General features: G+C 40.1%; 1 protein-coding gene and 1 long non-coding RNA gene across 2 annotated transcripts; one reads left to right on the forward strand and one right to left on the reverse strand.

Annotated features, from left to right (window-relative positions):
* Nucleotides 1–12,470: 12,470 nt before the first annotated feature.
* Nucleotides 12,471–34,225, reverse strand: LOC122421540. The gene is made up of 3 exons (XR_006263515.1): nucleotides 33,856–34,225; nucleotides 16,738–16,841; nucleotides 12,471–12,605 (listed from the first exon to the last, which is right to left on the reverse strand). It is a non-coding gene; the product is annotated as an uncharacterized LOC122421540 (long non-coding RNA).
* Nucleotides 34,217–44,937, forward strand: MPHOSPH6 (M-phase phosphoprotein 6). Its single transcript, XM_043437635.1, has 5 exons — nucleotides 34,217–34,331; nucleotides 36,435–36,547; nucleotides 41,321–41,411; nucleotides 43,736–43,830; nucleotides 44,260–44,937. The coding sequence occupies exons 1-5, from the start codon at nucleotides 34,233–34,235 to the stop codon at nucleotides 44,390–44,392; spliced, it is 531 nt and encodes a 176-aa protein (XP_043293570.1). The 5' UTR covers nucleotides 34,217–34,232; the 3' UTR covers nucleotides 44,393–44,937.
* The last annotated feature ends 16,011 nt before the right edge of the window (nucleotides 44,938–60,948 follow it).

Raw genomic sequence — 60,948 nt, forward strand, 5'->3', positions numbered from 1 at the left:
TTATCCATTGACTGAGCCTATAAATTGGAAGACTGAGGCAGACAAGTGAAAAATGTCACTGATAAGAAAAACACTTCCTTAAGTCAGAAAGAGAAACACCAATAGTATATTAATGCATATGTATGGAATTTGGAAAGATGGTAACAAGACAGCAAAAGAGACACAGATGTAAAGAACAGACTTTTGTACTATGTGGGAGAAGGTGAGGGTGGGATGATCTGAGAGAATAGCATATAAACATGTATATTACCATATGTGAAACAGATGACCAGTGCAAGTTCGATGCATGAAGCAGGGCTCTGAAAGCTGGTGCTCTGGGACAACCCAGAGGGATGTGGTGGGGAGGGAGGTGGGAAGGGGGTTCAGGATGGGGGACACATGTACACCCATGGCTGATTCATGCTGATATATGGCAAAAACCACCACAATATTACAAAGTAATTAGTCTCCAATTAAAATAGATTAATTTTTTAAAATAAATAGATAAATATTAAAAAAAAAACACACACTTCCTAATGTCTTATTTAAATCACTTTTGTTGAAACGTGACCACAGTTCTTCCTGTCCTCACTTTGGAAGTAACGGTAAGCAATAAGTCAATATTAACCTGATAAAACCTTTTAATTTAGAGTCTTTTAATGGAAAACACACACATGCATATATAAATACACACAGAGAGACATCATATGTCGACCAACCAGCCAATCCAGAGTAAAAGTCAGTCAAGCTGCTTTTCAAACAGTGGAGTGATCACTCAAGAGATGGAGTGATACCGTTAGGCCGTCAGATAAATAACCATCCAAACATAACCCATTGATGCCTCCAGCTTTTCTCCCTTCACCAACATAACCCTACTCAGTCCTTGCCTATTTCCTAAAGTGCTTATGGTTTAGGTTACCCTCTCTTAGTTCTGATTCTGTTCAAATTGGACCTGGGGCTTTTTCCTTGTCCAACTGGCAGCATATTTCTCATCTTTCAAGGCTTCTCACGTGATCCCTTTCTCCCCCAAGAACAATTCGCCAATCTCTTTGTGCTCCCATTCGATGTGCTGGGGGGTTCATACCACCAACACAACACATAACTTGTGGTGAAAGTCTCTACATTACCTTCCGTTTCAAACTCATGTCTCATTCCCGGACTATGAACTCCAAAAAAAGCTGCTACTGTTGTTACCTGTTGCTGCTGCCTGTTACTATTTATTAAACAAGTCCAGGATTTCTTACTACCTCTCTGGCTACTTCTTTTTCTGTTTTCAGGTTAATTTTCCTTTACCTAGAGGAACTCCACCTCAGTGTCGGCATCCTTCAACACCTGGTCCTTGACCCTCCTCTCTTCTCAGTGTATACCCCTCCCTCTAGTTGACTGCACCCACTCCCTTGGTTTCAATGAGTACTTTTGTGCAGATTACTCCCAAGGTATGCCCAGCCCAGATCTCTCCTCTGAGATTAAACCCACACATCCGTCATCTATTGAATGCCTCAAACACATGTTCAAGACAAAAGTCAGCAACTTTTCCATGGTAATGAGCACTTTGGTGGGCATAATAGTCACAGTGACAGCTTAGCTGGGGCTCCTAGAGATAAAATTCCTCTTTCTAGATGCTCAACATCACTCATTATCAGAGAAATGCAAATCAAAACCACAATGAGGTACCATTACACGCCAGTCAGGATGGCTGCTATCAAAAAGTCTACAAGCAATAAATGCTGGAGAGGGTGTGGAGAAAAGGGAACCCTCTTACACTGTTGGTGGGAATGCAAACTAGTACAGCCACTATGGAAAACAGTGTGGAGATTTCTTAAAAAACTGGAAATAGAACTGCCATATGACCCAGCAATCCCACTTCTGGGCATACACACTGAGGAAACCAGATCTGAAAGAGACACGTGCACCCCAATGTTCATCGCAGCACTGTTTATAATAGCCAGGACATGGAAGCAACCTAGATGCCCATCAGCAGATGAATGGATAAGGAAGCTGTGGTACATATACACCATGGAATATTACTCAGCCATTAAAAAGAATTCATTTGAATCAGTTCTAATGAGATGGATGAAACTGGAGCCCATTATACAGAGTGAAGTAAGCCAGAAAGATAAAGAACATTACAGCATACTAACACATATATGTGGAATTTAGAAAAGATGGTAATGATAACCCTATATGCAAAACAGAAAAAGAGACACAGAAGTACAGAACAGACTTTTGAACTCTGTGGGAGAAGGTGAGGGTGGGATGTTTCGAAAGAACAGCATGTATATTATCTATGGTGAAACAGATCACCAGCCCAGGTGGGATGCATGAGACAAGTGCTCGGGCCTGGTGCACTGGGAAGACCCAGAGGAATCGGGTGGAGAGGGAGGTGGGAGAGGGGAACAGGATGGGGAATACGTGTAAATCTATGGCTGATTCATATCAATGTATGACAAAACCCACTGAAAAAAAATAAATAAATAAATAAAGGAAATTTAAAAAAAAATTCCTCTTTCTATTTGATGGTTTGAGTATGTGATCATCTTGTTTCACTAAGTTGTCACAGGTACCCAAGAGACTGATTCTTATCCCACTGGTCCCAAGACAAGCCATTCCTAAGGCCAGTTTACCCTATTTTTTTATTTATATAAGTCAACTAATTCTCTTTCTGGTTAAGCAAGTTTGTGTTGGGCTTTCTGTCAGGAGGACCACAAAGAAACAGATACCTCCTCTGGTACACCTGACCTTCCAGACTGCCCCAACTCAGTGAGCAGCAGCAGCATCCATGGGTTTCCCTGGTGGTTCAGATGGTAAAGAATCTGCCTGCAATGCAGAAGACCCGGGTTCAATCCCTGGGTCAGGAAGATCCCCTAGGGGAGGGCATGGCAACCCACTCCAGTATTTTTGCCTGGAGAATCCCATGAACAGAGGAGTCTGTCAGATTACAATCTGTGGGGTTGCACAGAGTCAGACACAACTGAAGCAACTTAGTACGCATGCATGCGTCATTATCCACATAGCTTTAAAAGTCAGACACTAAGGAGTCATTTCCAGTATCTCCTCCCTTACCTGCCATATCCAATCTGTCACCACATTCTGTCAATTATAGGTCCTAAATATTTCTCAAATCTGTCTATATCTTTCTATCTTTACTGTTGCCACTCTATTCTAACTATTTTTGCCAGCACTGCTACAAAGAACTAACTGCTCTACCCTCCAATCCATTTTCCACACTGCAGCAAAAATGATCTCTTTTAAGTGCTAAAGTGCTAATTTCACCATTCTGTTCAAAACACTCAATCATTTTCCATGGCTTTTAAGACAAGACAAAACATCATTTGGGGAGTGACCCCAAGAAGCCTGAATTATGGGTATTGGAAAGTAAGTAAAACTGAGAAGAAGGAAATTAATGAGCGAGTTGACCACTGCCATGAGCAACCGTGATCAATACCTTGAGGAACTTCTGAGGACTGTGGGGAATGTATTTCAGAACTGTCCACCAGAGACAAAGAGGGGAGCATTTACCCATAGACTTTCATCTGCCAATGGTTGAGAGTTGCCCTATGGTGCTAACTCATTGACACTTCCAAGTTGCTCACATGTGACTGTCAATGGTCTCCTGCAAGAGCCTCAGACCTGGGGACCAGAAAAGGCCCAAACATACTTAGAATGAGGTCAGCACAGGATCAGTGGGAACTGGTATAGCACTGTCCCTCACAGCCCTGGCTGGAATCAGACTGAGGCATGAAGTGGTGCAGTAAATGTTGTCTGATACTACGCCTGGTCCAGCTTCTACCTTCCTCTTCCAGCCCCTTCTCACTCTCTGACTTCATTCAAACCATACAAGTATTACAGCCGCTGGACTCCACATGTTCCCACCCACCAAAAGGCCTTTGAACATGTTGTTCCCTGCACCTGGAATACTCTCTCCTTCCCTCTTTGTTCAGTGCCCTCGACTTATTATCAGGACTCAAGTCTAACATCAGTTTCTCTGGGAAGCCTTCCCTGACTGTCAAAACCATGGTAATGGGCACTCACAGCTCCCTGAGCTTCTCCTTTAAGGAACATGTGAAAGTTGCAATTATCTACTTGTGTGATCATTCAAAATTGTCTGCCTCCCCCAGGATTATAAGCAACCTGAAGAAAACTATAGAATTCCCAGCATTAGAACAGTATTTGGCATGTGCCAGGTGGACTCAATAAATCACAACTGAAACCATAAACAAATGTATCTTTCTATTTTCACTAGTTGGAGAAAGAAATGGCAACCCACTCCAGTATTCTCGCCTGGAGAATTCCATGGACAGGGGAGCCTGGTAGGCTTCAGTCCATGGGGTCACAAAGAGTCGGACACGACTGAGCACACAGTACATTTCCACTAGTATCTAGAACAAATAGGTGCTCAAATATTTTTAACATATGTAATCGATTAATTAATGCAGCTAGTATTTTAAGAAGCAGAAGTGTTACATTCTGGCAGAATGTATCTAACTTTCACTTAATTGCATTCTGTTTCTTAAAACTGCTATAGTGAGACTTCTCTGGGGAGCCCTAGAGCAGACATTGTTTTCTTTTTGCTTTTTTTTTTTTTTTAATATGTAATACCTGTAGACAGCAACTGAATTCCCCCAAAAAGAATAGTTGAGAAAGAGAAAACAGAAATCATCAATGCAGATAAGAAAGCTACATTGTGGACTAAGACAGGGATGCGATCTAAAACAAATGGGTAGAGGTTATTGACCACAGGAAGAATAAAATTAACTGGGATGTGAAAACAAACTCCTGGAATCACTCTGAGCTCTCCCTTTTAGCCAGCACCATCAATTATGATTATTAAGTGCCTGCTCAGCTGCTGTGCAGTGGAAGAGGCAGGGAGGTTTGGTAGCTAGGCAACAGCCTGGAAACTCTAAGGGTAGGAGCTGTGATTCTGGCTCCTCCATAAAAGTGATAAGTGGCCTTGGGTAAACTCCCTGTGCCTTGTTTTCTTCATCTGAAAAATAGCATCACCAGTCTGCCTTTCTCTACTGAGGGAAGAAAAACAGAGCAAACGATACCCCACAATTGTAGAAAAGCGAGCTAATGGGGCCTAGGCAGTGAGGAACTCATCACGGGACCAACTTCTCAACCAAAGTCACCACTTTATTACAAATCATTTGAGCCTAAGGCATCACCGACGCAATGGACATGAGTTTGAGCAAGCTCCAGGAGTTGGGGATGGACAGGGAAACCTGGCATGCTGAAGTCCATGGGGTTGCAAAGAGTCAGACACAACTGAGCGGCTGAACTGAACTGAATCTGTGCCTCAGTTTATCCACCTTGAATGATTCAAGATAATGGTCAGGTTCAGACTTATGATACTAATTAAAATACGTGGTCTTTATTTCTGTAGCATCTAGGGGGAAACTTGGGTGGAGGAATCTCTCCCCAGTAAGTGTCCTCAGAATTCCTCAAGTATCTCTAACCTGTAAGCATCTCAAAAGAAAGGTCACAGCTGCCTTTCTCCAGAATCTGGCCCAGAGTCTAGTACACAGTTAGCACGCAACTGTGTTTACTGAATGAGTACATTAGTTATTTAAATAATATCAACTCTTTAAATAGGGAAAAGACAATATATAACTAACTTCAAGTGAAACATAACTAATCTTAAATTTTAAAAAAAATCCATTGAACAATCTTGGAGGATGTGGCCCTGATCTATACTCTAGGGTAAAGATAATTCCATGCCAGGTCATGAATAGCCATGAAACAAGATTATACTTTGACTAATTCTCTTCTGTTATTTTTACTATTATTTAGAGCAGAACCAAAATTACAGTTACAGCTCAACTGCATTCCTAACTCCAAATATAACTGTCATTCCTGTAGAGTAAGTTTCAGAAATGTTTATATATTATCAAAATTAAGTTTCAAAATGAGCTACAGTATCTGGAAAAAGGGGATAATAATATTTCACAGAAACTAATTGGAAACTTGTTTTGAAATAAAGTAGTTATTATTTCCATCATGGAGAGATGAAAGTACAGAGATTTCCTTTTATCTCACAGCCTAGTATCTTACATTATTTATTCAAACTAAAATTAAAACCTGGCCAAATCCTACTGAGGCATTGCATATCAGTTAGAGATTATTCTTCTGGAAATGAACTTTTGTTCGCAAATTTCATTATGCAGTTACAAATGACTTATTAAAATGTAACATATAAAACTAAATCGTCTTTTTTTCCTGGCCATGCACAAAGTTCAATTTCCTATGCAGTATTATTCTTTTCTTCTGGACCTAGTGGCATGCTGTCCCTCTGCCCATTGCCTCAGCATCCAGAGAATCTCAAAACACCTTCTCCACCCTCCTGGAGACCCCAGCAATGCCACTTTTCATTGCTCTATCCTTTGTATCCCAACAGACAGACACCAAAGAACATTCTCCACCTGGTGACCTTGCCAAGGCCCATTTTTATTTTTTCTGCAGACTCAAACCTCAGGCAAAGTGACTACCTACAAAGAAGTACCTGGAGCACGATGCTAAACCACTTTCAGCTTTCTGAGTGCCTAACTCTGAAGCTCTTTCTCACCCATCCCCTAGGCCTTGGCCTTGCCACCTCCTACTCACTTTGTCTTCCTTGATCACCTAACTCTGACTTACCTAACTCTGACTTGCCTTTCAGGTCTCAGCTCACATGGAACTTTCTCCAGAAAGATTTTCCTGACCTACCTCCCAGCTATGAGATCAGGTACAGCCTCTGTGTTGCCATGGTACCCTGTACTGTGTAGCTAGCACTTGCAACATCTTAATTGGCTCTACGACTCACCTCCTAGATTCTAAGCCCCATGACAACAAGAAATAGGTCGTGTTGGTTCATCTTTTTTTTCACCAGTTCTCAGCACAGTGATGGGCACATAGCAATTGAACAATAAATAGCTCATGAATTCTGGATTTAAATTCAACTCTGATATCTGGCCTCTAGGAAGATCAATCTTCCATTCAAATTCCACTCACTCTCTCTGGGCTCTCCTAGAATTGAAGTGGAAATAATTTGTGGTTCTCCTTGGTTCTTCACCTTCAGAACTCTCCTCTCCTCATTTCCTTCCACTCCTGGAAGGTCCTGTATAGCACTTCCAGGGTTTTCTCCTCTGGTCAATCTGTTTGAATTGTGCTCATTAACTAGCTTTTAAACCTGGCCCTATTTCTTAGTTCTTCAGTCATATCTATCCAATTTCCTGTATACCCAGGCCAGCTTTTGCTTTATTTCCACTCTCTGGTCTACTCTTTAACTCTCTCTAACTCAGCAAGGATGAAGCTTAGTATGTACACTAGGGGGACATTAAGGGGAAACCTAAAAATGCATCTAGGCACTGCATGGATTTTTATATGGACAACAATTTTAAGAAACTTCCAATGTTAGTTTTTGTGCATCTAAACATGACCTGTGCCCTTCATGCTACTCAAACTGTCCCATGTCCCCAGGACAGTGACACTCCACTACCTCCTCTTCTAAAAAAAAAAAAAAAACAGCCTCCCACCACAGCTGCTCTGAAAGTCGTTTTCCAGCCAGCTCAGTCTAGCTTTCCTCTCTGGCTAGGTGCTACCAATAGCTCCTTTTTCATCACAGGCTTCTAGGCTTATTTGTCTGTCTGTTTGACCCTAATGAAACGTAGAAATAAGGGCAGGTTTTCCCAGGGAATTGGGGCTTCCCTGATAGCTCAGTTGATAAAGAATCTGCCTGCAATGCAGGAGACACCCAGTTCAATTCCCAGGTCGGGAAGATCCGCTGGACAATGGACAGGCTACCCACTCCAGTATTCTTCGGCTTCCCTTGTGGGTCAGCTGGTAAAGAATCTGCCTGTAATGTGGGAGACCTGGGTTCCATCCCTGGGTTGGGAAGATCCCCTGGAGAAGGGTAAGGCTACCCACTCCAGTATTCTGGCCTGGAGAATTCCATGGACTGTATAGTCCGTGTGGTCGCAAAGAATTGGATAAGACTGAGCAACTTTCACTTCCCAGGGAATAGTCAATCCCAGTTATTTTTGCACAAGCTACTTAAAGACAATCTTGGTTCATATCTTGGCTACATTTGAAGAAAGGAAGGAAAGAGTATTGCTTGTCTTCACTCTTATTGTGTGCATCATTGGAGGTATGAGCGGATCAAGAAATAATATCAAGTTCTCAAGACTGTATTAGGAAATAAGACAAGGAAGACAGACAAATAGAGATCAAAACACCAGCATTATCATTATTACTGATAAAAACTGATTTGAGAATTTGGCTTGATGTTTGGGTACAAATGGACTTGCTAATATTATTTCTCAATTAGGCAGATTTACCTACCAATCACAGGCATTAATACACCACTGTACAACCCTCTAGAACCCTACCCACCCAGGCAGGGGCTGCTTCTGTATGTTTGCAACATGTGTCCGTATCCTGTAGAATGGAGACCGCCAAGAAAGAAAGATGTGAGTTAAGGAGGTTTAGTTCTTTCTCCTATCAGAAAATGCCAAGAATGTGATGGTTGTTATGACAAAGGAAATCTGTCATAAAAACACAAAGGCAGGGTAATGGAGAGTCTCTCCTTAGAGCAACCATTCAAATCTGTCAAAGCATCCACCAAAGTCCCTATTTATGGTCCAAAGATCTGATAGCACAGGATGAGTGAGTGCCTGCAAGTTTACCTTTTCATATTGTTATGAAACCATATTTGAGGATTCCCATGAGGTATTGTGGGTTTGTTTAGCTTCATCTGGAACCAAGACATGCTTTCCTTTAGCATTTAAATTAAGTCAGAAGATTTGGAAGTGAGTGTACTGGTTACTTGGATTCCCTGATTAGGAAGAAATTCTTTTTTAAAAAATTTCAAGCCAGATTCAAATGACAGACTTTATAAAGAATTCATCCATTTATTTTGCTGCTGCCATGAGCACACTAAACGTAATTTAATCTTTCTTTGATGATTCATGGTCTTTGACTCATTGTTTACATCAATTCTAACTGTTTGGTCCTGGATACACAGAAACACAAGATACAAAAATTGGATTGAAGGGCCCCTAACCACAAGACAAACTGTGGCTGACCAGAAACCTTCCTGATGAGGTTAGTCTCTTTAAAATACATTTGAAAGATGACAGGAATGCATTAGAAATGATGATAGTGGTGCTGGCTGTGATAAGCACTTACTATGTGACAAACAGAATCCTAAGCACTCTATGTGTATTAAATCATTCACTCTCAAGTCCTAGGAGGCAAGCATCATTATCTCCATTGTACAGGTGAGGCAAATCAGGTTCAAAGAAGTTAAGTAACCTGCCCATGGTCTCACTGCTATAGAAAATGGAACAGCCAGGATTTGCCCTTGGACAATGTAGTTCTGCCTGCAATGTGGGAGACTTGGGTTTGATCCCTGATTTGGGAAGATCCCCTGGAGAAGGAAATGGCAACCCACTGCAGTATTCTTGCCTGGAGAATTCCAAGGACAGTACAGTCCACGGGGGTTGCAAAGAGCTGGACACAAACGGGTGACTAATACACTGAGTAGTTCCAGAGCCTTCACTCATAACTGATGCTAAAACAAGAGAAAATGCGTACAGGAGCACTGAACTGAAAGAACATGACAGGAGTTAGGCCCTCGCTACACCGTAGTGAAATATGCTTAAACCTTCCATCCACAAACTCAGACACACACACACACCCTTATCAGCTACAATCAAAGCAAAAAGGATGAACCTAAAAAACACACTTACTGCTTGGGGCACATGATACAACATTAACCAACAACAAAGAGCAAGTCATATATCTCAACTTCTGTTGTATTTCCATCTTCTTTATCAAGGAGAATGATCTTTAAACTCAGGAGGGTTGAATAAATGTAGTTTAGAAGGAATTGAAGTATGAGATAAGTAAGGTGATAGCAAGAGACCATCTTGCTGTTTTAAATGAGTTCAAGTCTGTAGGCCTAAACAAATTACATTCCAGAGTATGGAGAGACTTTGCAGATGTAATCTAAGAGTCACTGTCAGTAATCTTTAAGGGATCACAGAGACGAGAAAAGGCACCAGGGCAATGGAGCTAGAAAAATAGTATTCCAATCTTGCAACATGAGAAAAAAGGTGTATTCCATGATGTATACAGATTTTCTCCAATCATGTAAGATAATGTTTGCCTCTATTGTACTCTGAGTACCTTGTTTTATTTTTCTACATAGTTCTTGCAACTAGTTGATGTCACCTTATACATCGGGCTTTCTTTGTGGCTCAGCTGGTAAAGAATCTGCCTGTAATGTGGGAGACCTGGGTTCGATCCCTGGGTTGGGAAGATCTCCTGGAGAAGGGAAAGGCTACTCACACCAGTATTCTGGCCAGAAGAATTTCATGGACTGTCTAGTCCATGGGGTTGCAAAGTCAGACACTTTATACATTATACATTATAGCTCTTACTATTATCTGACATTGTATTATATACACTGACACTGTATCTTACATATATATGAGGTGTCTGTATGTGTGTATGTATGTGTTTATGTACATATGTCTATCTTCTCTTGCAGAGTCAACAAATTCTATGTGAATGATGTCCCCACGTTTTATGGTAGCCCTGCCCTTTTGAATGACAGCTCCATGAAGGCAAGGATTTCACTGCCTTTTTTTTTTTTACCACTATAATCCCAATCACTAGAATAGTACTAAAACACAGCCATGCTCAATAAACATTCATTTCTCAATAATATTTGATTAATTAATGGATGTCAGGCTACAGAATGGTCTCTAGAAGCTATATGGCTCTGTTCTTAGCCCTATCCAAAATATTAAATTTGACCCAGATGAGGAGAGAGAAAATAAGAGAATTGGTTCCAAGTCCATGTCACAAATAATTTATTATTATTATTATTATTATTATTATTACCAAAACCATCACCTACTCAGCAATAGGTACTTATATTATTGTAAATGCTCACAACAAACCTAAGAGGTAGAATTTATTATCATCTTCATTTTAATATGAGAAAACTGGACTTGGGAAATTCAACATGCCAACATAAGACAGCAGGTACAGGAAGCTGGGATTAAAAACCCAGATTGTCTCACTGCAAAGCACATGCTTTTTTACAATAATATGATAACACTTACAAAAAATGGGAAAAACACTACTTAAATTTGTAGCTGACAGGAAAGCCTGTATTAGATGAACAAAATCAAGATTTTACAAGAGTTTGACATATTTGAATGGCAGGTCAGAATTCAAAAAACATACAAAGGTAAAGTCCCATATGCAATTTTAAGAATCCAGGGCACAGGCACATGGTGCAGGGAGGAAGGGGTGGGGGAAGTACTCATTTATGTGAAACAGACCAAGAGGCATCAATTGATCACAAGCTCGATACAAATCAACATTAAGATGTGGCCATCAAAGGAACTAAAATGGTATCACAGTGTATTATTTGAGACTTTTTAAAGTGAGACCCAGTTCTATTCTGCAGAAGTTAGACTAGGAAAACCACAGTCAAAGTAGGGTATTAAGGCCACTAGAATGGTGAAAATCTTGTTATGAACAGAAAGATGAAAGGGCTTGATGAAGCTTGGCCTGGGAGAGAAGAGACTTATGGGGATAAAATAACAGTTTACCTATCTGAAAAGGACCATCACAATAAACAGGAGGACATTCTCTGTTGATCTGATGAAACAGGTTTGACTAAAGACACAAAGAGGTTTACTAATAACTAGATGCCGTCTGAGCTATTCACTCTGTCAGGGGAGATATTCAAGCAGAGGCCATCTGACAACCTGGCGCAGATACATTAGTATCTTCCCAGTGAGGTATGAAATTTAGTTGATTTTCTGTATTGCCATTCATTCACCTCCTTCTGCATACAGTGTATTATTTTCTTAACCCCAAACCAAGACCTATGGTCCTAAGAAGATTGTGTTGCTTCTGTCTTTCAAAGACAGTCCTGCAGAAATAGTGCTATTGGCTACCAAAATACTGAGTTTCTAGGAGATATCAATGATAGAAACAATGGGGAAAATATTTGAAATGAGGACTTTCCTGAGAAAAGGAATTTGTAGAACCACTCTAGGGCAGGCATTTTCCTCTCCTGGAGTTCAGTTCAGTTGCTCAGTCGTGTCCGACTCTTTGCAACCCCATGGACTGCAGCACACCAGGCTTCCCTGTCCATCACCAACTCCCGGAGCTAACTCAAACTCATGTCCATTAAGTCAGTGATGTCATCCAACCATCTCAACCTCTGTCATCCCCTTCTCCTCCCGCCTTCAATCTTTCCCAGCATCAGGGTCTTTTCAAATGAGTCAGTTCTTCACATCAGGTAGCCAAAGCATTGGAGTTTCAGCTTCAGCATCAGTCCTCCCAATTGAATATTCATGACTGATTTCCTTTAGGACGGACTGGTTGGATCTCCTTGCAGTCCAAGGGACTCTGAAGAGTCTTCTCCAACACCACAGTTCAAAAGCATCAACTCTTCAGCACTCAGCTTTCTTTATAGTCCAACTTTCACATCCATACATGACTACTGGAAAAACTCCTAGAGTACTCATTTTTTAATCAGATAGGCAGAAGCTCTTGGTTAGCGTTCACTTGTTTTTTTCCTAGTATAGCAAGTTTTCTTGAACTATGGCATCTTCTTCCAAAAACTGAGAACAAAAATATAAGTAACTACTTCAGTTCATTTGTATTTAGAAAATCAAGAAGCTCTCAGAAAAGCTTCTTGGAATATAGTAAAAGTTCAGGCCCTCCTATAAAAGCTATGCCAGTGTTAGGGGAAACACTGACTGAAACCACTCACCCAGGCCAGGCAACATAGTATTCACCAGTGTAAGTTATTTTATAGCAGGAGGTCCTGGTAAGGAACCCAGAGCTAACAAGCCATCCCCAACCAGGAAAGATCAAAAGGAGATGCCATATGTCCTACCATACTTCCAGAATCCTCCTCAATGGAATCCATCTTGGCTTAGCAAGGCGTGCACCACCAGGAAGGACCCTGAGTCAGAATGATTGACCAGAGACAACCCAGAAACTAATCCCATCACCATAAAACTCGAGACTGTGAGCCACGTGGCAGAGCAGTTCTCCTGGGTTTCCTTACCCTCCTGTTGTCTGCCCAGGTTCCCTTTCCCAATAAAGTCTCTTGCTTTGTCAGCACATGTGTCTCCTCAGACAATTCATTTCCGAGTGTTAGACAAGAGCATGCTCTCGGACCCTGGAAGGGGTGCCCCTTCCTGCAATACCAACCCTTTCCTCATGGTATCACTTCTGCCTTTGTGGGGATACTCTATTCTGTGCAGCTAATCAAAGTTGCAAACTATCCTGGTTCCTCCATCCTGGACCAAGGAGCCTCCCAACCAACTCTTCACCTTGGGATTCTTGCTCCAGACGTAGGTGGGGCAAAAGAACTCCCACCCCAACCCTTGGTCAAATCTGGACTCTCTATCTTGGAATTACAATACTATCTTTTAATACCAGATAGCATTCACTGGGCTGGTATCAGCTGTTTCCTATTAGACACAATGTTCTTTTCAATAGACTACTTTGTTTCACACTGACAGTCATTTTTCACCCTGCATGGAAGAATTTCAAAGGCAAGAATACTGTAAACAAACAAAATTAGACTCAAAATTGCCTTTTTTGATTTTGATATATTAATCAACTCTTCAGGAAAGCTTCTAAACATTTTCAATTACATAAAAAACAGGCTGGCAACATTTTCCAACTTCTCAAAAAAAAAACAAGCTTAGTTAAAGGTTTGTTTTCTATCCCACAGATACTGTATAATACATATTTGCAACTATTTCTGTTTTAGGACAGATTGATTAATAGCATCAACTCTAAAATCCCAGCATGTCCACAGGGGGTAAAAAGTATTTCTGTCTGTGATCTTTATTAACCAAGGCAGATATATCTATTTTGCTGTGTTTGCTTCTTCCTGCAGCAGCAGCCTTGGATACCTGCACCTCTCGGATACTACAGGCTTCACTGTTGCCATTAAATGCTAATCGTTGGTCAGGTGCACACTCTAGTGATAGACAGCAAATAGTGGGTTAAATGAGCCCAGGGCAAAGAAGTCTTGATATGCCAAAGACCTGGCCTCCCTCCTGTACTTGACATCTGTCTTGACTGGGCAGGAAAGCTGGCATTTGAACTAACAATGAAAACATCCTAAGAAACAAAACAGGAAATATGGTATAGTTGACAGGGATAAATAAAAGAAAATGTATACTGGACAATTATGTGTTTAATAGATTAGATGACAACAATAGCTAAAGTGCTTAAATTATGTCTGTTACTTAAAGAAGTGGAAATCATTGGAAGAATGCTACCAAGACAACTGAAATGTTTACACATCCTTCCCTAAATGTATTCTTTAAGAAAAGAGCTTAAGACTGCTCCTGCTGCTAATTGCCAAAGTTTTTTTGTAACCTTTAGAGGACTATCTTATCTACTAGTTAAAACTTGCAAGTTATCAGGATTTACTGAATCCCTGCAGTTTGCAGAGTGTGTCACATGCAAGAATACAAAAGAATTAGAATACAGAAGATCTGCTGATAAAGGGGGCTTACATTACAGGGTAGAAACCAGACAAAAAATTTGCAAAATAATAAGAATACTCTGAAATGTGAAAATGAATATAATCTGTTATTTAGGGCTTTATGTGACCCAAAAAGCCTTGGGATTTCACCTCCCTTACTGGCTCAGGCAGTAAAGAATCCACCTGCAATGCAGGAGTCCACCTGCAGGAGATGTGGGTTTGATTCCTGAGTGAGGAAGATCCCCTGGAGAAGGAAATGGCAACCCACTCCAGTATTCTTGCCTGGGAAATCCCATGGACACAGGAGCCTGGTGGGCTACAGTCCATGGGGTCACAAGAATCAGACAGAACTTAGTGACTAAACCACACCACTGAAATGAAACACAGAACTTGAAAGCTTTCAGCACTTGAAGGAGTTTCCCCTAGAGGATGTAGGGGCTAATCAAGTAATCACTGCTCTGTCCTGTGATTTCTCTCTCTCTCACACACACACACACATTTTCTTGGCACTCCTTAATACAAATGAGACATACTAAGATTTTCAAAAAGACTGTTATTTCACTTTGTGTAAGATTCTGAAAAAGCAGTCAAGTTTATGGAGTCCAGCACAACAGCTACCCAAACCCCTTGGCCCCAACAAATATTCACATTTTTACTCCCCAAAGGAGCTCAACATGAGGCTGGGGGTTCATGGATACCATTAAAGAAAATTTTTAGGGCCTGTCCTAATATTCTCCCAAATTTGAGATGCCTCTCATCTCCAGCAAAAACTGCACTTTAATTCTTTATAGCAAGATGGGGAGAAAATTTCAGGAGGCCAGAAGATTGAGACTCACATGATTTTCACTTCCTATCAAATGATACACCAAATAATATCTCAGTATTACTCATACTACTTCCTGAATTCTGCTTAAAAGTGAAAGAATTTTAATTTTCCAAGGCTGGTTTCCTTAGGGACTGAATTGGAGGAAGGTTTCCCAGAAAGCAGACAGAGTCCTAAAAAAGGTTTTGAATTGTCTATGGACAGAAATTAAAAACCCACAGTGACATCCTTTACACCTTCGTTTTGCCTTGCATGGGACAGGAAAGAACGATTTCTTCCCAGTCTTTCTCTACAGATGTACCTACTAAAAATTGCTGGCAAGCAGGTGTTCTCAATTAACAGGCTTTAAGCAGGTATTTCTTAAGCTTTATGCAAATGTTTCTCTTTTCCTCATTCTAAATATACAGCAGCCTATCTACCAGAAAAGGGGATGGGGGTTTTGTTCTTTGATTAAGAAGAACAGTGATCATCATCTATTAGTCTATTTAACACCAAGAAAAGAAGCCATGCCAAGGGCCCAGGCCCCAGCTGGGCACTTTCCTACCGGTCTCTCTGAACAGGCCCACCTGTGCAGCTCACTCACAGTTGGCTTTGCCTAGATGACTGATGAAATACCTAAAGAGACACTGTCACCCTTTACTGAGACCCTCCATCATCTACATTCATGGTCTGGTAACTAATAACAAATCTCTTGATGAATCCATATGAAAAGTGACTCCTCCTTTACTATTATAGAAGGGGAATGCTACTCTGTCAGTAACTCTACACAGTAAGAGTGTGTGAAGAGACAGTAGCCAAAATGCAGTGTGAAATTAACTGAGGAGAATTTCTTAAAGGTGTTAAGATCTCCCTGTAGACTTGATCATTCTCCAATTAACCAAATGTATTTATTTTATAAGTCTCCTATAAATTGTAACCCTGGTAATTTACATGAATCAATTAATGCCTATGTCTAGTAATCATCCAAAAGAAAAATTAAATATATTGAAATATATGTAAGTTAATTTTTTGTTTCACTTATCACAACATGAATCCTTTCTCACATATGTTCGTTCAGTCTTATTAATCTACAGCTGCTATTGCATTATTCTGTGCTCATGACTTTTAAAAAAGGAGGAAAGTTAATTTTAAGACACCCAAATTAAGCATTTTTGGTAGGAAAACACTATGTCAATTCAAAAGAGATTGCTGTGCTAATGTAACAAAAGATCTACAGCATTCCTTACACTGACAGAAGTAACCCCCCATTCAGGTTGGCCCCAAAATGATGGGGTACCCAAAAGGAAATGAAATCACAGCAAAATGGGACCCTATGAGGGTTAATAATTTTATAATCTAATATTTACATGATTATAACTAAAACATTAACTCCAAGTATAAAGAAATGTAACTGGTTAGTACAAGTTTAAATACTTACAGTTATCAAGACAGTGGTCATTGGCAAGTGAAACCATGAAAGGAGAGGTCCCTGCTATGCCTGGTCCTGCTGAGCAATTTTCAGACCTCAGCTCATTCTGGCAGCTACAAGCAAAGAATATACAGAAACCAGAATTATAATTACATGATTTTGCATTGAATCAATTAACATGCTTCCACTGAAAATAGTAAAAGGCTGAGTAAAATTGGTTTCAACAATGACTTTTATTATATCACAAAACAAGAGGTCCACAGGTAGAGTAGCTCCAGGGTGAGTTCACTGGGTAACTTAACAACGTCAAATAGGAAGCAAGCCTTTCTGTCTGTCTACTCTGCCAGTGAAATCATGCTGGCTTGTCCCCCTCCTCAAAGTCCTAAGACAGTTTCTGCAGTTCCAGGCACTATATAAAGATGGCAACATTAAGAGGCAGAAATGTTTCCTTCTATGTATAAATTTTATCCAGAAGCACCCTCCTTCCCAAAGACTCCTCTCAACTCTCATTGGTCAAAACTATGTCACAAACTCATGTCTAAATCAACTACTGGAAGGGTAATAATGAGAATTAGAATGCCTGGTTTTGACTACTCAAGATTTACCTCCCTGTAAGGTTGAGGGTTACTCCAACTTCCCCTAAAGCCTAATATCTGAGGAAAAAATAGGATTCTAATAGCAAGAAACTGTGTTCCTCCAAGGAGGTGTATTTTATGTTAGTGGAGTAGGCAGCCTAAAATATCTGCTACATACATCTAATAAGAATAGAAATAGACCTTAACTCACTACACATGGCTCAATGCATAAAGCTGACACTAATGGTTTAACTGATGGACAGTATCATAGATCTAAGATTAGCCATTGTTGCTGCAGAGGTATATCTTCATAGAAACCTGCAAAGACATGAATCTCTCTTTAAAAGGCAGTAAGTGATTATAATTGAAGAACAAATCATGGCTAAATCCATATTATCTATATGAACCCAGAAAAGATATTTCCTCTTTTATTGAAAAATCAAGGATTCCCTTTACAGGAAATTTCTCTTCCAATGAGTTTCCTGTAATAGTTTCACATTCCAGATGTGCATTTGTAATAAGCTTGTGTTGGTTAGTTGGGCTCAATTTATCTAATGAGCCACTGAAGTGGACAATTCTTGATGTAAATTAGGAATTGTGGCTGCATTAAAAAGTAATTTATTATATAAAGTACAATCTGAATATACTCAGACATACATCATTTAATTTTTTCCTTTCCATTCATTTATTACATGGCCATCTCACACATGGAAAAGAATAGCTAAGATACTTGTTAAATATGCTCTTTTCTAAAATATTTTATCAATTCTAATGAGAAATAACAGTGATGAAATATTTTTAATGCCATATCAAATATATTTAAGTGATGTCAGGAGCGACAATGTGGCACAACCATAAAGCAATCCACTGTGAGGGAAGAAACATGAATTCTAACAGCATTTCTTCAGTACTCACTATGTACCAGGCACTGTGCTAAGCATTTAACTCACATTCATTTATTTAATCTTCATAATATCCCAACAAACTATGTACCATGACTATCCCTTTTTAAGATGTGGAAAGTGAGGCACAGACAGATGACCTAGCTGGCACAAGGTCACAGAACTAATAAGTGGCAGGGGCAGGTTGTAGAACTTCAGAGGCAAAACACGTATCCATAGTTCAATATGACCTGTCTAGTCCTAGAACTGCCACTAGTTGCTTAACTTTGTTGGAACCACCGTTTCCTAATGAGTTAAATAAAGAGTTGAGTGGAGATCTTTAAGAAAATTTCTAGCTCTAACACTTAAAATATCATGAAAACTGTAATCTTACAGAATCATCCTCTGTTAAACTCTTTATATTAAAGTTGCATTTATCACAAAACCAAACACCCATGTCTGGATACTTACTTTCTAGCAACAACTGGAAGATAATACAGAGGAAGAAATAACTAAAAAGCCAATCATGGTATATAAGTCACAGGAAAAATACATCTCCTTGGAGGAATACAGTTGCAGCTTATGAGACCTAAACTCATGAATTTCCTCAGACTCTGGGTGTGAGACCTACCTAGAGGAAAGGTTACATAACTGGGTTTTCTATAATATGGTTTCTAAATTACCTAAAAGCTTCCAAAGCATGTACAACATTTTCTGACATTAGTCAGTGGAAAACTCTTCACCTTTCAGAGCAATAAGTCCCCTTCAATCTGGACCTCCTAACTTTCACTTTCAAAGGAATTAGAATTGAATTATTTTAAAACATCTAAACAAACATAATTACAAGTACTTATAAGATGATTCCTCAAAATAACCTCTTTGGAGTACCCAGACAGAGACACAGAGTAGAGCTATACATTTGCAGAAGAATTAATATTAAATTATTTCTCCAAACACTGAACTACCCATTAGAGTGACCATTCAGCTTATCTGAAGCGCAAAATTTTAAATCTAAATTACTAAAGCTCAAATTTTATTTTAATAATGCAACCAGGGTTGGGCAGTGTCTTCTTTCACTGTGTGAAGTACATGCTGTGCTTTTTCACTGTGTGTGAAGAGGGCATCAAGTGGTCTAAGTTCTGGAAGACTAACGGGGCATTTTCTTAAAATCTACAGAACTCCTGTTGCTCCCTGACAGGATGAACAGAGACAAGGAGTGCAAAGGATAGAAAATTTCAAAACACACATCTTTTTAAAAAGTTAATTGAATAATTTCAGCAAATTTTTGTAAGGATCAGTTTTCCTTGTTTAGAGACAGTTTTCTTTTGGATACTCCGTAATATCTCAATTATCCCCAGTAAGTAAAGGATATAACAATATATAGAATACATAAATAATTTTTGCATCCTACTATGTGTGTTTGTAGGTATTTTGTTATATAGGCTATTTTGCTTTCCTATTGCATTTTTTATGTTAAATAATAAGTTAATTTGTTATTCCTGAACAACAACAAAAATATACTCTGAGAAAGCCCAAAGCATTGCGAATGCCAATGTCAAGTTGCGAAAAATAAATCTGCTACAGTATGCAAGGACTAATCCATAACAACTTTCTTAAAAAGATAGTTTTAGCATGTTTACATCTATAACGTAAAATGTATCCCAAATAAAAGTGCTGGGCACTTCTATTCCCATATACTCGTAATTCCGCTGTCCTACTCATTGCAAAAGACCCTGATGCTGGGAGGGATTGGGGGCAGGAGGAGAAGGGGACGACAGAGGATGAGATGGCTGGATGGCATCACTGACTCGAAGGACATGAGTTTGAGTAAACTCCTGGAGCTGGTGATGGAGGGAGGCCTGGCATGCTGAGATTCATGGCATCGCAAAGAGTCAGACACGACTGAGCAACTGAACTGAACTGAACTGAACATAGGGAACAGAAAATTAAGAAGAGCTTTATAAGAATTTTCAGCAAGAAAGAAAAGTTAGGTAGCTGGATAACTGCACATAAAGCCGCTATTGACAAGAACCTTCTGCCTGTCATTTAAATGTTTTTTATATTAGAAAAGCATGATGCTCTTTTGAGGTTGTTTCTCCCCTTAGTCCTTCGGGCCAGATTCTGCAGACAATGGGGGGAAATAAGAGGAATTACTACTTGGTCTTGCCTGAGCTATTAAGTTTATAGTAAAATAAAATAAGGTAAAATATTGCAAAACAAAGTAATTAAAGCTAACATAGATACTCAGCAACAAGAGTCAAACAAGTATGAATTGAAATAACGAAACTCATTCTGTAACTGTGAGACCTTTAGATCCAAGGGAAGTGGAATCATCAGTCAAGTTCATGGGCAGGGAAGTCCCAGCACCTAATTTCCAAGCCTGGTCAGCCTCTTCCAAACTCTGGCAAGTTATTTAACTGCTCTAGATCACGTTTCTTCATAAGTGAAATGGGAATACCCACTTCAAAGGGTCATGGCAAGAAACAAATAATCAGATTGAAAGCAATTGTCAAAGTGTCCGCACCTAGCCAACACTCTATACATGCTAACTGCTACTCTTATTAACCCAGGAGTAAGGATTATTCAACTGAGGGACACTATCTGAACAGAATAGCCTGATCTAAAAATGTCTCTTTTGGATTAAACTCTCTGGCTAATTCTGTTATCTTAAAATGTAAATTATGGGAGTAGGTCTGGTCTTTACAAGGATGTATCCTGCCTGAGGACAATCTTTGGATTAAACCTTCTGGCCAACTCTGTTATCTTAAAATGTAAATTATGGGAGTGGGTCTGGTGAGGTCTTTACAACCTCCAGATATTCTTTGGATTCATTGGAGAGTATATAACTCCATTACTAACACTAGCAAAGGGGGTACTCTTTTGCCCCCTTCTGATGCCTATGTCAGAAGCTTTCTCTATCTCCTTTGTACTTTAATAAAACTTTATTACACACAAAAAAAGTAAAATAAAATAAAAATGTCTCTCATTTCTCATACTGATATAATTTAAGTTGTTCCTTTCATGAATTCTTTTTTGAAAACTTAATTTCAAAAGTAATACACATATACTTTATAAATAAAAAATACTAAAGAATATGTTAAGAGTCCTATACCCATCTCTAATACCAACTGTGACTATCTTACTTTAAAGGTAACAACTATTCTTGGTTTGATGTATTATATGTGTGTCTATGCTTTTACATGTTTAAACAAAAATAGATGTGGTTATTTATAATCCTTTAAAGTAGAAATTGAATCATGTTATAAAAATTACTCTATTATTTGGTCTTTCACTTATCAACATGTCCAGAATATCCTTCAGTATATGTTACTATATGAAGATTTATGCTATTGACATAAGTTTAATATTAAATTTTAAATAAAGAGGCAGCATTCTTTCATCATGTTTGACTTTTAAGAGCAATGACGGCTTTGTGATTACATTGATTTTTAAGTCCTTTACCATTTAGAGATATCCACTGAAACATTTGGGCTTCCCTGATAGCCCAGTTGGTAAAGAATTCGCCTGCAATGCAGGAGATCCTGGTTTGATCCCTGGGTTGGTAAGATCTGGAGAAGGGAAAGGCTACCCACTCCAGTATTCTAGCCTGGAGAATTCCATGGACTCGTGGGGTCACATAGAGTCAGACACGACTGAGCAACTTTCACTTTCACTGAAATGTTTACCAATAAATTATATCATACATAAAGCAGACACATTACTTTGCCAACAAAGGTCTGTCTGGTCAAGGCTATGGCTTCTCCAGTGGTCATGTATGGATGTGAGTTGGACTATAAAGAAGGCTGAGCGCCGAAAATTGATGCTTTTGAACTGTGGTGTTGGAGAAGACTCTTGAGAGTCCCTTGGACTTCAAGGAGATCCAACCAGTCCATCCTAAAGGAGATCAGTCCTGGGTGTTCATTGGAAGGACTGATGCTGAAGCTGAAACTCCAAAACTCCAATACTTTGGCCACCTCATGTGAAGAGCTGCTTCATTGGAAAAGACCCTGATGCTGGGAGGGATTGGGGGCAGGAGGAGAAGGGGACAACAGAGGATGAGATGGTTGGATGGCATCACCAACTCGATGGACATGGGTTTGAGTAGACTCCGGGAGTTGGTGATGGACAGGGAGGCCTGGCATGCTGCAATTCATGGGGTCGCAAAGAGTCAGACACGACTGAGCAACTGAACTGAACTGAAGATTGGCTTCAAAATAATTGGAAGAGGGATAGAGAGAAGGAAAATGATGGGACAAAAAGAATACAAGATTGGCCATGAATTAATAATTAAGCTGGTTGGTGAGTATATGAGTGTTTTTATTTTTCAGGGCATGTGGGATCTTAGTTTACCAACCAAGGATCAAATCTGCATCTCCTGAATTGCAAGGTTGACTTTAACCCACTGGATCACCAGGCAAGTCCCCATATGAGTCTTAATTAGACAACTCTCTTCTCTGTATTTTTAAATATTTTTGAAAGTTTCTATATTGAAAAATTTAACATTTTTCGATCCGTGAATTTTAGCTGCTAAATTCCAAACAGCTATGAATTTAACTTACAGTAATTAATTTCTGATTAGGTAATTTAATCAACAAAACCAATGGTTCCCAACACCCATCCCCTAAGCAGCACAAACAAACTTAGCTTCCTCATAGTCTGAATGTTGCTATAAAAATCCAAATACAATAACCAGCCCAGAGAAGCAATATTCACTAATGTTATGGGAGTATTTATTGACAACTGTAAATTATAAACTATTATAAACTATTATATTTAATATATATATATAAATATATTTAAATATATATAAATATATATATATATAAATATATATTTAATATATAAACTATTATAATTATTGCTTTTTAGAGTTAATGACAGACAAAGTGTTTTTCTCTTATATTGAAATTAGAGCAGCTGGATGAAAATAGAAAAACAATTCTTTAGTCTATGTATGGCAAGAAAAAGAAAAAATCAAGAAGATAATGCTGAGTGCTCTACTCATCCAGATAAAAAGACACAATCTTTTTATCTTACTGGTGTACTCACCAAAGCTCTGCCCCCCTGAAGCCAAGAGGACACCTCTGTATGTCACTGGAGTAGAATACTTTCTGAATCTTTGGTTTGTATTTTTCTCTATATACACCTCAATAGTTTCAAGAGGGCAGACAACCCCTTAAGATCTTAAAGTCCACAGAACACAAGTTTGCATGGATTCTACAGTTCTTCCTGACTCTTGGCAGTGTCTACACTCACTGAAGAAGTACATCCATGAGGCCTGAAGCCAGATGGGATAGCCAGAGTACCTTCTGAGGCAGCAAAAGGTAAAAGGAAAAGTTTTCTCAGTATTAGAAAGAGGTCAGAAGGATTCAGAAGGTCTAGTGAGACACAGAGCATGCAAGACAAGAGGGTGTCTGTGTGGTACACCCAGAGAAGTTGAACACTTGGCCCCCTAGTCCTCTCAAAGATTCCTAACACCAAGCATGGACTACAAACAGTGGTAAAACAGAGTCTAGTGGACCTAGTTAGCTGGACAATGGCATCTCCAATGAGGTCCAATGATCAATTACAAGAGCTATGATCTTCACTATGATTTGGCACCATTTAAGATCCTGAACCAGAGTCTCCTGCATTGCAACTGAGCTATCAGGGAAGCCCATCCCTGATTGGGGAAGATCCCCTGGAGAAGGGATAAGCTACACTCTCCAGTATTCTTGGGCTTCCCTTGTGGCTCAGCTGGTAAAGAATCCAACTGCAATGCAAGAGACCTGGGTTCAATCCCTGGGTTGGGAAGATCCCCTTCTGGCCTGTAGAATTCCATAGACTGTATGGGGTCGCAAAGAGTCAGATGTGACTGAGTGACTTTCACTCACTCAAGAACCTGAATTTTTGCACAATGTTTGGCACAGGAGAGTATTACATAAATATTTAGATTTAATTCCTGCCATCCCAGAAGTATGATGAGGTTTTACTTAGATCTTGATTTAAGTGACTTCAAATAAAATAAATATGTGCAATAGTTTTTGCAGATCTGTGAATTGTTTAATTCACACAGATGACTCCATTTAAAAAGCAATCATGCCAATAAAACTGGCTATGAAAGCAACCCGCATCCATGCTATAATGATAATCATCTTTCACATCTGCACAGCTTTGTACATTTGATAAGGTGTTTTCACGTGTTATCTCATTTGATCCTCCCAGGGTTAAGAGGGTTCAGTAGCTCTTAAACTGCTGAGAGTAGATGGGGCAGGAGCAAATGACTTACTGGAAGAGAGGATTTTCTCCCAGGTATCTGGTCATTAGTTATTTCCTTTGCTCAGCTGCATTCTCTCTCTCTCTCTCTCTCTCTCTCTCAGAATAAGAGGAAAATTTTATTCAACTCTCCCTTTAAAAACATCTGTGCAAAGTCATCATTTCTCAGATGAATTTCACAGAACCCAATGAGGATGACTTCTTAAGAGCTTGCAATTTAGGCTGCCACCCAATGGTGGTAGTAAGTCATGGCCAAACCTTCTCATGAAACAGAAAAACAGAACAAAACAAACACTCCCAGGCACAACGGCCAAAGAAAAGAAATTATAACACTTTGCAATGCCTTCTTACTATCAGAAACAGATATCTTTCTTAAAGTTAAAACTATTCAACAGACATAAAGTTTATTTAGAGAATATTTTTCTATTTCAAACTTTCAAAGCCAAAGGATTTCACAGAAGTTGTCTGTAAGAAATGGGAGTTAGGGGAACGAACAAAGCAGGTAAGGTTTTCATTTCTCTACTTAGTGCATTTGTGTATTTTTGTATTGGTTACGATAAAATGTATTAATCTTATAGGACGCTGTAATTCAAAAAATAGATAGTTTTTAATCAAAGGAATCTAATATCTAATTCAATTATTTTCCTCTTTATCACAAAACATCTTTGCTGGTTCTCTTTTCAGGAACTGAAAGAAGAATACCTTCATCTCTTTAATAGTTCACTTTTGTCATGAAAAACCCTTCCCTGGCTTGTCCATGTCCTCTAGGCCAGAAATTTCCAACTGTGGCAAGAACACCAGAGAAGGACTCAGAACAGCACCAGAATGAAAATTTCACTCTCCATCAACCTACACCATCTGGTGAGCATACAAGGCTGAATGCATCTGCCACCATTTTTTCAGGCATACTCAGAGAAAACAGGTAGTAATCGAGGAAAGCGGGATGGGAGGCGGGGCTGGGGGTTGTTTCTTTTGTAAAGTTGTAACAGGAAATATTTCTCCAAACGGCAAAAATGCATTTTAATGTCTGTAAAACTTACTACAAATAGTAAATAAAAGAACGATAGCTACGAACATAACTTTCTTTGTAAGAAAAAGAATGGGCTTTTTATTTTTGCAGTGTGGGACTCATATTCCTAAGAGTGACAGGGGGATATAAAACAGTGAAAGCCACTGATTTGGCTTGGTTCAAAGTCCCAGCAGCCTCCTTTTCAACTACTGGCTTTGACATCTACAATTTTTTTCAGGAGTAAAAACCTGTCATAAGTAAAGAGAAAACAATTTAGTCTCTCCAGCCCTCTGTTTAACTTTTCTTTTGTTCTTCCTTATTTTTAGTAAACACACAATTTTCCCTCTAAGAAAATAAACACCCACCTTAACTGTATCTTGACTTCCACCACCATAACATGTTCCCCCAACAATTCATTTCCACATTCTTTTCCCCTCTGTGAACCCCCTCCATCAAATAAATGTCTTCCAGGTTTAGACATGGTAGCTTCATATGCATAAATGTGATCATATTCTTAAATTTTTTGTCTTCTCAATCCCCATAGCAACTGGCTTCTTTAGAAACTTCCACAGAAAGTCCAAAGATATCATTATCTTTTAACTGAATGGAATATTTTGAATAGAATTAGTTCAGGAAAATAAGGTGGTTTCATTACCACATCCCTGGCCTTTCATTTCTCTGATTTTTTTTCTTTTGTAAAATAAAAATTTTAATGTCAATTTTGCTAGATAGAATTGGTTAGGTGTTCTGGGGCTTATCAGTTAGTTATTAAAGAATGTGTGTAATTTTAAAAGATGCTATCTCACCCATTTTAAAGAACAGTTTTTCACTTACTGATTTGAGTAAGTATTTATTGAGTATACTAAGAACCGTTTGAAACTGTGAAAGATTCAGGTAACTATAAAGCTCAGAACTGCCCTCCGGTACCTGCAATCATGTTAGATGACAGTAAAAAGCAGTGTGTAATTAAACACTGAAACTGTAAAACAGCCCTATCAGCAATGAAGGAAAAAAAAGAAAGTCATCATTTTTGGTTGATGTAAGAGGAGGATGAAATTTGAATTGGATTTTGAGAGATAGGCAGGATTTGAAAAGTTGAAAAAAGAGAAAACATTATTCCGGGCATCATTCCAGAAATAGAAGGCAGTATGAATATTTACATGGAAGGTGAATATGAAATGTTTGGAGGCACAGCGAATAGATCAGTCTGGCTAGAGGAAATGAAGTTGAGGCATACAGTTGAGTTCAGTTTAGTCGCTCAGTCATGTCCAATACAAGACAGGGCCAAAAAGGTAAGAGATAAGGCTAGAGGGCAGGTGTAGAAAGCCTTGTAATCAGTCTGGATTTTATCTAACAGATGATAGGATAAAGTAGTTAAAACAGGAAATTAAAAGAAATTAAGAAGATTATCTTTTTTTTCTTTTTCTGGCTGCACTGAGTCTTCACTGCATGCAGGCTTTCTCTAGTTGAGTCATGCAGGGGCTTTATGCCTGGGACAGGTGAGATCTTAGTTCCCAGATGATGGATCGAACACACGTCCCTCACACTGGAAGGCAGATTCTTAACCCCTGTACCACCAGGGAGTTCCTAGGAAGAGTAATCTGAAAGAACATTTGAGATTACTTAAGGGTTAGACTTTCTCCCTCTCTTGTTTTTTTTCTTCCTCCCTTTCCACTTTCAGTTTAAATTCAGTCTCTAAACACTTTTTATTGAATTATAATTAAAATAAACTATTAGTTTCAAGTGTAAAACATAATGATTTGGTATTTTTATTCATTATGAAATAACCAAAATAAAACCAGTTACCATCTATTACCATACAAAGTTGTTACAATATTATTGACAATATTCCCTATATGCACATTACATTTGCATGGCTTATGAACACAGGGATACAAATGAACATAGGGCTACAAAAGCACATAGGGATACAAATATCTTTTCAAATCTGTATTTTCTCCAGATAAATAGCTACAAATGGAATTGCTGGATCATACAGCAGTTTCATTTTTAGTTTTTTTTCGAGGACTCTCAGCAGTTTTCCACAGTGGCTGAACCAAGTTACACTCCCACCAACAGTGCACGAGGGTTCCCTTTTCTCCACATCCTCACCACCACTTGTTTCTTGTCTTTTTGATAACAGCCAGTCTGACAAATATGAGGTATCCCATTGTGGTTTTGATTTGCATCCCCTCATGGTGATGTTGAGCACCTTTTCATGTGCTTTTTGACCGTATATTTGTCTTCTTTGGAAAAATGTCTACTCAGGTCCTGATTTTTTAATGGAGTTGTTTGGGATTTTGATTCTGTGGTGTATGAGTTCTTTGTTTATTTTGGACATTGACCGCTTGTCAGATATATCATTTGCAAATATTTTCTCCCATTCCATGATTATCTTTTTGATCTGTTGGTGATTTCCTTCACTGTGCAGAAGTTTTTTACTTTGATATAGTCCCATTTGTTTATTGTTGCTTCTGTTTCCCTTGCCTGAGAGGACTGCTAAGACTGGTGTCAAAAAGTTACTGCCTAGTTTTCTTCTAGGAGCTTAACAGTTTCAGGCCTTATGTTTAAGACTTTATTCCATTTTGAGTTTATTTTATATACGATATAAGAAGTGATCCAGTTTCATTCTTTCTCATGTAGCTGCCCTATTTTCCCAACACCATTTATTGAAGAGAATATCTTTCCCCCATTATATACTTTAGCCTCCTTTGCAATAGATCAACTGACCATAAGAGCATGGGTTTATTTCTGTACTATTCTATCCTATCGTTCTATGCGTACACTTTTGTGCCAGTACCATAATTTTGATTACTAGAACTTTGTAGCATGCTATAGCTTCAAGTCTGAGAGTGTGATACTTTCAACTTTGTTTTTTCTTTTTCAAAATTGCTTTGGCTATTTCGGGCCATCTGTGGTTCAATACAAATGTTACCACTGTGTTCTAGTTCTGTGAAAAAAGCTATGCAAATTTTGAAAGGAACTGCATTGAATCTTTGGATTGCTTTGCATAGTATAGACATTTTAAGGATATTGATTCTTCCAGTCCATGAGCATCACATCTCATTTCATTTATTCGTGTTGTTTTCAAATTCTTTTGTCTTTGTCTTATAGTTTTCAAAAGTACAGATCTTTCAATTCTTTGGTTTAATTTATTCCTAGGTAATTTTCTTCTTGATGCAATTGTAAATGGGACTATTTCCTGCATTTCTTTCTCATAGTTTATTAGCATATAAAAAATTGCTAACAAGTTTCTGCATATTAATTTTGTATCCTACAACTCTACTGAATTCATCTATTACTATTACTATTACTTCTAATAGTTTTTGGTGGTCAAAGTAGTATCTCAGAAAGTAAAGAATCTGCCTGAAATACAGGAGACCAGGGTTCGATCCCTGGAGAAGGGAATGGCTACCCATTCCTCTCTTCTTGCCTGGAGAATTCCACAGACAGAGGAGCCTGGAGGGCTACAGTCCATGGGTTGAAAAGAGTCAGACACAACTGAGCGACTAACACTGTCACTTTCTTTACTTTCAGAGTGCTCTTAAGATGAACACAATTCTACTGTGCAATTCTGAAATGATGCCATTGTCCTGGTAAAACAGTTTAATAGCTTCACAGGAACTTTCAAAATCCTACTGACTTAACACATGGCCTTTTTGATCTGGCCCTAGCTTGCCTCTCCACACTTGTAACTTACACAATTGCCATCATTGAAAAAAATTTCCATCTGAATTAAATAACTCCTTCATTCCTCCTGCCCCTTTCCCTTTTTTTCTCTGGCATATGCTTAATTTATCTTGAGGTCTCAACTTAGGTGTCACTTTCCCAAGGAAGACTCTCCAAGCTCCTGAAATCCAGATTAGGTTTCCTGCAATAAGTCTTATCTCAATGACAGCATTTAAGACCTATATCCTTGTCTACAACATACCATTAGGAAGAGATAGTTTCCCTACCACCTACCAAAGGGCCAAGAACATAAGAGGTATTTAATAAAATTTGTTGAAGAATGAAAAAGGTATAAGGCAGAAAAAATAGGAGTCTATGATTGTTACTCATATAAAAGTAGTAAGATTTGGCAGCAAGAGGGAAAACATCTTGTGAGAAATAATAGATCTGATGTTGTGTGTCAATTTCCCAACTGATGCTCTTTATTTGTCCTCCATGGCTGTGTCAAGGAAACTCTCTTCCTTCCTGCCTCAAATAGATACTTAACCTTGGCTTTGCTGTTTGGGCTATTACAATGATTATCTTTTCTTTGGGTTATACACCCAATTTCTCTTCAAAAAATTACCCTCCCCCATTGTGTATAGTCCTGAAGGGACTATATATTGGGTCTTGCCCTCTCTTGGCTAAGACTCAATGAGATTCTTTCCTTGACTATGAAAATTTGAAAATCCTAACAACAATCATCTGAACTCTTTATTTCTGCAGTGACACTAATTCCTGCTTCCTAGATACCTGTGCTGCCCTGGTTTCTGTCCTTTTAACTTGCCCTTTTCTCCAGCCTTGTTATAAACTATTAGAAATGTCCTTCTAATAAATCCCCATTTTACTTAAAAGCCATGATCAATTTCTGGTACTTGCAAAAAACAAAAGAACAAAAGCTAACAGAAAGAAATAAAAGGAAAGAAGGGGAGTGAGAGGGAGAGAGAGAGCATAAAATAGAAAATACAATAGTAAAAGAAATTATATGTATAATTTTAAATTTTCTAGCAGACTCATTAAAAAAAGAAACTGATGAAATTAATTTTAATGTTAGGTTTTATTTAGACCAATACATCCAAACTCTTATTTAATTTAAACTTAATTTAAACTCTTATCCAAACATTTAATCAATATGAAAAATATAAATATTTTACTCTTGTGCCTTCCAAGTCTTTGAAATGTATATATTTTACACTTACAGCACATCTCAACATAGACAGGCTACAGTGAAATACAGTCTTGCCAAAATAATAAAATGTGTAAAACAGGAAAATATTTACACTGCTATAGTTTTTAAATTTAAACAAATATTCCATTATGCAGTCACATTAGCCACGTTTCAAGTGCTCAGTAGCAAAATATTAATCATAGGCTTACTGTACTGGGCTGCATAGCCTTAGAAATGATCAGCTCCAAGAATGAAGAGACTCAGGGAACCTTTTCTTAATGGGTCTAGTAACTGGAAGGATTTGGAGGTTTTCACTCATCCAACAAATTCCATTATGAAAGGATTCAGAATTGTGTGAAAACCTATGAAAATATCTCCTCCCCCCAAATGATGTTTCTTTGGCTGTGTAACTAAAACAGGTTAACACATTATTGAGTGTGAAACCTATCCTCTGTATTCTACAATTCAATAGCAAAGAGAGATGAAGGAGTTATCTTCCCTGTCTGAGAATTTAATTCAAAGTTAAAACTACATTATTACTTTTTTTTTCATTTATTTTTATTAGTTGGAGGCTAATTACTTTACAATATTGTAGTGGTTTTTGCCATACATTAACATGAATCAGCCATGGATTTACATGTGTTCCACATCCCCATCCCCCCTCCCACCTCCCTCTCCATCCTATCCCTCTGGGTCTTCCCAGTGCACCAGCCCTGAGCACTTGTCTCATACATCCAACCTGGGCTTGGCGATCTGTTTCACACTTGATAGTATATTTGTTTCAATGCTATTCTCTTAGAACATCCCACCCTCACCTTCTCCCGCAGAGTCCAAAAGTCTGTTACAGATGTATAGAAAATTACATTATTACTCTTAAACCACTTATAATTCATTACATTTTGATGGGTAGAAGCTTTGGGAATTTGTTTTAATTATAAGTATTTTCTATGTCAAATAAAAATGCATAATTTTGAAGGTTGAGGAATTTGACCTTTATCCCTCAGACAACAATATTCACTGTAAACTGTGGAGCAGGAGAGTGACCATAATGAAGCCAATGTTTTGGCAAAAGGAATCAGAATCCAGTGTACAAGTAGATTGGTAACAACAGAGGTCCAGAGGGGAAGTGTAGAGCTTCTAGCTTCCTTAGCTGGTGTGCATATGCTCTTCTTTCTTCAGGAATTGTTTTCCTCTTAAATCTGAAAAGACATGTGCCTATCTTTCAAGATAGTGTTCATAGTCAGCTATTTCTTGGATGCCTGGATGCAGATGGCAGAATGGATCACTTCTTCATCTTGGCTCTCACAGAACCTCTTTCAAAATCTTGACCAGAAGTCAAATTCACAGAAGCAGAAAGTAATATAGTTTGCTGGGGGGAGAGGGAATGAGGAGTTTTTGTCCAATGAGTAGCATTTCAGTTTTGCAAGTAAGTTTTCTGTGGATGTATGGGAATTATGGTAGCACAAAACTAAATGACTAGAAGGCTTTTCCTCAGGCTAACTCCTCCCCCTTTCAGATCTCAAATGTCACACATTTAAGAGAACTTCCTTTTCCAGGCCAGAATGGTTTAGATGCCTTTTCTATATCCTCTCATGAGTCCCATATTTTTCACATAGGGCTCTTATTATAATTGTAATCGAGAGCTAATTTGGTGTCATAACAAAATAGTATGACCAGGTGGCTTAAGCCACAAAACTTTATTTTCTCACAGTTCTGAAGGCTAGAAGTTCGAGATGCAGGTGTAGGCAGGTTTGGTTTCTCCTGAGACCTCTTCTACTCAGCTTTTAAATGGCCACCTTCTTGCTGTGTCTTTCCTCTGTACATGTGCAATCCTGGTATCTTCCTGTGTATTCAAATTTCTTCTTCTTGTTAGGACACCAGTCATATTAGATTGCCACCAACCCTAAGGGCCTCATTTTAATTTAATCACCTCCTTAAAGGTCCTGTTTCCAAACGCAGCCACATTCTTTTAACCTTTTATTTTATATTGGAGTAGAGCCAATTAACAACATTGGGATAGTTTCAGGTGAACAGTGAAGGGACTTAACTATACATATACATATACATATACCCATTCTTCCCCAAACTCCCCTCCCAACCAGGCTGCCACATAACACTGAGCAGAGTTGCATGTGCTGTACAGTAGCTCTTTGCTGGTTACCTATTCTAAATGCAGCAGTGTGTACATATCATCCCAAACTCCCTACCCCTTCCTCTTATCCTTCCCCCTGGCAATCATAAGTTCATTCTCTAAGTCATACAGCCACATTCTGAAACAAAATTCTGATGAATCTTGGAGGGACACAATTCCACCCATAACATGTGATTACCTCTACTGTTCCCACTTGGTAAACTCTATGACAACTCATCCTGTTCTCATTACAGGACTTTCACAGTTGCTATTCCCTCCCTTTCGTACACTCTACCTCCAATCCTTGATACAACAAATTTTTTTTCAACTCCCATGCGTAGGCACTATCATCTGACAAGAGCAATCCCAGATCAGCTTATCTAATGTCACCCTAAAAGTCTCTCTAACACATCATCCTTTTCTTTCTGCCATGGCTCTCACCAGATGGTCAGCTCCAAGAAAGGCAGGTCATGTGATTTTATGCATCAGTGTAGCTCAGAGATGAACCCAGTATCTCACACACAGACACGAATGAGTAAGTTTCTATACCCACTTACCATATTAAAATGACTTTTTTTCCTCCTCTGAGAAAACCTGCCAGGGCATGACTATGTTTTATTCAAGTGTCAGCTCTGTGATCAATCTTAGCTCTAACACTTACTAGCTGTATAAACTCTGGTAAGTCCCTTAATCTCTGGGCCTCAGGTTCCCAAACGATATGAGGACCACAATACCTTCTTCAGAGTTCTTATGAGGTTCAACTAAAGTAATACACACTCCCAGGGGTAAAAAACAAAATATAAAATTAAAAATTAAATTTTTTAAAATAATAAAAAAATAAAAGACATAAGGTACCTAGCACAAGAATTCAGCATATAGTGCACGCTATCAGCGGAAGAGCTATCAGGATTGGTGTTTTTCAAAGTGTGGCAGCTATGAAGGGCGTGAAAACTGTCTTTAGGTAGTAATGCGCAGCATTAAAACTATCATCTTGGCAAAGTTATTTTAACTCTTCGTATGAAAATAGGGTCATGTTCTCATGCCCGTGTCTTTGACATCTACCTCTCCCTATTCTTCCTATTTAACTGGCCACTAGGGTTTAAAGACGCACACTCCAATCAACAGGTGGATTTGACACTGTAAAGGCCATTCGGCAGCCAAACTGCCTGGGTTTACCCCCACCGCCCTCACCCTGGCTTTGGGGTGGTTCTGGAACCTCCCTGTAGCTCAGATTATTCAACTGCAACAAGAGGATAATGACGGCCCCATGGGGTTATCAGGAAAATGAACTTATTACACACATGGAGTGCTACAGAAAACCCGCCTGCCACGTTAGAAACAATTCAAAGAAACGGTCCGGGGGGGGGTGGTTGGTGTGGCCACTGTCTCAAAGGTCTCACCAAGGCAACTGGGTCGGCGACGCGCTGCAAGACCGGGTCCGTGAGGCGGGTAGCAAGAGGCCAGTGCGCAGCCCTGAGGGGGCCAATCGAAGCCCTCAGGGAAGGCTGACGGCGCCCAGGACTACGGCCTCCTGAGGCAGCGGCCGCTTTGGGAGACGTCTCCCTCTCTCTTGGCGTCAAGTCGCTCTCACTTCTGCTTTGACAGCCGTGTTTACCCTGGGCTTCTTCGCGAGGAAAGCACCTCCTGAGGCAAATGCTCTCTGAGGCGACGAGCAAAAAGCGCGGGCCAACTCAAAACGCGAGAAACAGGGGTGGAGCCGACGGGGCGGGACGACGCACGCTACGTATGACGGGGCCCACGCACACGAGAATCGCGCATGCGCGGTGGGTCCAGTTGCAGACCGCGGAGCCCGGTGGGAGTCAGTATGGCGGCCGAGCGCAAAACTAAGTTGTCCAAGAACTTGCTGCGCATGAAGGTGCGGGGACGCGAGGGAGGCGGGTCGGGCAGTGGGGATACTCAGTCTTTCCGACCTGGCTAGAGCCGAGGCGGTGGGCGTACGAAGCCATTAGAGAAGCCCCGGAGGACTTCCAGCTCTCGCGTTCATTCATTCACTGAGCAGCGCCTGCTCTGCTTTAGGCACCGGGAACTGGTTATAAATTCCGGCGGATTCTCTCTTAAAACCGGCGGTCGGATAGGAGAGACAGACGCATAAGCAGGCACTTAAAATATGGTGTACTCAGTGCAGTGGTGCTAGAAGCGCCGGAAGCCTCTGGAACTTACTTGGGCTTCTGCGGGAAGTGGCATCTAGTAGACACTGAAGGGTTGGTGGGAGGGTGGGGGACAGAGCGACCCAGACTGGGGGAGAAGCGAGTTCAGAAGTTAAAGAGGCAAACCACCCCCACCCCCCAAGTCCGTGATTTCCGAGAACTAAAGGTCATTCAGTCTGTCTGGAAGGCAAGTAGCAAGAAATGGGCCTGGAAAAGGAGCCAATAATCACAGCATGCAAGGAGGGAATTTTAGGCCAAATTAGGAATTTTTTTTATCTTGTGAGCAACACTGGGAAGCGATTGAGCACCGGGGCGAATGTTACTAGCTGTGCTTCTTAAGTTTTCACCGTTACTTTCACTGTCCTGGGGAGAATACATTGCTGGCAGAAAGACCCGACAAAACTGCAGTCATAACGACCAGCTAGGACTGGTGATCTGGGTGAGGGATTTCAGTGGTGGTGGGAACAGAGAGAATTTTAACAGTTGAGGTGGAAGTGGAATTATGTCACCAACTTTAAACAAAATTGATTTTCAGATGAGGTGTGCGGACAAGGGTAGATAAAATGAATACAGGAATTAATACAGGAGAAACATGTAAGCCTTAAAACTTAAGTAATGTTAGTAGTGAACATTTCTAGCTCTATGTGCTAGACACTGAGTGATTTGCATATTATAAGGCAGGAAAGCCACATAATAACCGATTGAGGTGGGTACGATTATTATCCTTCTTTTACAGCTAAGGCATCTGAAACAAGAAGTAGGTAACTTGCCCAAAGTTACACAGTTTATAAATAAGTGTAGACAGGGCTTAAGCTCAGGCAGTCTGGCTCTGAAGCCCCTGCTCTTAATTATCAGTACAACTCTGTACTGCTTGTCACTGAACACCACCATCTAGATGCAAACTGCTAGATGTCTTGTTTACAGATTAATGGAGTTTGCAGTGAAGGGAAGCAGGGCATAAATGTTTTAAAACATTGGAGAGTAAATGTTGCGTGTGCAAGACATGAGTGGAGTTGAGCTGGAGTATAACCTGGGATGAATAGGGTGAGTGAGGGTGGAGAGTAAGTAGTAGTGTAATTAATCATTTCTGAAGTACTTCTTTGATATGTATTAGCAAAATTTGGATCTTCAGTGAACAGAGGGTTTTCTTTGCTTATGGTTTGTAATCATGTAAATTTCAGGGAAGTATATTGGCAAAGCAGGCATTGGGAAGATTTTAGCAGTTGTTTTAGTCTTGGAATAAGTCAAATGAAGATATGCTGGTTGTTTTGGGCTCAGACCAACAATCTGACTCTGTAATTGTGAAGGAAGAAGTTAACTTTAAAAAGTTATCTACCCCTGCTTGGGTGGTTGGGGAGCACTCAGCTGGACACTTGAAGCAAAGGAGAGAGAAACAATTACCCAGCTTCTCTAGCAAGTTTGGCCATTGCCGACAAAAAGCCTTCTGGCAGAACAGCAGGAGACAGAGTATACAGATAGAGTGGAGTATCCTATGAGAAGCAAGGGAGCAGCTGCTTTAGGTTTCCTTACCTAGTGTAGCTGTTCGGCCAGAGATAAGTATAGAGCAAGAATGAGAGGGTTGAGGATTTGGTACTGACTTGTTTATTTTCTAGTGTACTGGAAGTCCTCTTGTCTTGGTCAGCTAAGCTGTTTAGGTACTGACTTGTTTATTTTTTAGTGTACTGGAAGTCCTCTTGTCTTGGTCAGCTAAGCTGTTTGGTCACCCCACCCCCACCCTGAGATGGGATTCCCAGAGAAACGAGGTTGTTGGGGAAAATGTTGCTGACTCTGATTTTGTCATGTTTTGACAGTTCATGCAAAGGGGACTGGACTCGGAAACCAAGAAACAACTAGAAGAGGAAGAAAAGAAAATCATTAGTGAAGAGCACTGGTACTTGGATTTGCCTGAGCTGAAAGAGAAAGAGTAGGTTTTTTATGACATGTTGGAGGTTCACATCCCTGTAAATGTGATTCATCATTCCAGTGACATAAAACCCATGAACTGATATCTATTCAGTTTCTTGAGTTAGCCCTGCAAATATTTTTTTTAATTATTAAGTCTGTAAGAGTTCTGCTTGCATTTTATGTTTTTATTGATGCTCACCATCATTTATAACTTTGTTCTTTTTTTATATTCCTTATTTAGAATAAAGGAATCTAAGCCATATGTCTCTGGTGATAGCTGGTGACCTTTTAAGCAAATCTGCAATGTGCTGTCTATGTAATAAGTTCTGAAGATTATTTGTGTACTTCAGGTCTCTTCAGTTTTGTTTTAGTAACAGAGTTCTCCATAAATTGAGCTTATATAAAGTCAAGAGTGTTTTGTTTATTTTCTTTTTAATTTTTACTATTAATAGCAGTCATCTTAGCTAATGTGTATTGAGTCTTTAGTGTATACTAGGACCTGGGCAAAGCACTTTGTGTCTCTTAATTATTTAATCCTCACAGCAAACTTGAGAGCTGGCTACCATCCTTCCACCCATTTTATGGTTGAGGAAACTGAAGCTTAAGGGAGGGTAAATTACTTAGGGTCACCAGGTAGTTATTACTGAAGCAGGATAACACACTAGATCATTTCTCTTCCACCTCTAAGCTTGGTTGATGCATGATAACTTTTTAATGAAGGGTGACGATTCACATCGTCAGTTAACTTTTCTAAATGTTTCTGAAAGCTGTGTATCATTTCTCCTTGATTCTTTTCTTAACCTTGATATCCTCTGTGGTATGATAGTTTTACTTAAATTTTATTAAGTGACTAAAGATGCAGCTTATTGTCTTCGGACACACTTATGTTTTCCCTTTCCATACCTTATAATTTATTTTTTTTCTTTCCAACACAGTTGTTGTCCATTGTTTACTTGGCTGATCCTCTCTAAATCTTTCTTGGGAGGTTAAACATCCTTCTCTAAAGATAGAAAGTACGTCCCACCAGGAGGGATGGAAGGAAAGGACTTTGTTTTTTCTGCTTACTTCTCAACTTGCTTTTCTCTTGCTTCTCAGAGGAGGCAAGATGTCAGTGAGGAGGGAGAAGGTGATGCTGAAGGTGGTATGGATTTGGGAGCAGGGGTTGGTAGGAAAGGGACTGTCAGTGGTAAGGAGGTCTAATTTAATTTTATGCCTTGGCTAAACTTGCTCAAGAGTATTCCAGGTGTTTTGTTACTTATTTTTAATGAAAAGCAGGACCATTTGTATCTTGTTTTTAGTATTCTTCCCCCCGCCCCCCCAAAATAGTGTGTTTACTCCCAGGAAAATGACCTTTAGATTCCTTTCCTAGGGAGGTATGTGACATAGTCTGTTCAGATTCTGTGACAAAATACCACAGACTGGGTAGCTTATAGACAGCATAAGTGTGTTTCTCACAGTTCTCGAAGCTGTAAGTCCAGGATCAGGGTATCAGCCTGGTCGTGTTTTGATGGTGGTCCTCTTCCTGGTTCACAGCCAGCACCTTCTTGCTGTATCCTCACCTGGTAGAAGTGGCTGAGGATCTCTGTGGGACCTTTCCTAAGGCCTTAATCCCATTCATGAGGGTCCCACACTCATGACTTAAGCACCTTCCCAAGGCCTCACCTCCTAATATCCTTATCTTTGGGGGTTAGGATTTCAGTATATGAATTTGTGTGGGGACATGAACTTTCAGATCATAGCAGTAAATATTAATAATAACCTTTTGCATTCAGTGTCATATTTATGTTTAGAAATGAAGATTGGTTTAGGACATCAGCTGGAAGAGATGAAGCTGTCAAGTTGGGCAATCTGAGGAGCATACAACAGAGACCCCCAGAGTGTGGGCAGCAGTGGGGAAGGCAGCTGTGGGCAGTGTGGCACCTCGGTGACTTGTGTAATAGAAATAACTTCCCCTGGCCTGGAGGGTCAAGGAGAGGGAGTGGTTACTAAATCTGAAGATGGGCTGTGTGGAGGGAGCATCTTAAAAGAGTCACCATCTTTATCTGAGGGCACAACCAGCCCAGGTAATCCTATAGGAAGGAAGCCATTCCAGGTATTACATTCAGATCAGCTTCCCAAGGTACTGATGGTGGGGGCTCTGGGGGGAGTGAGAAGTTGACCTGGAGGGTAAATGGATGACACGTCCCTGAGGTGTGTGTGTTTTAACACCCCAGATAGTGGGATGGATTGGTTAATTTAGTGCATGGGCTCTGGAGACAGGCAGACCTGGGTGTGATGCCCACCTCTGCCACTTGCTTGCTTCTGATCTTGTCTAAGTTATTGAACCTGTCTCTTGTCATTGGTATATTGGGTGTGATAGTATGAGAAGTAAATGAGATAATACATGTGAAGCAGTGACCACAGTGCTAGGCATAAAGCACAAAGTGTTAACAGTGTATGTGTTTCTTTATATTTGAGTGTTAGGAAATTCAGCCACTCTTTCTGCTCATTTGTGTTTGTGAAACCTTACTTGGTAGTACCACTTGAATTATTCCAAAGGGTTACCGATCTCTGTGAAACTGGAGATTTCATTGTGTATATGCTCTGGGAGTCTAGAGGTTGCCATTCAGCTATGTTGGACTGTAACTCAGTGATGACCATTAGGACTATTCATTGTGCATACCTCCCCTAGCCAGTGACCAGGCCGTGTAGGTGGATTAAAACCCGCTTGCTTTGCCTCAGCTTGAAACAACTGCAGGGCTTCTTGGAGCTCTGCAGCTCCGACTCTGGAGCTCCCTGTAGGGGCTGAGGTCTTGGTGTAGCCACGCTGCAAGTCAGCTTCTCCCTCAGCCCAGTCTTGCAGCCCTCACTTCCATAGAGGGGTATCTCCCAGCCAGCACTCCCCAGTGAAACTTGTGCCCAGACCTCTGTCTCAGAGTGTTACCAGGGAACCTAATACAAATGACTTAGTATAGAAATAGAAGCTACCAGATCAGAGATTTTGCTCTGTTGTTGCCATGTTGTTTTTCTCCAAAGGATGTGCTGTGGTTTAGAGGATGTGAGTATAGCCAGTTTAATTACTCGCCTGCCACAGGATGATGTTTAAAAAGTATTTTTGGCTACTGTGCTTCTTGTGCTTGTGTATTGTGGCCTGGTGAACTTCAAGAACTGTGAGGTCTGAGATTGACCCTACTTGCAAACTAAGAAGTCAGCCCACTACAGTTTCACGGACAACTGGTGGAAGGTAGGAGAGTTCTGAGTCAGAGACAGAGGACTTGATTACTCACAGCACAGCAGGCCGCTTGAGCCTCACGTTGGCAGCATTTCTTCGTATCCCAGGGAGGATGACATGGTACTCGCAGGAGGTTAACATCAGAACAGAGAAGTCCTGAGCTTAGGTGCCCCGAGTCTTTGATACTGCACTGTGAACAGACTTGCCCTTGGCCCCAAGAGAAGCAGTATCCTTATGTTGAGCCTTAAAGCAAGTCAATGCATTGCTCCAGCAGAAGAAGGGAGACAATAGCTTAGCCTTTCGAAGCTGTTCACTGTGCACGTATCCTTGGAAAAAAAACGAAAGGACATCTAGTGCGTCACTCTCAGGTGTGCGGAAATGAAGGAGACCCACAGAGAGTTGTTCCCCAGCAGTGAGTTTTTGCCCTGTTTTGCAGTTATTTGTGTCCCTAGGCAGGTGTGTTTATTTTTTCCTGACCATTCATTTCTCGTCTGCAAAAATTGACAAATTTGATAATTTCTTGGATGTGTTTTAGCTCTAAAGTTATGGATTCTGATTAATAAAAGTAGGAAAATTGCAGAATGTTTTCGGTTATATTTTGGAATATTTCCCTTATTTGCTAGCTGCATGAGTGTCCCTCACCATTGAAACTATGCTTGTAGATAACAAACCACCTTTTCATACTAATGTTATTGAGTCAATAGAAACACATGAGAAAGCCCTCTGAGGGGCCAGTGGTGCTTCTATGAATCCTTTGCTGGCCTTTGGGTCCACCTTTTGACTTAAGCAAATTTTTAAATGCATATGTATGATGCTTTCCTGAGGGAGGTGATTTACTTGGGACGTTCGTGATGTTTTATCACCTGCACTCTACAAGAAACAAATTTGGCCAGTTGAATGAGAAAGACTGAACAAAAAGTTCAGGAGAACATGTGCTGTAGTCGGATATGCTCGCTTGGGATAGCGGTTATGAACTGGTGACTCATGGGAGAGTCCTTCTTGGTCACTGAAACATCCCCACCTGCATGCTGTTTTCTGGATGCCCTCTGTGGTGTCCAGTGTTGAACCCTCTCAGTAGCAGTGCCGTTTTCACTTGGATGATTTTGGTTTGGGGTCACCTAGCCACTCTTATTTCTGCTCATTTTCCAATCCCGCTCATCCGGCTCTCCCAGTGTCTGTAAGATACCCTATATCCTTACAGTAAATTACTTCTCTGCTTAAGTCATCCAACACCAGTCATTGTTATTTTTAGCTGAGAGCTCCAACTAAGATACTCACTAAAGCCACCTAGGACACTGATTTCTGCAAATTTAATAAACACTTGGGGGGGAGCATAAACATCAAGGAAACTTAACTTTACATTTGGAAACTTCAAGTGCCCTGTGTTCTTGCCTCCCAATGCTTTTGTTGACTAAAGCAATCTGTTTTTATCTCTAACTTTAGGTTAGAAATCTTAGTGTATTTTTCCTTGATTCCACTGAGAACCATAAGATCTATTTTTCATTTGAAATCTTGACTTTTATTTGCTCTGCTTTGCCACAAGTAGACATGCTGTTAATACAGGTTTATTGTCTCATTTAGGAGTTTCATTATAGAAGAGCAGAGTTTCTTGTTGTGTGAAGATCTTCTCTACGGAAGAATGTCATTCAGAGGATTTAATCCTGAGGTTGAGGTATTAAATATAATTGCTTCAGATTTAAAATTTTTCCAATTGAATTCTTTCTGCTAATGATTGGGTTTAGGTTTTTTCCCAAAAGATACCATTTCTCCTCATTATATAGAAAATAACAAGTCTTAAAATATTGCCATAGCTATGTAAAGAAACTGCAGGCACTGCAGTCTAGTTTTACGTTAGAATTGAGTAGATGATTTAATTTAGCAGTATACCGTCCCTGACAGTGCTACAGGAAGTATTAGAATATTAGCTCAGGTCTTTTACAGGAATGTCAGGATTTTATTCATTTGATGCCATTATGAAAAATTATTTTCTGGCATCTATAAATCTACCTTTTCTAATGGAAAAAGTGTTACTTAAAAATTGAGTAATTTGACTTTTTAATGGACAGCTTTTAATCCAAGCTTGTAAATAGATTTTTAAATGATTCTTTAGAAAGTTTGTCTTCAGAGGAAATATTCACCTTATAACTGAGCTGTTCATTTTAATCTTACTGCCTCGGGTTTGTAGAGAAGCACAGACCTCCATTTAACAAATAATTATTAGAACTCTGGCTCAGGTATTGAAAGCTCTCCTATCAGTACTTAGCCAACCAAATGGAGGTTTGTGATACAGAGCTTTCCTTTGGTAACTATCTCATGAAGCAGTGGTTTCTTAGCCCTGGGACTATTGACATTGGGGCTCAAATTTCCTTTGTGGCAGGGGCTTTCCTGTGCACTGTGGGATGTTGAGCAATATCCCTGACTTCTGCCCCCTACCCACTAGATACACACATACACACTCCAGTTGTGGCAACCTGAAGTGTATCCAAACATTATAGACGTTGCCAGGGGCCCCTCGGTGAGCAGAATCATTCCTGGTTGAAAACTGGTTCTCTTAAGGATGCCTGGAGCAACCACAGTTAGCCAAACTAAACACCAGTGTTTATTTATAAAGACTGCAGGTTGATTTTCCTTTGTCTCCTTTTTTGAGTGGGTGTAGTAATTAAGGTGGTAAAATCGACTTTACATAACATCAACACTGGAAGTGTTTGTTCTTAATATGTCTCCTGTTCTGGCCTGCTGAAAGCTTTAGATTAGGAGGAGAATGACAGCAATGGGGTAAAAGGTGAAAAAAGATAGCCAAGCTTACTCTGAGCAAATGAGGTCCAGAGACTAGGGTACTGGGTGGGCAAGGACTCCAAAGTGATACAGTGGGAAAAAGTGTTGATCTGACCCTCCAGGTTTGATGTGGGATGTTATTAGAAAGTGACTTTAATTACCAGCACTCTATATAACACTGAATATATTCTCTCTGGGAAAAGGTTTTGAACTGTTTGGCGCACAGGTCTGAGCTGTCAATAAATTGTGAGAAAAGTTCAGTGTACCTGGTTATAAAAAGAATGATTCCAACTTGGGAACACTTACTTTATTAGAAGCAGGATGTACTTAGAACACATTCCATAGTATCTGTGTGTTTCAAGGAACACCTACCGTGGGGTTTATTCAGTAAATATTTACTGTGTACCTCTGGTGCGTCAGCCCTGTGGAGGCGCTGGAAGTGCAGCAGGGAACCCAAGTCTGTGCCCCCACAGAGCTTGTACTGAGACGGCTTCATCTGCAGTCCTTTAAACGCTGGAAAAGCTAGTCAAAAGTGATTTCTACTTTCCTCTCCTGGTCCCACCTTTGTGATAAAGAGGATACTGTTTTTAAGTCTGTCGAGGGATACCTATCAAGAAAAGGTTAATGTGAGAAAAAGAAGCCAAGGAAGGATCCATGGCACACAGACATCATGTGGACATAGGTGTGTTATCCACCCGCGTGTTTAGTGGTGAGGAGGCCCCTCCGTTACACCAGCGCCAGCCTTCCAGCATTTTCCTGCTCCCCTTCCCCAGCTGCCACCAAAGCTGCGTTTAGAATTACTGTAGACTGTAGCGTTTCTCCCATTTGGCTCAAAAGTGGGCGGTTCAGAGGACACATGAAGTTTACTACTGCTTTCCCCCACTCTACAGTGTGTTAGCATGCCTGCTTTAGATACAAGTAACTAATAAATTTCTGATCTAAAATACAATTTAAAAAAAAAATAAATAAATAAAATACAATTTAGACTCATTAACAGTAAGTCTAATCTAGTGGGCTTTGTCTTATTTTATTAATTGAGAGCTGGCTTATATCAAATACTGCAGAGTAAAGTTGGTTAAATTTTAGAGACTCCCTTGTAAGTTTTGGCTAGTCCTGTAGATTCTGTGGCTTCTGTCTCTCTACCTTCAAATGTGTTTGACACTAATTCCTTTAACAAGCTTTTTCTAGCCCTGCTAGTCACCACCATTGTGTTTTTTTCAGAAATTAATGCTTCAGATGAATGCTAAGAACAAAGCAGAAGAAGTTGAAGAGCAAACAGTGGAGCTTGATGTCTCAGATGAAGAAATGGCTAGAAGGTAAGTGTTGCCTTAGACCAGGTTTATAATCTGAGCCCAATATTCACTGACTAATGTGTATACTCCTCCCGCCTGGTGATGGGTCTGCCGTACCTTTGAAGGGAGTACCCCAGCAGAAAGGGGACTTCCTGCTTTTTCTAACATGACCTAGGGTGGATTCATACCTGTTACAGGCTGGCAGCTGGGGGCTAATTTCTAGTGCTGCTTCTAATACATATTTTAAAATATACATCTTAATTTATTAGGATAATGCAAAACAAAAAAAAAAGTGAATTGTTCGCAGAGAAATTATGAATTTTAAATCAGATTATTTCTTTTAATCAGTTTTGGTTTTTCTTATTCTTTGTTATGTATTTGGCTTGATATTCTTGACAAGTTGATTCCTTTTTTATTTGAAACTAAACTTGTTCTGTTTTTTCGTCTTAACAGATATGAGACCTTGGTGGGGACAATTGGGAAAAAGTTTGCCAAGAAAAGAGACCGTGCCATTTACGAAGAAGATGAAAATGGAGACATAAAACCAATTAAAGCAAAGAAGATGTTCTTAAAGCCCCAAGATTGAAGTGGAGGCCTTAGGATATGGCTCGGGGATGAGGGCATGTTTTGGAACGCGCTCTGTCGGCTCCTCTGTAGTCATTAGGGCCGTAATGTTTGTGTGTAAAGAAACGTATACTTTTGGAAACATGCTGTTTTTGGAACAGACGTGTGATGGATGTTATACATCCTTTGCTTAGCGGTGTTCATCAGGAGTGGACTTTTAACCCTTGGTCTTCAAATGTACATAGGTATGTGGTAGCTTCCTAAAGAGTATTTTATCTCAGATTTTTTTTTCTAATATAACTCTCCAGTCACTAACCTTGAATTGAGCTCATGAAAACTAATACCTTATGTTTATAAACATGTCAAGTCAGTTCATACATATATTTTGGAATCATGTCATGAGAATTTATTATATGTTAATTCATCAAGAGCAAATTTGCCTGTTCAGGCTAAGAACTTTCATGCTACAAAGTCAATGTCAATGTGTGGAATTACGTTTTTTGTTGTTGTTTAAGCCTTTAATTAATTTTTAGGCATTGTTCTATAATAAATACCTGTTTTCATATACTTTTTTGTTCTCTTATCAAATAATAATTTTAGTCTAATTCAGTATTGGGACTTTTGTCCAATTGGTAATGTCCAACAGCCATTAATTTAGAATATGGTGATGTATTAGATTGAAATTTTTATGGGCCAAAAACAGTGATCAATTTTTGATAGTTCAACCCAGTAAAATTTACCACCAACCATACCACCTCTTAAAAGTGCAAGTCGCTCAGTCGTAGCCAACTCTTTGTGACTCCATGGGCTATCCATGGAATTCTCCAGGCCAGAATACTGGAGTGGGTAGCCTTTCCCTTCCCTGCCCAGGGATCAAACCCAGGTCTCCCGCATTGCAGGCAGATTCTTTACCAGCTGAGCCATAAGGGAAACCCATTCTCCAGTGGATCTTCCCAACCCAGGAATTGAACCAGGGACACCATCTCTTAATCTGAACCTTATTCTAGATAGTAAATGAGAGGCCCATGGAATTAAATGTGTATGTGTATCCGTCTGGAGATGTTTAGGACATCTGAAAAATACTGATTTCATCTAATTATGTTCTAGCAATTGAATGAGGTGCTTTCCTCCTCTCTCTCGGAGTCTCCTTAGATTCAAACTGCTCTGTGACCGCAGTTCTCTGGTGAGTTACAAAAAAGTTGCGACTTTGAAGTTAATTTGGCTCTTAATTCATCCTGAAGGTGAGGACAGCGCACCTTCCTGCCCTCTACATCCTGGGGCACAAGCTGGAAGTTTCTCACGGCACCACAGTCCCTGAATTTACGGAGCATCTCACCCACCCTCATGATCCTCTCCACCGTAATAGGACTGTGGAATGGTTACTGAAGGTACAACGCACCGTGGCCCTAGGTGGGATACAACACTCTTACCTTACAAAATGTAACTGATGCTTTGAGTCACTGAGCACTCAGCTGGGTCTGCTGCTCTCGCCATGGTCAGAACGCACCGTCTGGAATCAGCGGCGGCAAAGGGAACGGCTCCTCCCACTGCTACTCCCACTAACCCACGCAGACACTTTGCTTCCTGTCCCTCGATTTTGACCTCTGTTGTTTGGAGCTCTGGGTTCCCAAGGAAGGTTTGTTTCCACTAGGGAAGACAGCAGTGGTCCCGAGAAGACAGAAATTGAAATAATCTGACCATTTTACCACTAAACCTGCAGGCAAAAAATGTTAACTCTCCAGGCTGGTACTTGTGATCTTGGGAACAAAGGGACATTTGTGTTGTTCCTACACAATAGATGATGAAGAAGGATGTCAAACCCAGAGCATCCTCTAGGGCGTGTGTTTTTAGCACTTCCATGTCCAGTGACAAGTTTTAAAAGGAAAAGTACAACCTCAGAGGTGAAAAAAGATTTCAACCCTTTAGACTCTGAAGTCTTGGGTCGTTCTGCTGCTGCTGCTGCTGCTGCTAAGTCACTTCAGTCGTGTCCGACTCTGTGGACCCCATAGACGGCAGCCCACCAGGCTCCCCTGTCCCTGGGATTCTCCAGGCAAGAACCCTGGAGTGGGCTGCCATTTCCTTCTCCGATGTGTGAAAGTGAAAAATGAAAGTGAAGTCGCTCAGTCCTGTCTGACTCTTAGCAACCCCATGGACTGCAGCCTACCAGGCTCTTCCATCCATGGGGTTTTCCAGGCAAGAGTACTGGAGTGGGGTGCCATTGCCTTCTCTCTTGGGTCGCTCTAGCAGGTGTCAACCCTGAGCGGTTGAGATACTGGCTGAGGAAAGAGGAAATAGGGAGTGTGTAGGGAAAAAATGAAGTTGATTAACTTGTGACTAATTACGGAAACAAGCTACCAAGCAGTTTCACACATTTTCTTTCTTGGTGTGTGTATGTGTGCTCACTTCTCCTTCATCTTAGTATTGTGTCCATTTTTTTAAAGAGGGTTAACTTTGCAATTTAGCCTTGAGATAACAATATTCAGATGAGTCTGACTAAAGTCTAGGTATAACTGACAGGAGATAAGATGAATAGTGTGACTGTTGCCCAGAAACAGATACAATGTCTGCTGGGATTTTGGAGAAGAGAGTGAGAACATCTTTTGTACAAAGGATGTTTGCAATTCATTTGGGAGAAATAGAGTTTTTCTTCTTCTGGGAAGGTTAATCACGTTTAAAAACGCGTGTACGTGAATGCTGAATGGCCCACTCAACGGACTGTAGCAGATACTAACATTGTTTCTCAGATTCAAACATTTCTATACTCAGCTTTAATGCTGGGCTAAGTGAAGAAGTGAAGTGAAAGTTGCTCAGTCTTATCCAACTCTGCGACCCCATGGACTACACAGTCCATGGCATTCTCCAGGCCAGAATACTGGAGTGGGTAGCCTTTCCCTTTTCCAGGGAATCTTCCCAACCCAGGGATCGAACCCAGGTCTCCCACACTGTAGGCAGATTCTTTACCAGCTGAGCCACAAGGGAAGCCCAAGAATACTGGAATGGGTAGCCTATCCCTTCAGGGAATCTTCCCGACCCAAGAATCAAACCGGGGTCTCCTGCATTGCAGGCAGATTCTTTACCCACTGAGCTGTCAGGGAAGCCCTCAGCAAATCTCGTTTCTCTTTTGCCAGCTGCCTCCTTACTGGGATCTGCTGATGGAGCCCAGAGGAGACAGCACAGCTCGCGGGGAAGGAGGGCTCAGTTCTTTCTGCCTCTTTGCTTCCTATTCCCTTGCCCACCACACCCCTCCCCCAGTACCTCTTCACCCCAACAGAGGCTAGCATTCCAGGCACAGTTGTCAGTAACACTTGATGCCCTCTTATGTCTATCTGGTACCCTGGCCCACAGGACCTCCCACTCATTGCTCAGAGACGCTGGTTTTAACTGAGCAACTACTTGTCAAAGGATCTTGAATTTCAGCTGTCTGGGGTCCGCCAAGCTTCTAAAATTGAACGATTTCAGCCTCTTCCCTAAGAGTGGCAGCTTCCTGCATGATAACCTTCAGTATTCTCTCTGTGCCTTTTTGGCTTTTTAATACCCCATTAACAGTTATTTATATTGAATTTCCCCTGTTAAAAGAAGGGTGACTTATCTCCTGACTAGATTTTGACAGATACAGATAAAGCAGTAATATCTGTGAAACCATGGGCTTGGTAGAGCTTGAAATCCTTTTTTCCCCCCTTTTCTTCCCTTCTTTATTGAGGCATAGTTGACAAATATGAATTGTATGCCTTTAAGGTATACATTTTGATACATGTATACATTGGTATATGATCACCACAGTCAACCTAACATATCCATGACTTCACACAGCTAATTTTCCCCCCTTCCCTTGCCCCTTCCCCTCCATCCCTCCTCTCTTTCTTGGTGGGAACACTGAAGGTCTACCCTGTTAGTATATTTCAAGTACACAACAGAGGGTTATTAACTCTAATTCACATTGCATACGTTAGATGTCCAGAGCAAATTCATCTTGCCTAACTGAAACTACACCTGAACCAACACCTCCCCATTTCCACCTCCCTTTAGCCCCTGACAACTATCATTCCACATTCCGTTTCTAGGAGTTTGGCTCTTTTATATTCTATATGTAAGTGAAATCATGCAAATTTGGTCTTTCTATAATCTGGCTTACTTCATTTAGCATCATGCCCCTCAAGTTTACAGCTATTAAAGTAAAAACATTCAACCCTTTACACTTCCTGGAAGTTATCTCATGGAAGCTGTAGTTAGCATAACACTTTTTGAAGAACACTGCCCAACACAGTAATGCCCGTCAACCTGGTTGCTGAGTTGTTCATGTTCATCTCTGCAATTGTCAAGCTAATCAATGTCCTGTAGGGCAGGAACTATATCTTTTTTCATTTGCCTCTGCACCTAGCAAGGAATATAGCTCATATTAAAGGTTGTGATAAATGTTTCTTGAATGGATGAATGAATGATAGTTGGATGATTTGGGAACAAGTTGGTCTAACCACACTGCTAGATGGCACTAGTGGTAAAGAACCCACCTGCCAGTACAGGTAGATGCCCAGAGACAAGGATCTGATCCCTGGATCAGGAAGATCCCCTGAAGAAGGGCATGGCAACCCACTCCAATATTCTTAGAGAAGCCCGGCAGCAGGCTACAATCCATAGTGTCACAGAGTTGGACATGACTGAAGCAGCTTAGCACGCATGCATGCTATGAAATTAATGACCAATCAAATGAGAAAAAATAAAGACTTTACTCTGAACCTGCTATATAGCAAGGGAGTCAGCCACCATCACTTGTGCTTTGGCAGAGACTCAAAGGGAGCTAGAGAGTGGGAGAGCTTTATAGTGGAGAAGAAGGGAGGGGTGGAGGATACCTTGATTGGCGGCTATCAATGCCTTGAAAAGCCCCAGGCAGCCAACTAGAAGCAGTATATTGTAAGTTACTGGTTAGGGTCACGTATTTTACCTTCTCTGGTGGGGGTGGTTTAATAGCTAAGGCATATCTGACTCTTGTGACCCCATAGACTGTAGCCCACCAGGCTCCTTCGTCCATGGGACTTCCCAGGCAAGAATACTGGAGTGGGTTGCCATTTCCTTCTCCAGGGGATCTTCCCGACCCAGGGATCAAACCCATGTCTCCTGCATTGCAGGCAGATTCTTTACCACTGAGCCACCAGGGAAGCCTGTTATTTTCTCTAGTTGGTCCCAAATTGGAAGTGGGGACAATAATTAGGTAAAATAATTGTCAGTTATTAATCAAGTTCTGACTATTTGGGGCTGACTATTATGAAGGTTTTTTTTTTTTTTTTTTAGCTCACTGGAGACACTAACTGACTTCCTGCCAAGTCTGACATTTAGCAGGCTGGCTTCCTAAGTTGTTTATTAGAGATGAAGGTTTGATTTCTTGGGCAGGTTACTGCAGGTTATGAATCAAAGTTCTGTTTTTATATGTGGCCTGCCCATTGTCCATTTGTGTATTCAGTCTCTCAGTGCTCAAGTTTATTTCTAATCGTACTGTAAAATACAACCATTTCATCATGTCTCTGAGGAAACGTGCACCCAATTTAAAAACAGAATGCCACTGATGGGATCAAGGATGTCTGTGGCTCCAGTTGTTAAGGGAGCTATCTCTGTTGGAGGTAGACACTTCAGTTAATGCCGCAAAGACAAAGCCACCAAATCAAGCAATTAAAACCTTTTACCATCCCAGATCTGGGGGACAAAAACTGAATACCACTGGCTAATGGATATAAAATTCAATTTAAAAGATATCATCATTCCACTCACAGGTATACAACCATCCATTCGCTGACATTCAAGTTGGTTGACGAACTTTATCAAAGTGGGCTATATTTGGAGAGGAAGAGAAGATATAGCTCTAAGAGTAATTTGAAGAAAATCCCCAGAGAACTTCCACTGTTTAATATGTCTTTTATGAAGAAAAATCAGTTTCTTCGGTTTCTCCACTTGCCTGCCAAAACACTCTTTCATTTTCCCAATCCTGGCTTCAGAGAACACACAGGTGCCTTATCATTTGAGTCCACAGTGTGTTGGCAGCTTCTTAAAGAGCGTCTGTGGTCTGACCTCCCCTCTCCGTATAGGCATATCCTTCCATAAGCAGTTTACTAAAATTATTTGGTGGCTCTGTAAGTTCTTACAGAGCTATAAGCTTCCCACTACACAGTAAATTCTAATGTTAATGTTAATCATTGAGAGAGTCATTAACACATAAATGTGCCTTGTTTAAGCTGTGTTTGGACAAAGAAACTATTTGCACAGAAAGGATGCTACTTTCTAAATCAGCAGCTCAATTTCATATCCTGGAGTTTCTTTCTAACATATTTAGCTTGTTTTCCATACGGCCCTATGTTTTCACTTGCCCCAGGATAAAAGACACACTGGGTTTCAGACATTTGTTGTAAAGTAAGAGTCCCTGGATGCACCCTACAAAGTCACAGCGTTCTCCTCAAGGGGTATTTAATCTGGATGGTATCCCTTGCTAAAATTCCTCTTCGGTCAGCACTGTCTGGATGGGAGAACACCCTGCATGCCCAGGAGTATCAGGGGTAACCGTATGTTGTTGCAAAATTGCAACAGGATCAAACAAGACCATCCAGGTAATGCAGACGGCAATCTGACAAATACTGGCAGATGGTGACTCCCCGTGACTGGTCACGCTCGTCTACCATTCACCTAGGTTCTCACACCCACTTCCCCTTCTCCGACCTCTGCTCTGATCATTGTCCCTGTGTCACTTTACCACATAAGATGCCCCTGTCAAATGGATCCTGTCCTTGAACCTGACACTTTGCTGCCCCCACCTCGGCTTCTCATTTGACCTCATTGGAGCGGCAACGGCTCAAAAATGGAGAAGAACAATAAGCATGCTCTTCAAGCCATGTGCCGATTCTAGGGTCCATGGTGACAGAGCACCTGAACTAAGTCAGTAGTATGAAGCATAAACCCACACTGGATCATCAGAGACCCTAGCAGGGGTTTAACCAAGACGGGTGCTGGTAATGGGGGACCCAGATGTCATCTGGAGAAAAGTAAGCCAAAGAAGAAACAGTTTCTCCAATACCAAAGCAATCACCACGCAGAGATTTGTCATTAAATGTCAGCCATGTGCCAGGAATATTTCTGAGATTACTCCACTGTTTGTCTGTTTAATAAATGTTGAGTTCTGACACTCAGCCAGGCACTGCCTTGTGGGCTGGAGATGTAATTTACTGTCTCCATTTTATCCATGAAGAAGCTGAAACACAGAGACATTCACTGACTCGCCCGATGGCACACAGCTTGTAAGTGATAGAACCAGGATTTGAACCCAGATCTACTGACCTCAAAGCCCACAGTTTTCCTCTCATGTCACTCCACAGGCAAAAGCAAAAGAACAGAATTGGGAAATAGGCATAAAATAGCATAGCTTCCCAAGACCCTGATTTTTTCCAAACAGAATCATTCAGAAGTACAATGTACTACCTTATTTTCTTTTTAATATTTCCTTTTTTCTTGAATTTACTTTTTCCAAATGGTATGCATTCAGTTCAGTTCAGTTGCTAAAAAGTCCAACTCTTTGCGACCCCATGGACTGCAGCACGCCAGGCCTCCCTGTCCATCACCAACTCCCAGAATCTACTCAAACTCATGTCCAATGAGTCGGTGATGCCATCCAACCATCTCATCCTCTGTCATCCCCTTCTCCTCCTGCCCTCAATCTTTCCCAGCATCAGGGTCTTTTCCAATGAGTCAACTCTTCACATCAAGTGGCCAAAGTATTGGAGTTTCAGCTTCAGCATCAGTCCTTCCAATGAACACCCAGGACTGATCTCCTTTAAGATGGACTGGTTGGATCTCCTTGCAGTCCAAAGGACTCTCAAGAGTCTTCTCCAGCACCACAGTTCAAAAGCATCAATTCTTTGATGTTCAGCTTTCTTTATAGTCCAACTCTCATATCTGTACATGACTACTGAAAAAACCATAGCCTTGACTAGATGGACCTTTGTAGACAAAGTAATATCTCTGCTTTTTAACATCCTGTCTAGGTTAGTCATAACTTTTCTTCCAAGGAGTAAGTGTCTTTTAATTTCATGGCTGCAATCACCATCTGCAGTGATTTTGAAGCCCAGAAAAATAAAGTCTGCCACTTTCCACTGTCTCTCCATTTGCCATGAAGTGATGGGACCAGATGCCATGATCTTGGTTTTCTGAATGTTGAGCTTTAAGCCAACTTTTTCACTCTCCTCTTTCACTTTCATCAAGAGGCTCTTTAGTTCTTCGCTTTCTGCCATCAGGGTGGTGTCATCTGCATATCTGAGGTTATTGATATTTTTCCAGGCAATCTTGATTCCAGCTTGTGCTTCCTCCAGCCCAGCGTTTCTCATGACGTACTCTGCATACAAGTTAAATAAGCAGGGTGACAATATACAGCCTTGGTGTACTCCTTTTCCTATTTGGAACCAGTCTGTTGTTCCATGTCCAGTTCTAACTGTTGCTTCCTGACCTGCATACAGGTTTCTCAAGAGGCAGGTCAGGTAGTCTGGTATTCCCATCACTTTCAGAATTTTCCACAGTTTGTTGTGATCCACACAGTCAAAGGCTTTGGCATAGTCAATAAAGCAAAAGTAGATGTTTTTCTAGAACTCTCTTGCTTTTTTGATGATCTAGTGGATATTGGCAACTTGATCTCTGGTTCCTCTGCCTTTTCTAACACCAGCTTGAATATCTGGAAGTTCACAGTTCACATATTGTTGAAGCCTGGCTTGGAGAATTTTGAGCATTACTTTACTAGCGTGTGAGATGAGTGCAATTGTGCAGTAGTTTGAACATTCTTTGGCATTGCCTTTCTTAGGGATTGGAATGAAAACAGACATTTTCCAGTCCTGTGGCCACTGCTGAGTTTTCCAAATTTGCTGGCATATTGAGTGCAGCACTTTCAGAGCATCATCTTTTAGGATTTGAAATAGCTCAATGGGAATTCCACACCTCCACTAGCTTTGTTCCTAGTGATGCCTCCTAAGGCCCACTTGACTTCATATTCCATTAAATTCACACTAAAAATCTGTTTTCAACACAAATGGTTTATTTTTTAAATAGGATATTCTCAACATCAGTAATCCTGTATTAAGAAAAATTTCACATGTGACTCTCTAAGGTAATAAAGACAATTTGAAAAGCAATTATGAGTGATCACTTGGAATATAACTGTATGTCATCACATACTTGTTAAGGTCATATTCTATGAAATATTACCTAATTTGAAAGCAGGGGTTATGCCTCACTTTTAAAGTCTTTGTTGAATTTGTTACAACATTGTTTCTGTTTCACGTTCTGGTTTTTCAGCCTGGAGGCATGTGATCTTAGCGCCCTGACCAGGGGTAGAATCTGCACCCCCTGCATTGGAAGGCAGAGTCTTAAGCACTGGACCACCAGGGAAGTCACCTATGCCTTACTCTTCTTTGGTTCCAAGCCAAGTTCCTCAAGCAGGCGTTTGTTTAAAAAAAAAAAAAAAGTAGGTAATTAAAAGATAATAGACTTTAAAAAACTGTTTTTCTATTTACCTAACTGCACATAATGTTTTTAGTGACTCTCCTGTGAAATTTGTTTAATAAATATTGGCTCCTCAAAGATTCTGCATACTTCACTGTTTTGCAAAATAAGTCTGTCTGCAGGCATATATTCACAAACTCAAAGTCTTCAGTTGTTCAGTGCTCAAGAGTAATGGAGAATTTCTGAGTTTTCTCCAGGAGGTTAGAATTATGAAAATCTTAGCTTAGGATGTACTTCTCCCTTCTGATTTAATCCAGGTGCCGGACTGTACTCTCTCTGTCAAACAGAAGATGCAAGGTTCTTCCCAGAAATTAACTACAGGGCCCACTACAACTAGTGACGTCTGGTTGGGGACATTCCCAGGTAAATGTTAAAGGTAAATGGCTTCTTCTTGATGCCTATGATAAAACAGGTAAATGTGGTTTTAAGAAGCCAGATAGATGGGCTACAGAAGGAACTGTTTAGTTTTGTAGCAGAATTTAGAGAAAATGTGGGAACCCAGAGTAGTCTTTCTAGCCAAGCAAAAGGCCCTCAATGTAAGAAAATGCGAAGATTAAATCTGGAGAGTTTTCAATAAAATTTGGTCCTGGAATAAGTATCAAGGTAAATCATCAAACTCAAGGATGCAGCTGTACGATCATTTTCTGATTTTGAGATGTCAGATTTGAAGGTTTGTCTCCTAGATCCTCTTTGTTACGTAAGAGAGATTCTAAGAATCTTAAAGGGGGTGGTTTCTTATACAGCCACGCATAACAGAGATATCAACTTTGACACATTTCCCAATCTTGTCTATGAGGTGTTTCTTTCATCCACATGTCCTGGCTACTAGTGAGTTTAGGAATCTTTTTTTAATTGAAATGTGATTGATTTACCATGTTTTATTTGTTTCAAGTGTATAGCAAAGTGATTCACTTACATATATTTTATATATATGTTCTTTTTTGTATTATTTTCTGTTATAGGTTGTCATAAGATATTGAATACAGTCCCCTGTGCCACACAATAGATTCTTGTTGTTTATCTATTTTATATACAGTAATGTGTACCTGTTAATCCCAAACTCCTCATTTATCCCTCCCTCTCTCTACCCTTTCCCCTTTGTTAACCATAAATTATTTTTGTATGTCTGTAGGTCTATTTATATTTTATAACTAAGGTCATTTGTATCCCTTTTTTTAGATTCCACCTGTAAGTGATAGCATATGATATTTGTCTTTGTCTGACTTCACTTAGTATGATAATCTCTAGGCTCATCCATGTTGTTGCAAATGACATTTGTTCATTCTTTTTTATGACTGAGTAGTATTCCACTGTATGTATGTACCATATTTTTTATCTATTCATCTTTTGATGGACATTTAGTTTGCTCCTATGTCTTTGCTATTGTAAACAGTGCTACCATACATGCACTGGGGTGCATTTATCTTTTCAAGTTAGAGTTTTTGTCTTTTCTGGATATATGCTCAGTAGTGGAATTGCGGGATCCTATGGTAATTATATTTTTAGTTTTTTAAGGAACCTCCATACTGTTCTCCTTAGTGATTATACCAGTTCATATTCCCACCAACAGTTAGAAGGTTTGGGAATCCATTTTTTTTAATCCCTGTGGGTACCCCTACACCTGTACATTGGAAGGTTTGGAAGGGGGGAAAAAATATGTTTCTCTGAATTACCCAGGAGAAATCAGCTCTGTGGGATAAACTATAGTGCAGATATTTCTGGAGAGAAATTTCAAGGGAAGCAAATAATCCCAGAATGTTAAGTTGTTAGCTAGCCAGGTTTTACACAGGATGCTGGTTATTACACAGGATGGTGGTAACACTATAGCTGATTTCAGTGATAACACTGTTTAACAGATTATGGCATCTATGCCCTTGATTCTGGAAAAGTTGGCGTCTGGATTTTTAGACATTATAATCCAGAGGACCAAATGTACAATTCTGAATGACTCGTACCCTCTGTAACAACAGTGGCAGAAGCCCCAGAGCCTCCAGCAGGAATCAAACGGGAAACCACTGGGTCAGAAGGCTCACTGATATAAAAGAAAGTGAGGCTGAAACCGACTGTCCTCATGTTGAGGCAGAGACAGCTGGGTGGCGGCAGAGGGTTTCAACACACCCTCCAGCAGCCCTGGATTGGCAGTTGGGAGTTTTCAAATCAGAAATGGTATGTTTCCAAGTGTTTATACCTGGGAGCAGAAGAGCAAAACTAAGAAATGCCTGAGGTCTCCTGGAGCTTACTTCGCCCAGATGAAGAGATTACAAAAAAACAAGAAGTACATGAAATAGATGCCAACGATTCCAAAGGTGGGAGGAAGTAATAATTATGAAGCTAAGAAAAGCTGTCTCATGAATGTGAATTATGCATGTTGGAGGCTTATGGGTTTTAATACTTTCAAGTGTTAGAATTAGTAGTACTGTCTTGTTCCAAAAATTCTAACTCATATTAAATGAATTCTTATATAAAAAATTGACTATAAACTCACTCTTCATTTCCTTGATGAGGAATACTTTCCTCCTTAAGAAGAAAATAAAGGTGGGGAGGAAGTCCTGAAAGCTCTTTTTTCACTCAGCTTCCCTGAGAAAGGGGCTAAGGAAGAAACTGGCTTCAAGCTGAAGGTTTTAAAAGTAATTCTTTTCAAAGGTGGGGTCATTTTCTACATCCCTTTTATTTTGACACTCTGTCTACTGGTAAAGGGATTTTTTTTTTTAAGTCAGTATTGGAATATAATGAACACTTGATAAGATTCACCCATTTTAAGTCTATGGTTTGATGACTTTTGACACAAGTATTCACTTTTGACAAAACCATCACCGCAATGAAGATGTAGACTGTTTCCATCCACCCTAGAAATTCCCTCCTGCCTCCCTGTGGTCAGTTCCTGACCTCCTGTCTTAGGCAACCACTGATATGTTTCTGCCATATTATGTTAGTTTTGCCTATTCTAACACTTTATATAAAAGGAATCTTATAGTATATTTATTTTTTTGTACCTAGGTTTTCTTGATCATCCTAATGGTTTGAGATTTGTCCATGTTGTTTGCGTATTTCCTGCACTTCCAAAATAAACTGCTTGCACCTGAACCCTTATTAGGGTCGCCTTCCGGGGCAATCCAACTCAAGACAGCAACCGTGAGTCAGATATTAGAACAATTGTTATTGACAGAGTAAGGATAGATTGGCAAGCAAACAGATAAATGATAGGTAGGTAGATAAATAAATAGATGATAGATAATACATAAAATCAAGAAAAGAATGATTGGAAAGGAAAAGGATCACAGATTTTTTTATCCGGAAAGTTTGTATTGATTACGTTCATATTTCTTATTGAATGTTTAAAAATGGCAAATTTCAAATTTTTTCAAAGATTTTTATTGTGGAATTTCAAATCTATATAAAAGTAGACAGAATAGTATCATAAATTTCCATGTACCCATTTTCCAGATTCAGCTTTCTACCTATAGCCATTCTGTTATGTTTGTACTTTCATCCACTACCCAACTCTGTATAATTTTGAACAAAATACTAAATGTCATACCATTTCCCCTATGAAATGGCTAAAATATGAAAATATTTTAGCATATACATCTAAAAGATAAGGTCTATCATAAAATGTAGTATTAAATTTTTCAACTAACAAATGCTTTTTTATAGTTTGTTTAAATCAAGATCCAAATAGGTTCCCTACATAGCCACTGATTGACATTTCTTTCAAGTCTCTTCTAATCCATACTCTCCCTCCTCTATCTCACTCTGTCTCTTGCACTTCATTTATTAAATAATTACTTGACATATTTTAATTTGCCAACATTTGGCTAAATCTAATACAAATTACATTTTGCTTCCTTTGAGTCATGCAATTTATAACCCAGGGTTAATCCAATGCTTTAACATGATTTCTTCTTTTTTTGCAGACTAATGTTGGGAAGTTTTATTTGTATTTTGAGAGGCATTCTCAAAATGTAAATGCTTTGGAGGCTGTGGAAACAGACATATGTATATGAAAGTAAAATCAGGAGCACTTAGAAGCTGAATAAGTAAAGAGAATGAGAAAGCCAGCAATAAGTGCCAAATTACTTTTTAAATCTAGAGATCGATCATGTCACTTTCTCGGCTTAAAATGTTTCTGTGATTCTCTATCACACTGAGAATAAATTCAAAACTCCTTACTCTGGCCCTGTGTGACATGGAACTGCCTTTGCAATCTCACCTTATTACCTAACTCTCTTATGATGATACGATCAATCAGATGATCAATCCGAGAGCCTTCTTGCCACACTTCTCACCCCAGTAGGATTTGTGCACTTGCTTTGTACTCTGCTGGGTAATGCTTTTCCAGAATGTAAACAAGTCTGCTCAAGATGGAGGACTAAACAGATGCAGACTACGCCCCAAGTTTAAAAACACAGAGCCAAACCTGAAAACAAAAGACACTGTTCCCATGGCCACCAGAGGAATTTAGCCCCAGTAACAAGAAGAAGTCAAAACCGTGTGGCCTGAGAATGCAAAATGGGACAGCCACTTTGGAAGACAGTTTGGCAGTTTCTTATAAAACTAAAACACATTCTTACCATCTGATCCAGCAATCACGATCCTTGGTATTTATCCAAGGGAGTCGAAAATATGTCCACACAAAAACCTGCACACGGATGTTTACTGCAGCTTTATTCATAATTCACCCACCAAACTTGGAAGTAACCAAGATGTCCTTCAAGTAGGTGCAGGGATAAATAAACTGGTACACTAGACAATGGAATGTTATTCAGTGCTAAGAAAAAATGAGCTATCCAGCCATGAAAAGACATGAGGAAACTTAGATGTATATTACTTTGTGAAAGAAACCAATCTGAAAAGGCTACATACTGTATGATTACAACTATATGACTTTCTGGAAAAGGCAAAACTATGGAGACAGGAAAAAGATCAGTGGTTGCCAAAGGTAGGGAGGAAGGATGGATGAATAGGCAGAGTACGGAGGATTTTTAGGGCTGAGAAATTATCTGTATGATATGACAATGATGGCTACATGTCATTATACATTTATCCAAACCCACAGAGCATAGGACATCAAGAGTGAAGCCTTAGGTGAATTTTGTACTTTGGGTGATTATGATGGTTCAATGTAGGTTCATCAATTATAACAAACATACCACTGTAGTGGGGGACATGGACAGTGGGGGAGCTTATGCATATATGGGGACAGTGAGTATATGACAGATCTTTGTATTCTCCATTCAACTTGGCTGTGAACTTAAAACTTCTAAAAAATTATCTTAAAAAAAAAACCACCAGGTGACTCATGTGAGGCTCTATATAAAATAAATACTCTGGAATTTTGACCTTGAACTCATGCTTAGAAATGGAATTACTCGTGGGGCTTCCATGATGGTCCAGTGGTTAAGACTCTGCATTTCCAATTCAGGGAGCATGGGTTCAATTCCCTGTCAGGGAACTAAAAATCCACATGCCATGTGCCTAAAATAAATAAATAAATAGAAAAGAAAAGAAATAGAATGGAATAACTCATGACAATAGCTCATTTGAGCATAGAATTCTGGACTGAAATTCACTTTCACAAACCCAGAAATCAAGAGCTATTATTTTTCACAGACCCTCCTTGAAAAAATTATTAAAGAATGAAACTAGAAAAATAAAGGTTGTGTCATGTAAGAAGAATTAGTAAGGACAGAAATCAGCAAAAATTGACCAGAGAATCTAAATATTAATTGATTGTAAGTTGTGTAATTATTTAGAAATTTTAAATGTGCATTGATTGTAAGTAGCCTATTTGTCTGGTTTAAGAAATAATACCAGGAAAAAAAAATTAACAAAGATGGGAAAGGAGCACTTAGAGGAAATTTCAATTGTCCTCATCTTATTCAAGAGGAGAATAGAGATATACAAACTTATGTAGATATTGCATGCTCTCCAGGCCAGAATACTGGAGTGGGTGGCCTTTCCCTTCTCCAAGGGATCTTCTCAACCCAGGGATCAAACCCAGGTCTCCCACATTGCAGGTGGATTCTTTACCAGCTGAGCCACAAGGGAACCCAATTCGCTTCAGTCATGGCCAACTCTTTGCAACCCTGTGAACTGTATCCCACCAGGCTCCTCTGACCATGGGATTTTCCAGGCAAGGACACTGGAGTGGGTTGCCATGCCCTCCTCCAGGGGATCTTCCCAACCCAAGGATAGAACCCACGTCTCTTACGTCTCCTGCATTGGCAGTCGGGTTCTTTACCACTAGCACCACCTAGGAAGCCCCATGTAGATAATAGTTTTTAAAATATAACCTTAAGTGTACATGTGAAATTTTTGAGTAACCACCAAAGAAACTGAAATAGAACATGGTAAAGGTTTTAAAAGGAGGCCAAAAATAAAAGAAAAAGAGAGCTCAAAGAAATAAAAACCATATGGTATTGGCATAAGATAGACAAATAGGTCAACGAAATAGAGTAGAATACAGAAATAGAAGAATCCAGAAATCTATACGATCAGTAAATGTTTTACAAAGTGTGACAGCCATTCAGTGGGGAAGATAAAGTCTGCTCAACAAATGGTTCTGGAACAACTGGATGACTATATGGAGGAAAGCGAACTTGATCTCTACTCCCACCAGCATGGGATACACAGTTCTATTCATCTCTCCAAACTCATTGAGCCATATGCTTAATGCGCGCGCGTGTGTGTGTGTGTGTGTGTGTGTTTCTTGTACATGAAATAGTAGTTTTTTGTAATTGATTTATGTTTGGTTGCTCTGTGTCTCCATTGCTGTGAGCAGGCTTTCTCTGGCCGTGGCAAGCGGGGAGCTGCTCTCTAGGTGCTTTGCACAGGCTTCTTGTTGCCGTGGCCTCTTGCTGCGGAGCTCGGCCTCTAGGCGCCTGGCCTTCAGTGGCTGCAGCACATAGGCTCAGGAGCTGTGGCTCTCAGACTCCGGCGCGTGGGTTTAGTCGTGACTCACAGGATTAGGTGCTCTGCAGCATGTGGACACTTCCTAGACCAGGGATCGAACCCATCCGTGTCCCCTGCATTGGCAGGCAGATTCTTATCTACTGT

This window comes from Cervus canadensis, chromosome 18 (genome assembly GCF_019320065.1).
Source record: "Cervus canadensis isolate Bull #8, Minnesota chromosome 18, ASM1932006v1, whole genome shotgun sequence".
NCBI classification, from domain to species: domain Eukaryota; kingdom Metazoa; phylum Chordata; class Mammalia; order Artiodactyla; family Cervidae; genus Cervus; species Cervus canadensis.

What these genes read in the sequence shown, in the direction of transcription:
- MPHOSPH6 (XM_043437635.1), top strand. Translation starts at nt 34,233, where the DNA reads ATGCGCGGTGGGTCCAGTTGCAGACCGCGGAGCCCGGTGGGAGTCAGT. An exon ending in AGAACTTGCTGCGCATGAAG is followed by an intron (nt 34,332 to 36,434) that starts GTGCGGGGACGC and finishes ATGTTTTGACAG; the next exon opens with TTCATGCAAAGGGGACTGGA. An exon ending in GATTTAATCCTGAGGTTGAG is followed by an intron (nt 41,412 to 43,735) that starts GTATTAAATATA and finishes TGTTTTTTTCAG; the next exon opens with AAATTAATGCTTCAGATGAA.